Source organism: Nuphar pumila, chromosome 17 (genome assembly GCF_984573655.1).
Source record: "Nuphar pumila chromosome 17, dmNupPumi1.hap1.1, whole genome shotgun sequence".
Classification (NCBI taxonomy): domain Eukaryota; kingdom Viridiplantae; phylum Streptophyta; class Magnoliopsida; order Nymphaeales; family Nymphaeaceae; genus Nuphar; species Nuphar pumila.
This window is the reverse complement of record NC_143265.1, coordinates 72,243,427-72,315,515: the sequence shown is the minus strand read 5'-3', so window position 1 is coordinate 72,315,515 and position 72,089 is coordinate 72,243,427. Positions and strand designations below refer to the sequence as shown.

At 37.0% G+C, this 72,089-nt stretch overlaps 1 protein-coding gene across 1 annotated transcript; it reads left to right on the top strand.

Moving 5' to 3' along the window:
• The first annotated feature begins 19,471 nt into the window (after nt 1-19,471).
• LOC149812190 (isoprenylcysteine alpha-carbonyl methylesterase ICME-like) lies at nt 19,472-67,619 on the top strand. Its single transcript, XM_089992599.1, has 11 exons — nt 19,472-19,948; nt 21,567-21,643; nt 21,809-21,878; nt 22,007-22,087; nt 22,283-22,357; nt 22,458-22,559; nt 22,657-22,797; nt 60,609-60,674; nt 61,104-61,247; nt 63,434-63,524; nt 67,074-67,619. Exons 1-11 carry the CDS (start codon nt 19,491-19,493, stop codon nt 67,233-67,235), a joined length of 1,467 nt encoding a protein of 488 aa, XP_089848725.1. The 5' UTR covers nt 19,472-19,490; the 3' UTR covers nt 67,236-67,619.
• Nucleotides 67,620-72,089: the final 4,470 nt, after the last annotated feature.

The window sequence follows — 72,089 nt, the reverse complement described above, 5'->3', positions numbered from 1 at the left end:
TGATTTATCGGCATGATCATTCCTCAATGGGGATGTATCCACATTGTGGATAACCACCACGTTAATCGTGGTGGTTAATCCAACATTCTCCCACTTGATCCGACGATAAATCTTTTTAACCAGAAAACCTTATGGAAATAACTTGATGAATAGAATGGCCTTTATATTCTATTCTAAAGGTCCTTAGTTGAATCTCTAATCCTTATGAGATTAACAACAACCATAATGAGAATCAAATGATTGAAAGTGATCACTTTATTTATATGCATATGTCAAAAAAAGTTTAACAATCTCATCCTCATTAAATGTTCGGAATATAATCCCGGTGCTAGCCCTTTAGTAAGAGGATCAGCGATCATCTCTTTGGTACCAATATTGACAATATGCACTAAATGATTCTCTGACCTTTCTTTAACAACAAAATACTTCAATTCCATATGCTTGCATGACGTAGTACTTTTGTTGTTGTTCGAAAAGGACACTGCAGCCTCATTATCACAGTAGACCTTCAGTGGCTTCCCAATGGAATCGACCACCTTTAACTGTGATATGAAGTTCTTTAACCATATAGCCTGCGAAGTAGTCTCGTACAATGCAATGAATTCTGCCTCCATGGTGTGGGCAGCAGTGGTCGTCTGCTTTCCACTCCTCCAAGAGATCGCTCCCCCAGCAAGTAAGAAGACGTACCGAGTAGTAGACTTTCTACTATCAAGGCATCCTCCTAAATCCGTATCTGAGTAGCCAATGACCTCGAGGTGGTCAACTTTATGATACGTTAACATATAGTCTTTTGTCCCTTGCAAATACCGCAAGACTTTCTTGGCAGCCTTCCAATGGGGTAAACCTAGATTAGACTGAAATCTGCCAAGTACCCCTACTAAAAAAGAAATATCTGGTCGAGAACATGTCTGCGCGTACTGCAAGCTGCCAACAACTGATGCATATGGATAAGCACTCATCTGTGCTTTGTCAATATCGTTTTGTGGACAATCCTTTAGGCTCAGCTTGTCACCTTTAGATATGGGTGTTGAAGTAGGAGAACAATTCTCCATCCCATATCTCTTTAACACCTTTTCTATATAGGATCTTTGGGAGAGGCCTAGAAACCCTTTTGCTCGGTCTCGACGAATCTCAATGCCAAGAACATAAGCAGCCTCACCCATATCTTTCATATCAAAATGTCATGCAAGAAACTGTTTTGTCTCTGAAAGTAACTTCATATCGTTGGTTGCAAGTAAGATGTCATCCACATACAACATCAATATAATGAACTTACTCCCACTTTCCTTAAGGTATATACATTGATCAATAATGTTTTCTGTAAACCCGAAAGTCACAATGACTTGGGAAAAATTAATATACCATTGTCGGGAGGCCTGTTTAAGTCCATATATTGATTTGTTAAGCTTACAAACCAAACGATCATTTTCAGAGAAACCAAGAGGTTGTTCCATGTATACCTCTTCATTCAGATCCCCGTTGAGGAACGCTGTTTTCACATCCATCTGATGTAGCTTTAAGTCATAATGAGCTACGAGGGCCAGAATAATCCTCATTGACTCCTTAGTTGAGACAGAAGAGAATGTCTCATTATAGTCAATGCCCTCCATCTGGGTGAATCCTTTAGCAACCAATCTTGCTTTATGTCTCTTTATGTTACCTTTGGAGTCCTTCTTGGTCTTAAAGACCCATTTACACCCTACGGGCTTTACTCCTTTAGGTAACGTGACAAGATCCCACACTTGATTTTTAGCCATAGAGTCTAACTCTTCTTTCATGGCTTCAATCCAGTGCAAAGATTGTTTGCTTTCAACAGCTTCCATAAAATTCAACGGGTCATCATCCATATCTATGAAATCACCAGGCTCCTGAAGGTACACCACATAATCAGGATGTATGGCAGATCTCCTAATCCTTGTGGATCTCCAAACAGGTCGTTCCTCAGGCTCAAATGGAACCTGATCATCCTGTTCGTGCTCTTCCGCATTGTCCACAATAGGTTCACTTTGGATTTGTGCATTAACAATTGAATGATCAACCACACCATCATTAGGAATAACAATATGGTATCTTTCGATGTTTTCCTTAACAGGTGATGAAACTTGATCCTGTATTTCCTCAAAACCAATGCTTTGAAGTGCACTTAATCCTACGGAACCATCTTCTAGGAATTTAGCCTTATCCGTTTCAACAATCTGTGATGAGTGAGATGGGCAATAAAATCTGTACCCTTTTGATCTTTCTGGATAACCAATGAAATATCCACTGGTTGTTCTTGGATCAAAGACTTTAATGTGGGGGTTATACAGTTTAGCCTCTGCAGGACATCCCCATATGTGCATATAAGACAGTGATGGTTTTCTACCTGTCCACAGCTCGTAAGGAGTTTTAAGCACAGATTTTGTAGGAACCTTATTCAAAATATGCACAGCTGTCCTTAAGGCTTCACCCCACAACTTTATGGGAAGTGTTGAATAATTCAACATAGCCCTAACCATTTCTTTAAGCGTACGATTTCTCCTTTCAGTTACACCATTCTGATAGGCACTACCAGACATGGTATATTGAGGCACTATGGCTTCCTCTTTAAGAAATCGTGCTAATGGTCCTTCCCTTTGCCCCATCTCAGTAAACCTACCATAATATTCGCCACCTCTATCAGACCTGACTATTTTAATAACCTTATCGGTTTGTTTCTCTACTTCTTTCTTAAATTCCTTAAACATCTGAAAAACATCAGATTTTTCGAAAATCAAGTAGAGATACATATACCGAGAATAGTCATCAATAAAGGTGACAAAATATTTTTCGCCTGTGTAACAGGGGAAAAACGGTCCACATACATCCGTATGGACTGTTTCTAATATCTCACTACTGCGTTTGGCACCTTCTTTATATGTGTTTGTATGCTTAGCTTTTATGAAATCAACACATGGGTCATTGTTAGTAAAATCTAGAGATTGCAAGATCCCTTCATTTACCAGTCTCTTTATTCTCTTTTCAGAGATAAGACCCAACCTTCGATGCCAAACCATGTAAGATTTATCATTCATCATGCTACGTTTATTTCCAACTAATGCGTATTCAGAAGTCAAAGACTCCTGAGTTTGGATCTTCACATTCAATCTATATAAACCATCATAAACAGATGCAGAACCAATTTCAATTAAATTTCTGAATATGAACAATTTGGAATTTTCAAACTTAAAACAATATCCAAATTTATCCAACTTTGAAATTGAAATTAAGTTTCTACTATACGATGGAATATAAAAGACATCATGAAGATCTAAAACTACGCCCGTATCTAGAGTAATCCTGTAGGTTCCAACACCCTTCACATGTGAACGCATCTTGTTTCCCGAATAGATTCTTTTCTCATGCATTGTTGGTTCCCTTCTGCTCAGGAACAACTGTAGACAGTTGGAAATATGAACAGTAGCACCAGAATCAATCCACCAGCTATTTTCAGGAATTTGTAATAAATTACATTCATGAGAAACAAATGACAAATTAGCTCTCTTTTCCAACCACTTCTTGTACTTTATGCAATCTGCCTTTATGTGTCCCTTCTTCTTGCAAAAGAAGCACTTTATGGGAGCAGAGTTGGATTGCTTATCTTGGGATGACTTATCCCCAGTTGGCTTCTTCCTAGCATTTTTCTTAAATGCATTCTTCATTGGTCCTACTTTGGACGTATGAGAAGCCATATGTGCACTCTGCACCTTCTCACCTTTCATCCTCTCTTCTTCTTCAACACACTTGGACATGAGTTCATTAAATGTCCATTCATCATTATGTGTGTTGTACGAGATTTTGAAAGGTCTGTATTCCAAAGGTAAGGATGTAAGGATTAAATGCACTAGGAAAGAATCAGAGATGGTGAGCTTCATGTCATTCAGCTGAGACGCTATGTTTCTCATCTCCAAAATGTGCTGGCGAATGTTTCCCCCTCCAGTATATTTTATAGATATCAGTTTTGACATCAGGGTACTGGCTCTGGCCTTGTTTGAACTCACAAACTGTGCCTCAATGACATTCATGAATTTTCTCATTGTTCTGCATTGTGGGATAGCACTTCGAATGTTCTTTGCTACTTTAGTTTGCAAAAGCAACAAGCTAAGTCTATTCAAGCGCTCCCACTTCTTAAAAGCAATCTTTTGATCAGCAGTACTCTGATCAGTGAGGGCAGCGGGTTCATCTATCCTTAGGGCCAGATCTAGATCCATATACCCTAATGCAAATAAAACGGTTTCTTTCCAATCACTAAAATTGGATCCATCTAGAAAAGGTATAGAGCTAGAGCCATCTAAAATCACAGAACTAGAAACTGCATGACAAAAGACACGTATCAAGAAGCATTCATACGAGACTAAAACTTTAGTGGAAAAAGCAAAATGATAAAGGCCCTTGATATGCTTCTTTCCAGGCGAGTGAAGGGGGTCATCGGAGTCCTACTTTGGTAAGAGCTCCGGCACGCGAAACCACTTCGCCTACCGACCATATTCGGTAAAACTAAGGTTTTTGTGAAGATAGACTATCAACACAAGGTATCTTTGGATACACATGTGTGATGTATCTCGACACATTTACCTTATTCTACCCTACTTAAATTCCAAACATGATAAAACTACCTTTGGGTCGTCTATCGTTTCATGAATATAAGTACAATGTGCATATCGGCTTAGGAACTGTATGATAGTATAAAATTCATTTATGACTCACGTGTATTCAATCACTTTGGTGACATGAAAACACTGATTCATTTAACTATCCTTAATGCTAATATGCAAAATTATATCTTAAAATACTCCGTAAACTGAATGGACTAGACATATGACCCTCGAAATGGTTCTTAAACTGAATGAACCAGTCATATGTATCACAAATCGGTCTTAAAGCACTCTGAACCGGTCTGAAACAGCCCCGAACCGGTCATCCAAGGGTCCGAACCGGTTCTGAACCTTATGAACCGAGTCAAATATGAACAAAAGTTCATTAAAACCCTATAACCGTATGCCAAAACCCTTGTATTTTCTTATATTTAAGAAAACATGGTCTTAGCATCTCGGAACCGGTGAGAAACTGGAAGGAACCGGCCAAAAATGGCTCTGAACCGGTCCCGGAAGGGGATTGAGTCAGTCCTTGATCCGGTTCAGGCCAAATAGTGCCTGGACTCTTCTGGATCCGGGTCAGACCCGACTGCTAACTGGATCCGGGTCAGACCCGGGGTTATCCGGATCTGGGTCAGACCCGGTACTGACCGAATCCGGGTCAGACCCGGTACTATTGGATCTGGGTCGGACCCGGTACTAACCGGATCCGGGTCGGACCCAATATTTCTGGATCCGGGTCAGACCCGATAAAGACCGGATCCGGGTCGGGCTCGGTTGTAACCGAATCCGGGTCGAACCCGGTACAAAACGGATCCGGGTCTAACCCGACTTGGATTGGATCCGGGTCAAACCCGGTAATGACCGGATCCGGGTCGAACCCGGTAACCGCTGGATCCGGGTATGACCCGGGGTTTACCTTATCCGGGTCGGACCCGAGCAGGTCCCCACCCGAATCCCTGATCCAATCCGGGTCACCTTATGGATCGGTTTCGGGTGGGCGGGTCCGATTCAGAAAATGAACTCGACCCGAAAAAACAAAAGATAAGGGTCGAATTAGGGTTTACAGAAACCCATTTTGCCCTTTTTCAAAAATTGCAGGGTGATTGCCGCCGCCTGCCGGCAACCAACGCCGGCGCCTTTCGGCGACCAACGCCGCCATCCGCCGGCGACCAACACCGCCATTCGCCGGCGACCAACGCCGCCATTAGATGGTGCCCCAACTCAGGCGAAAGCATCCATCCGCCGGCCAAAACCGTTGCCGCAGAAGATTTCTGAAATTCGGTGACTCAATAGTCGCCGGCGACGGTCCCAGACGAGCTTTAACTGGCGGATGTGGAGTGAAGCGCCGACGGGGTCCTCGCCGACAGGAAAACCCCCTTAAAAACCAGAGGTAAATATATATATATATAATAAATAAATATATATATATATATTTATTATACTGTCGCCCAACGGCGACAGTCGCCGGTGCCGGCGACAGGCGCCAGTGACCAGCAACAGGGTCACCCCACGGTGACCTGCGTTTCTGGTCAAAACCGGAGCATACCCCGCGGCGGAAGCGGGGTGTGGGCCCATAACCCAATGTCGGGTCCGGCGGGGTTTTCCGGTGAGGCGGCATACCAGACGGCGTCACTGTATGGCAGTGGCCCTGAAAAACAAAACAGAAAAACAAGAAATATAGACAGCGTACCTGATGCTGCCATTTACGGAGGTCGGAGGTCGCCGGAGTTGGTCTTCGAAATTTCTGCTCAGTCGGACTGTAGCCCTTCACGAGCCCAGGCTTCCAGATGCAGTCGGTGAGTAGACCTTCGATCTCCTTTTTCACCGTATTTTCTTCACCTGGGTCGCTCATGATACCCAGCCTTTATATGCATAAGGTGGGAACAGTTACACACTGTTCCCCTTTATCTCATGCTGATTTATCGGCATGATCATTCCTCAATGTATATGTATCCACATTGTGGATAACCACCACATTAATCGTGGTGGTTAATCCAACACTTATTGCTGACTACGCGTATGACATGAGATGAAGACGTGCGTGGAGGCATATTATAGACGTGTACCTTTTTCTAAATTTTTTTTTTTAATTTATACACGTATACTATCTTCTTATCTCCCTTGCTTACGCATTGTATGCCTCAGTTGCAAGGTCAAGCATGATTATGAGGGTAAGTGGAGGGTTTATACTAGGTATAATTGCTGTACCATTGCAGTCTAGGGATGTGAATCACATGGATCTCTTCTCAACTTGTTCTTTTAAAGATGGTGTCAAAGCAAGTTCTGTAATATGATACAGTTCTATCATCTTGAAGGATGTAGATCATTCAGTTGGCATGTTGTCATCACAATCGCCTATAAGTGCCCTTCCCAACTGTCCAGTTGGCCTTAGCTGCAAGGCTGAAGCAGCAAGCTCCTTGGAGGGCAAGGAGGGAGGATCAGGTGCAATGTGCAATGTGATTATGCACATTTAATGTTCTGTATCACCCTCCATCTTCGGTGTTCTTCATTTTATTTTTAAATTCTGACCGTAAAGATGTGATCTATGTACTTGATTTTATAAGGATCAGCTCTTGGAGAGTTTGATTCTAACACATGGGTGGGTTTTTATAAAGTTCAAAAAATCCACCAAAATCTTTGTACATTTTGGAGGTTTCAAACATCATTTTTTTCATAAAAAAAAAACATCATCCGAGTGTGGATTCTTAGTAAATCAACCGTGCCCAATACATTTATGAGGCCGAAACCATATAAAATGTACCAGACAAGCTCTAAAAACCCATTTAACAAGTGGTTTAGCATGGACCCATTTTCATATATATATATATATATATATATATATATATATATATATATATATATATATATATATATGTCAGCCCTTGACTGCATGACATTTGTGATATATTTAAGATCCCCTTAAATTCAGGGTATATGCTCAATCATTACATCGGTGTATTGGACCAAAGCAGAATAGGTTAGGTTGGGCTCTGTGACCTCACTCGTTTGCCAGACCAATTTAGTTATCCATAGGACGAAGGTCTTCCTGACCTGGCTCAAGTTTGTACGTGTTTGAGTCCCACTTTTCCTGACAAAAGTGAGCTAGGTTCAAACTTCAAAGTCCAAGGAGGTAGCACATGCTTCTAGGGAGGCCAATACTTTGGCTTTCATTTTGGACGTTTCCTTTCACAGCGTACAACCTTGTTAGCTAGGGCTGCCGCTGCACTGCATAGCTTCCATTCCAAGACAACCCTCGCCAGGCCTTCATTTTTAATCCTTCCATCTCTTGATCCACGTTCAAGCATATTATATGACTGATTGGTTTCCCTGTTCGGGTAAGAGGGTGTAGGCAGACTTCATTTTTTATTTTCTTTTTATTTTTCAAAAATATCTTAATCTAACCTTACATATGTGATTTACTTGGTTTGTTAGTAGAAATTAGTAAATCATCCGATTACTATGTGACAGGAACATGCCATTTTGGTTGTGTCCCTGGTGACACGATCGGACACACCGACTCGAATCTGACATGTACAATATTATTTTAATAATTTTAAAATAATATTTTAGTGTATTTTAATTTTATTTCAATAAAAAACTAATTTTATTGTTAAAAAATTAAAAATTTCAGTGTCCAGGTGTCCCATTTTTTTTAATTTTTTTTTTGAAAAGTTCGAGTTGAATACAAATCATGCATCATTGAGTCCACGAGTCATTGTGACATAGTCCAATTATAATATGTAAATTTGTAATTTACCACCCTGAGAGTTGCTCGTGTGACTAGTGGGGTGGTTGTGAGGGTGCTAAGATGAAGGTATGGGATCAAACCTCCCTGGCACATGGGTATGTAGGTAGCTTTTTGAGTAGGCCACATAAGGCAGGGTGGTTGTAAGGCCCCACCTGGGGTCTTCCTCGATTGGGCGAGGTTTCTCATCATAAAAAAGAATATGTAAATATATAATTTAGATTATTTAATTAATATGTGTTTTTTAAGAGTTAAAAAAAAAACAATAGTCCACAATGTATCAGAATGTCACGGTAGGCACAAATCATGATCAACATATTCATAGGGTTAGTTTTTTTTATTTCGATTGGCGGGGTAAGTTTGATCACATCTCAATGACTTTTTTTCTTTAAATTTTCTATTTGCACATGTATTTATGGTGTCAACGAGTTCCATGGCCGCAACAAAGTTCATTTAGTACGAATTATATTTTGATCAAACAATTCGGATGTAAAAGCTTTCCGTTTTATAATTTCATTTGGGCATAATTTAGATTGCACATTTTGAATATTATCTAAACTATATCAAAAATATTTTAATTTGTTGATTCAATGCATGTTGTAAAGTAAATGAGCTATGCTAAAACAATCCATGTGATCAATTTACTTAAGGATGCATAAGCTGTCAAAATGTGCACTCATATATACATATATACATACATATATATATATATATATATATATATATATATATATATATATATATATATATATATATATATATATATAAAAAGAGAGTGTAGAGAGTAGGTGCTTGAACATTAAGTGGTTAAAAAATAGCCAATTCAGGCTTGCCGCGTATGGAATTTTTGCCGATCATAGTGACAAACGTTTTTATCCGCAATTTTTTGTTCTTCAAAAACTTGTGAGAAATTAAAAAAAACCCATAAATCTCGCATTTTTTGGCAAAATCTCGGCAATAAAAAATTTTAATTAAAAAATATATAAAATATTTTTGATAATAAAATATTAATAAAAATTATTTAAAAATAAAAATACATGATTTTTTCATGATAAATAGCTCTTTAAAACGTAAATATCATGTTTAAATCGCAGTATTTATGTTTTTTCATAAATCTCACCATATTTTGTAAATCTCGCAAGAAATTACCGTTTTAAACTTTCAGGCAATTTCTCACGATATTATCGCAAGATTTTCATAAATCTCACGATATTTGTTACACTACTGCCGGTACGATGCATATTGGCCAAGCCCATACACACCGATACTGACACCATTGGGTGGAACTCTTCTTCTGCAGAAGAGAGCTCCACGAAAAGGTTTATGAAAATCTTCTTTAGTGACACACAAACGCCCCCTTAGGCTTTGCTTAAAAGTGATTGTTAGAGGTCGCCAGAGTGGTCTTCCAAAACCAAAAAGCTAAAAAAGAAGAAGAGGAAAATATGAATTGACATGACATTTGGCAGTCCCAGATCCTCATTTTAACTCCAACTGGATGAGTGGTAACAACCAAATGCTACACGTGTCATTTGGGATGATTAGACAGTGACTTACTAGTAACCTTTTATGTTCATTTATAAGGGTAAAAACTGCATACCAAATAATATGGCCTTTGAAGTGGGTAATCCTAGAAGATTCTAAGGGCCCTAAAGCTTGTTCCCAAATGACTAAGGATTTGCCAAATTTATGACCAGTATGAGCTTTTTCATTTTTAAGAGAAATTCCAACCAGAGCCTTAATGGAGGTCATGAGCCATGTGACAAATATCGCGAGAAATTGCTTGAAAGTTTAAAATGGTAATTTCTTGTGAGATTTTCAAAATATCCCAAGATTTATGAAAAAACATAAACACTGTGATTTAAACATCATATTTACGTTTTAAACGGCTATTTATCACAAAAAAACATGTGTTTTTGTTTTAAATGATTTTTATTAATATTTTCTTATAAAACTTTTGTTTATTTATTTATTTTTTTATTGCCAAGATTTTGCCAAAAAATGTGAGATTTATGGATTTTTTTCAATTTCTCATGAGTTTTTAAAAAATGAGAAATTGCCTATAAAAACGTTTGTCACTATGGTCAAGAGTCATGACCCTACTAAAGTTTTTTTTAGTTAAAAACAAGTTTGGGTTAGGCAGACCAGATATCTCTTAAGCCCCATGTGGCAGAGGGATTGAAACCTGAGCCTTCAGCTTGGAACAGGACCCCGCTTACCACATGACCATACTAAAGTTCAATTTAGCATAATTCGCCCATTTTGAGGTGTAGGCAACTGCATATATATATATATATATATATATATATATATATATATATATATATATATATATATATATGTGGAAAATATTGGCTACCTCACAGGTCCAAGCCTCTTAATTAAAATTCACAGGAGGAAGTTGTTTTGACCAAATCAGAACCCATGAATGTGTACAACATGGTAAAAAAAATACCCTTGGATTGTATTTTGTCAACGTAAAAATATGATTTTTGAGAGTTGAAAAATTGGATAATTGCACGAATTGATTTTCCAACCTTTAAAAGATTCAACATGTAAATAGGAGAAACATGATTTAAGTGCCCATTTCTACTGAACCAATGTAAATCACATTTGAAGGGTCAGATGTACACAAAAAAAACTTTTCAGTAATCATTTAGAACCCACTAAAATGGTAAACATTATCTTATATATATATATATATAGAGAGAGAGAGAAAGAGAGAGAGAGAGAGAGAGAGAGTCGTTTGTGTTGAGTTTCCCTCCTTTGTGGGGTCCATTAGTTCGATGCACATTCAACATCGCTGCAGAATTTCAAGCACGACGCTTGATCTTCTCGAGGACGATTTGGAGTATTTGCTGGATAGCGATTTGTAGAAGTCTTCTCAGCTGAATGACGATTCAGTTGTTCAGAGTTTGAGGATCAACGATTTGTCAATGACGATTTGTGGTGAGTGCCTTCAGCTGTATAGCGAATTATAGTTAGCGTTATGTGCTTCAGCCAGATGACGATTTGTGGTTATCGCTGGTTAGCGATTTGTGGTTATCACTGGATAGCGATTTGTGGTATCGCTGGATAGCGATTTGTGATAAGGCGCTTCAGGTGCATCGTAAGTTATGCAAGACGTTTAGTCTTTCGCATTAAATGCGGGTCTAGTTCTCTATTTAAGAGATGGATGAGAGAGATCGTGTGTGAGTAGCGCAGCAGAGCAAAAAAGCAGTAGAGAGAAAAAAACTCTTAGGGCACCGAAAGGGTGTGGAGAGAACAAAGCAAGAAGTGTTGTTGCACTTCTTTCAGGTCAGCTTCGTGGAGTTGGTTCTTTAGATCATTCATTCTTTGTTCTTCAGTGAGGTATATCCTCTTGTTAATCTTGTTACACCTTGTGTGTTTGTAAGGCTTATGCATTTTGGCCACTTTGTAATCTTTGTTAGAAGATAGTGAAAGTTGCTCACCTATTGGTCGTCGTGGACGTACCTCAGTTGAGTAGGAACCACGTAAATCGTTGTGTGTTATTTTATTTTCGCTGTTGGTTTGATTTGATTTTATTTCTTCCACTGTCATTGCTTTATTGTTTTCATCAATTCACATTTGTGGGGGAGACCTGGTACATCCGTTTTATACCTCAACATCTGGTATCAAAGCCTTGGTTCATATATTTGTGTGTGAAGTCATGGAGACAATGTCGGGCGTATGATAAGTTTGAATAGCACAAACTGAATGACATGAAAAACTAAAATGGAAGACCTCTTGGTTTGTAAAGATTTGGATGAACCCATTGAGGGTGTCAGTGGCAAACCAGAAGAGATAAAAGACGACGAATAGAGAAAGCTAGATCAAAAGGTGGTCGGTTTTATTTGGCAGTGGATAGATGACAGTGTCTTTCGTCATGTATCCACAAAAACTTCGATGCATGATCTTTGGACCAAACTAGAAAGCTTTTACGACAGTAAAATGACAGTAAATAAGGCCTTTCTATTTCGAAAGCTTGTGAACCTCAAGTATAAATAGGGCGGCTCTATTGCAGAGTATTTGAATGAGATCAAAAGCATTGTGAATCAGTTGGCCACAATGAAAAACACTTTTGACGATGAGTTGCAAGCTTTGTTGCTCCTTAGTTCACTTCCTGAGAGTTGGGATACCTTGGTGGTCACAGTCAGTAACTTTGCACCTGATGGAACGGTAATAATGAACCAAGTTACCAGTAGTCTCCTAAATGAATAGACAAGAAGAAAGTCATCAGGTTCTTCTACCTCTGAGGCACTTCTGATTGGAAACAGGGGGAGAAGCAGGAGTAAGAGCAAGACTCTGCACTACCATGGCAAATCCAGATGCCACTCACACTCGAGCTCAAAGAATGATGTCGAGTGTTATTATTGCCACAAGAAGGGGCATATGAAGTGGGAGTGCAGGAAACTCAAGTTCAAGGAGTAGAGTAAAGAGAAGAGCTCAGAAGAAAAGCAGAATGCCACAGCCGCAGTCACAGATGGAGAGCTCATGGTTATCTGTAATGGCACTAGCATCAATCTGATCGGTTAAGAGACTGATTGGGTTATTGACTCTGGAGCTTTATTTCATGTTACCTCACAGGCTGATTTCTTCACTTCCTACTCGTAAGGTGATTTCGAGAATGTCTGAATGAGAAATGAAGATGTGTCGAAGATTGTTGGCATATGCGACATTTGCTTGGAAACAAACGTTGACTGCAAATTGTTGCTGAAAGATGTGAGACATGTACCAGACATTCGACTGAATCTGGTCTTTGCCGAAAAGTTGGATGATGAGGGCTACAATAACACCTTCAGTGATGGAAGGTGGAAGTTAACCAAGGGTTCCTTGGTGGTAGCAAGATGAACAAAGGCATGTTCCCTTTACACTTTGCAAGCGAAGATCTGCAAGAATGTTGTGAACGCTGTGGAGAATGACTCATCCACAAAGATATGGCATAGAAGGCTCGGGCATATGAGTGAGAAGAGACTGCAAGTCCTAGTTAAGAAAGAGCACTTGGCGGGTGCAACAGGTACATCTTTGTAACCTTGTGTTCATTATTTCCATGGTAAACAAAACAGAGTTTCTTTCCATAGAAACATTGCATATAGAAAATCTCATGTTCTAGATCTTGTACATTCTGATGTGTGTGAACCTTTGAAGGTCAACATACTTAGTGGTGCATTGTACTTTATGACTTTTATTGATGATCACTCTAGAAAAGTCTGGGCTTATACACTTAGAACTAAAAACCAAGTTCTAGATGTATTCAAGCATGTTCAAGTCATGACTGAAAAAGAAACTGACAGACAATTAAAGTGTGTGCACTCGGATAATGGTAGCGAATACATTAGGCCATTTGATCAGTATTGCACCAATCATGGCATCAAGCATGAAAGGACTGTGAGGATGACACCTCAACAGAATGGGGTTATTACAAGAATGAATCACATCATTCTTCAGAGAGTCAGATGTTTGTTATCACACTCTAAATTGCCAAGATCTTTCTAGAGTAAGGCAATGAGGACATCAGTTGATCTTATCAACTTGTTTCATTTTATTTCTTTGAAGAGAGATGTTCTAGAGAAAGTTTGGATAGAGAAAGAACCTTCCTATGAACACTTAAGAGTGTTTGACTGTAAAGATTTTGTTCACATTCTGAAAGAAGAGAGGTCCAAGCTTAATCCAAAAGCCAAGCAATGCATATTTCTTGGCTATTGACATGAAGAATTTGGCTACAGACTCTATGCCCCTATTGATAAGAAGATGGTCAGAAGTCGAGATGTTGTCTTCTTGGAAGATCAGAGCATTGAAAATATTGGTAAGTCTGAGCCATCAGAGTCTAGTAAATGTGATCTCGTTGACTTAGATCCCCTTGATGCGTCGGCTATTCAGGATTTCATGGAGGAGATGCCACATCCTCACAGTGATGCAGAGGAAGGATATGATGAGACATAAATTGAGGGGGAGCCAACACTACAAGAGTCACTTCTTTAGACTCCGATAAAGAGGTCTACCAGAGAGAAACAATCATACAGAAAATACTCATCGAATGAGTATATGATGATTACAGATCAAGGTGAGCTAGAAACTTTTGAAGAAGTTTTGAAGAATGAAAACCAATTGAGTGGCTTAAGACAATAAAAGAGAAAATGAATTCATTGCATGAGAATCACACATTTGATCTGGTAAAGACACCTAAAGGGAAGAAGGGGCTAAAAAACAAGTGGGTCTTCAGGTAGAAGACTGATGGGATCAACTCTCAACCTAGATACAAGGCACGACTTATAGTGAAAAGTTTTGCTCAGAAAAAAGGAGTTGATTTTGATGAAATCTTCTCACCAGTTGTAAAGATGTTCTTTATCCGAACTGTGATCGGTATAGCTGCAAGCATGAATTTGAAAGTCGAGCAGCTTGATGTAAAAACTGCATTTCTTCATGGTGACTTGGATAAAGAAATTTATATAGAACAACCTGAGGGCTTCATTGACAAGGGTAAATAACACTTAGTCCGAAGCTGAAGAAGAGTTTGTATGGATTGAAGCAAGCACCAAGGCAGTTGTATAAGAAATTTGATTCTTTTATGACTGAGCATGGATATTCAAGAACCTCCACAGACCATTGTGTGTTTGTGAAGAAAATTTCAGATGGTAATTTTACCATTCTCTTGCTTTATATGGATGATATGCTGATTGTGGGCCAAGACATCAGCAGGATAAACAAGTTAAAATTGGAGCTGAGTGAGACCTTTGCCATGAAGGTTTTAGGTCCAGCAAAGTAGATTCTTAGGCTGAGAATCGTTCGTGACAGATCACATGGGTTGATCTGGTTATCGCAAGAGAAGTATATCAGAAAGGTTTAACATAGACAAAGAAAGTCTGTTAATTATCCACTTGCAGGCCATTTCAAACTTAGCTCAAGCCAATGTTCTGCAAATGATGAAAAAAGAATTAAGATGCAGAAAATTCTCTATGCTTCGACAGTAGGTTCATGTTGTTAGTCAATTTCTGTCAAATCCAGGGAAGGAACACTAGGCAACAGTGAAATAGATTCTGAGATATCTTCAGGGTACTTCGAAGTTGAGCCTGTGTTTTGGAAAGGGTGAACCTATTCTTGATGGGTTCACAGATTCTGATATGGCTGGTGATGTTGACAGTAGAAAGTCTACTTTTGGGTATTTGATTACTTTTGCAGGGGGAGCAATTGCATGCAGTTGAAATTAAAGAAATGTGTAGCTCTCTTCATTACAGAAGTTGAGTTCATCGCCATTACAGAAGCCAATACAGAATTGATGTAGGTGAAGAAATTCTCGCAAGAGTTGGACTTGAAGCAAGAAAAGTACGTTCTTTACTGTGATAGCAAGAGTGCGATTCACTTGAGTAAGAATTCTTCATTTCATTAAAGATCAAAACATATCGATGTTCGATATCACTGGATTCAAGATGTCTTGAATGAAAAATTGCTGCAACTGAAGAAAGTGCATACTGATGACAATACATCAGATATGTTGACCAAGTCATTGCCCAAGGACAAGCATGAGAAGTGTCGATTCTTAGCAGGAATGGAAGAAGCTTCCACATAAGTCAGAAAGGGGGAGAATTGTTGGGTTTCCCTCCTTAGTGGGATCCATTGGTTCGATGCACATTCAGTATCGCTGCAGAATTCTAAGAACGACGCTTGATCTTCTCGAGGACGATTTGGAGTATTCGTTCTATAGCGATTTGTAGAAGTCCTCTCAACTGAATGACAATTCAGTTGTTTAGAGTTTGAGGATCAGCGATTTGTCAATGACGATTTATGATGAGTGCCTTCAGCTGCATAGCGATTTGTGGTTATCGTTATGTGCTTTAGCCGGATGATGATTTGTGGTTATCGCTTGTTAGCGATTTGTTGTATCGCTAGTTAGTGATTTGTGGTTATCGCTGGATAGCGATTTATGGTATCGCTGGATAACGATTTGTAAAAAGGTGCTTCAGGTGCATCGTAAGTTGTGCAAAATATTTAGTCTTCTGCATTAAATGCGGGTCTCATCCTCTATTTAAGAGATGAATGAGAGAGATCGTGTGTGAGTAGCGCAATAGAGCAAAAAAGCAGAAGAGAGAGAAAAACTCTTTTAAGGCACCGAAAGGGTGTGAAGAGAACAAAGCAAGAAGTGTTGCTGCACTTCTTTCAGGATAGCTTCGTGGAGCTGGTTCTTCAGATCATTCGTTCTTTGTTCTTTGTTCTTCAGTGAGGTATATCTCCTTGTTCATCTCGTTACACCTTGTGTGTTTGTAACGCTTATGCCTTTTGACCACTTTGTAATCTTTGTTAGAGGATAGTAGAAGTTGTTGACCTATTGGTCGCCGTGAACGTAGCTCAATTGAGAGGGAACCACGTAAATCGTTGTGTGCTATTTTGTTTCCGCTGTTGATTTGGTTTGTTTTTATTTCTTCCATTGTCATTGCTTTATTGTTTCCATCGATTCACACTTGTGGGGGAAACCCGGTACGTCCGTTTTATACCCCAACAGTTTGAACCTACAATCTAATTGAAATCTCAGTGCAAGTTGTTTTAACTCAATACATCCTGGCAGATGCATTCAAGAAGGTTGATTTAATGGGGTTCAACGAAAAAACATGTTTCGCTTTCTGAATCATCGGTAAAACATATATACAAGTTGGACCCTGGTGATCCAAAAGCTTGATTCCACTAAAAAGAATATGTAGATTACATCTATGTTAAATCTGAACAAAAAAATAAAATAAAAATAAAAAAGGTTTGCCAAGCCCATCGTATTTACAATCAATTGCAGCAAACTGTATATATACATAAATCCAGCTCATTGCCAGTGGAGGTTGACCTGAACCAGGTGTTTCAGGGACAGTTGGTTTGATTATCAAGCACGTCTCGGCTGCCAATTAAAGGTTGATGTTAGTGGCTTTTACGTCAAAAAGAAAAAGAAAGTAAATAAAGCACGCTTCCCTGTCCATCTTTGGACCTGGCCAAATCCACCCAAGCTGAACCTAATTATGTGCCGGACCAACCGATTCTACCGAGGGACCCAAAACACAGACCCATTTAGTTTGGATCCTACCAGACCCGACTCTCTTGACAGCTGTAAAACCTGACAAACACAAAGGCTGACAATCAGAACATCCTCTCGAAAAATGAGAGGTCCTCATTTCCAGGATAGTTCCAGTCTCACAATCGTTAAGAGAGAGGACCATTTGAGAGTCTGTATTTATACATACAAAGTATGGGTCTCTCTCATTATATATATATATATATATATATATATATATATATATATATATATATATATATATATATATATATATATAATGGAAAGAGGCAGTCCAACCAAAAGGTCAAAATCTAGAATTAATGACGCTTGGACAGCTCCCTTCTCCAAGCAAATGCTTGAGCATTTCATCAATCAAACCCTATATATTTAATATTTATAATTTATTTAATAAAAAGTATGCTTTACACGAAGACTTTATAAACCTACCGGCCTGCTTTTCAAAAAGTAAAAAATTGATGACACAATGCATTTAAAACTTTAAAAACTTATGACACAATGCATTTAAAACTTTACAATACAAAGTATTGTGAGTCTTTCATTTTTATAATAGCCTATATATAAAATATGTCACTAATGATAAAAAATCAATATGTAAAGTTCAGTTGATGAAAAACTTGATTGTTAGAAAAGAAAGGCCAACGATTATCATCTATTTTAAATTTTGAACTTTCTTTTAGTTGTATATATATACATATATGATAATGTGTTAGAAATTATACTATTATATACACACCTCTAGATCTTTTATACACAAGTCCAATCAGACCACGTGGATGGGTTCAGCATATTCAAACTGGTGGAAACCAGATTTTCAATCGAATTATTTTTCACGAATGAACACAATTTTGCGACTAGAGAAAGATTAACATATTGTAGGCTGTTGATTTTTGAATTCTTATAAAAACCTGCCTAAATATTGTAATCGTACGGTTCAAGAGCTGATTCCTACCAAGTGAGAAATATGTAGATACATTTGTAAGGTTAGTTTTACTAAAAAAAAGAGACATTTGTAAGTAACGGTGACAATAGCATATAAAAGCCAATATAAAAATATTTTTTTTATATATAAACAAAAATGGCATGAAGTACAAGATTTTATATATTTTTTGAAACTAACCCAACAGATGCGATCTACATTTTTTTACTGTGAATCAGAGTTTGAATTGTCTGATAACAACACAGACATGTTTTTATAAGGCTTAAAAATCAACGACCTACAATGTGAGATACATTCTCGGATCACAAAATCATGTTTTAAATAAAAAAATATGATTTAAAAACCAGTTCTTATATATTATTTGGAACATGTTGAGTACATCGTTCCACTGGACTAAAACAACTTGCATCTATGACTTAGTGGCAACCCGACACGGTGGCACCATTACTAAATGATATATATATATATATATATATATATATATATATATATATATATATATATATATATATATATATATATATATATATAGGAAAATGAAAACCTATCCAATCGAAAACTCTCAAACCTATCAAATAAGAAATTTTGATCAAATTTTTTGGTGTTTTTTCAAAATTCTGACCTTAAAAATATGTTCAACATGATTAATTTACTAGAAATCAACACTTAATCGTGCATTTTGGATGAAAAGATAGTATTTGGAGCCTTGAAAATTAATGAAATTGTAGGTAGTTGATTTTTTGAAACCTTATAAAAATATATTCATATGCATGGGAATCAAATGCTTCATGAACTAATTCCTATAAAAACAAACACATCTGATCAGAATTTTTAAAAAACCCTTAAAAATCTTATAAATATTTTTTATTAGGTAGGTTTTCATTTTCCTGTAAATAAATATAGAGAGAAAGAGAAAGAAGAGGAGACCTAATTTATGACGATGGCTCCAAACCATAATCCATAAAGATAGAGTGATTGAGAGGCCCTGATTCAGGAGGGCGCCTGATTCGGATATATATATATATATATATATATATATATATATATATATATATATATATATATATATATATATATATATATATATATCAGCCAAAAGAAGGAAAAGTTGGTCTTGGAAGCATCTGCGGTAACGTAGAGGTGATGATGCAGGCGCTGCACAAGTTGGTGAGGGGCATCCGCCCTCCGAGCCTCGGCAGGCTCGTCCTGGACCACGACGTCCCGCTTCTGCAGTCCCCTTCTACACTCTCTTCCTCCTCCTCCCCAACACCCTCCCCTCCTCCTCCTTCTTCCTCCCCACCTTCGTCGTCGTCGTCCTCCCTCACATTCTTGAAGGAAGAGCCCGTCGGTCGGGGAATGGCCGGCGGCGGCAACGACGTCTCCGACGACCGCTCCGCCTTCGCCGTCCAGAGCGGCACCGCCGCCACCAACCAGCAGCAGAGGAGGCGGAGGGTGGGCAGCGGCGGCAACGTCAGCTTCGGGCCCCACCTCCCCGGCGTGGGCCCCACGCAGCAGCCGTCGTTCAGGGAGGACATGGGCCACGCTGCCGCCGAGACGTACCTGATCACCCGCCTCAGCTTCACGTTGCTGCGCTACTTGGGGTAACTAAATGCACCACACCCATCTCTCTCTCTCTCTCTCATTTAGATGTGCATGGTTGAGTGGAGAGAATTGGGTGTACTATTTCATTGGTGGGTTTCCAATTCCCAGATGGATTTCTTCCCAAAAAAAAGAAAAAATCCCAGATGGGTGATCTGTGAGGGTGAATCTGTATTGTATTATACTAGAATGACTCGAGCGATGGGAAAAAGAGAATGTTTCTTTGTGTTTCTATAAAGCGAACAATCTACTGTGGCACGGTTAGATTATTAAATATATGTTTGCCTTATGCTTCTGCATTTGGAGTCATCCCACTTATTGGTTATTTGGGATCGCTTTTGCAATGTGTTTCGTTCCAATTTTGGCTTTGTTTTTGCCCAGTTTGGACCAGTGATGGATATAAGCGCAATCGAAATTCCTGAAAATGAGAACCACCATTCTAGATTTGATTTTTTTAAACCTATTTAATCTCTTTTAAGTATATTCGATGTTTGAAGGATACAGTGGATTTTGTCGATTTGTTTGATTTAGAAAAAATCTTGAAGAATGGTTTTGGCTCATCTATACAGAAAAAAGTGAATATCTCGGTGTTAAATATGGGTTGTTCCTTTGTGGTCCTCAATATGTCTCTTGGAATTGTTTATATCAAACTTATCTGGGTATGCAATATATTCTACATATGGTGGTGGTTAAAAAGCCGGTGATATTTCATGTTCATTGAAGTAGATATCTCTGCCACCATGTTTGTTCTCTGAACTAGGTGTACCAAGATGTGTTTGGTTCCCTTCCATGTAGTTTAAATAGTTACACTGTAAAAGGAATTACAAAACACAGAAAAAATTAACAACAATTTGCTTTACCATCCTAGACTAAGATAGTGATACTCAACGGTGATGCACTTATCAGAAGTTATAAAAGTTACCAAGTAGCTGTCATTGTCTTAGGCTTTCGTGGAACAACACAAACTAGGGGAAATCTTATCCATGAGCATTTCTTGGCCAGCCTGAAGCAGCTATTCCAGTAATAAACGCTATACCATGACAGTTTGTTGGAAGAGATCATAACATGCATCCATTCTGTTCTCTTCGAATAAGCTTCTTGAATTAAATGATGCCTTTTAAAGGGCATATTTGAGTACCAGGTGCTGAATCTCCTGCAAAACTGACCAGTCCCATGATTGTGCTACAGTAACTACATGCAATACTTAAAACAGTGGCTAGCTGCTAATCATCCTTTTGACTGGAAAAATTTGCATGTGGTGTAATTTTTAGTTGAACCTGTTTTGCATATTTCTGCCTACAGTAACTACATGCAATACTTAAAACAGTGGCTGGCTGCTAATCATCCTTTTGACTGAAAAAATTTGGGTGTGGTGTAATTTTTAGTTGAACCTATTTTGAATATTTCTGCCCTGCTTGATAATTAAACGTTCTCCAGAAGTGTCTATTACTTGAGATTATTTTATATAATTGCTAAGCCATCTTAAGTTATTAACATTGATTCAATGAACCTTTTGTTTTACTGTCATTTTTTAAAAATTTCTTTGCATCATTTCTTGATGCACAAATGATGTTAAAAGTCTTGATTATCGCTCTTTCTAATCAATTTAAATTTGTGCAGGGTAGGTTACAGGTGGATAACCAAGTTTCTTGCTCTTGGTTGTTATGCTTTGCTACTTATGCCAGGCTTTTTGCAGGGTATACGTGTGAAATTTTAAGCTTATGTGATGCTTTTATTTTGTCAATACTGTTTAGTTAGTGTCTTTCACATAGGCATTAGTCATTTCATCTAATATCATTTATTTTGGTGCAATAAAAAACTGAATTTTGTATACTACTATAACCAATATCATCTTGTTGCAGTTGGGTATTTCTATTATTTCTCAAGGCAAATTTGTCGAAGCATAGTTTATGGAGACAAACCAAGAAACCGGTATGAAAATTGATATTCTTATTCTACACACATAGTAACAACCTTGCTTTTACATCTCAATGCATTTTAATATATATGTTCAATCTTTGGGATTTGATTTTTGACATATTGTGAATGTTACTTTACAGATTAGATTTATACTTACCTTTAAATGTTGATGAGCCAAAGCCCGTTGTAGCATTTATAACTGGTGGTGCCTGGATCATTGGGTAAGTTCTTGTTAATTGATTTTCTTTGTGCATGCCTGTCAAGTGATATCATGTGCATATTTAAATAGAAGTTTTATGGTGCTAAATCATTTGACTTGGATACCTGATATTCGATGCTTTTTGAACTGAGATTTTTTTCCTAATTGTAAATTGATTGTAAGATTAAACGTACTTCTAGGATTTTGTATTTTGTAGGTACAAGGCTTGGGGTTCTCTTTTGGGGCAACAATTAGCAGAAAGAGATGTTATGGTAGCATGCATTGACTACAGGTTGTGTGCTCTTCAGCGTCTGTTTCTGTTCTAGCCATGTTTTTTTGTGTTTTCTCTGCATGCTTTTTGATCTACATATATATGTGATATTCTGTCACAGGAATTTTCCTCAAGGGACCATTAGTGACATGATTAAAGATGCTTCTCAAGGAATCTCATTTGTGTGCAATAATATTGCTGCATATGGTGGTGATCCCAACAGGTAATTTTTTTCAGTCTAATATGAATACTGGAAGAATAAACAAGTAGAATCATCTACAATTTTATGTAGATTTTGCTTCTTATGCCTTGTTGTCCAGAATATATGTGATAGGACAATCAGCTGGTTCACATATTGCTACTTGTGCTCTGGTTGAGCAAGCAATGAAAGAATGTGGAGAAGCAGAGCGTCCTGCATGGAGTATCTCACAAATCAAGGCATATTTTGGCATCTCTGGAGGGTAAAGCTTTTTCTTTTTCCTTTTTTTGTGCATGCAAACTCACAGAACACTTCTTTACGGTTGTGTTTGCTCTGCTACTGAACTTGTATCTGTGTATGCATTCTCCTCTGATTTTCAGCTAGTGGATGAGTCAGATTTTATCATGGAGGCAAATATGCATGATAATTTTGTGGTTTCTGCATTTCAGTTGTTAATTAGGTCAGAAGCCCCTTATATTTTTGTTTTGTGGAACATGTTGAATAGGTTATCATATGAGTGGGATGTGATTAAGAACATAATATATGGTGCATCTTAGGAATTTGGCTCGCTAGGGCTATTTTTCTTTGTAAAGTGGTTGTGAGAGGCTCCATGATTCTTTTAGGCAGTCTGCAACCCTAATTCAACCACGATATTGTGGAACTGCTTGATCCAAAATTTAACTTTTTAGAAAAAGCTTATTACTGCTAAATTTAAGTGATTTACAATGGAATAGCTTTCTTTGTTGATACGAGCTATGCAAAGCAAATAGTAGCTTGTCCGGAGGTTAGGCCTCAGTACTGGATCACTGGTTCAGGTGCAGAGTCTAATTGAGCACCACAACCATGTCTAAATAGTTGTGGTTCATGGGCTGCAATGCCCAGAGAACCTGGTTTAGTTGGTAATATCATTATATCATCATGAGAATTGTAGAGGCAGATATCCTGTGGCATCATTTGACCCATTTATTTAAATATGTCTGGCAAAGGCTAGCTAACCAGGGTCACCAGGCATATAGGCATGGTCAGAGTGAGACCTTGGTGACCACATTTGAAAGTCTACTATTTTTTAGTGTTTGCCAAGTGAAATAACTAGTGAACGAATGCATAATGGCATCATGGAATTCAAAATAAATTACTAAAACAAATAGTAAAAATGTGTTTTATAAAGTGACCATCAAATAGTGGAAACCAACATATTGAACAGCTTGCAAGTAAACTAGTGGTAAAATTCTAAAGCTCAGGTAATAATTGACAAATTTGATTGTTAAAGCTTCTATATCTGGAAGATGCAATGTCGCAACCATATTATCTCAGAGAGCTCCTCTGGTTGCCAAGAGAAAGAAGTCATAATTGAAAATTTTGTTAGAAAACTTGTGGGCTTGCTCTTTTATCCATTCCCATCAAACCCAATAATTTATCTTGGAGAAAACTTTTGTTTTAAACAGCTTTCTTCATGAAATTTGTCAAATCTGACCGAATCTGACAATTTCTATAGGAAAATTATGAGGAGAAAAATGTTAGTGCGCTTTCTCCTTGGAGAAAGTTGTCAAATCCAAAGAAGAAGAAAGAATGCTTCCATGATGTGATTTTCAAGATGTTAAAAAAGCATTTCTTCCCTTTGAGTACTGTGAGTGAAAAATAAGCAATAGAATTTAATTAGTGATCAAATGCATGATAACTAGGGTGCACACTGTTAAAATACATATATGTAATTTAGTTTGCCAACCAGGGTCATTTTGGTCATTTCATACAAGGATATTTTGGTCATTTAGTTTACCCACAGGGGGCATTTTGGTCATTTAATATAGGGGTATTTTGGTCATTTGGTTTGCCCACTAGGGGCATTTTTGTAATGAAACAAGGTACAATAGAACAATAGGGAAACAAACACAATGCCAACAAAGGGCTTTAATAAACTCACTTAAAGTTGGTCACTAATGGACCAAATACAATCTCAAAAGAGATAAAAATACCAAACAGCACAAGAGGCATACAAGCCTATAAGATGGGAAAAAACTCTAGAGAAAACCCTCAAATGCTTCTAAAAGCATTGAGGAATAACAAGTGAGTGAGGCTCTATTTATAGAGCCTCACTCCAACACATGGGAGGCAGTCCAGCTCTTTGGACTGCCTTCCAACAATCATTATTATGACTGTTGTGCACAACAGTCATAAATATGACTGTTGTGCCTAAGCTGTATGACAATTTATTTATTTATTATAATGTTAAATTACATTTAAGTCCCTAGTGGATTGTACTATATGATAAAAGACAAAAATACCCTTATTGGGTATTTGGATACAATTTTATTTTTAACACTCCTCAAACTTATAGGGAAATCACCGAAAGTTTGCTAAGAAGATACAAAAATTGAGGTAGTGGAAGAGCTTTGGTGAAGAAGTCTGCAATCTGAAATTCGGACTGGACATATGGCAATGTAATGGTCCCCTTCAAATATTCTTCGCGAACATAGTGACAATCCATCTCAATGTGTTTTGTTCGCTCATGAAATGTGTGATTGCTGGCTATATAGATGGCACTTTTATTATCAGAGCATAGCTTTGAAGGTTCTGAGACATCAACACCCATATCGGAAAGTAGTGCTCTCATCCACACAACTTCAGTGGTTGTGGTAGCCATTGCCCTGTACTCAGCTTCCGTAGAGGATAAAGACACTTTCTGTTGTTTTTTGCATCGCCAAGAAATGAGAGAATCACCTAAAAATACACAAAAGCCAGTAGTTAAGTGACGGTTATTGGGATCTCCTCCCCAGTCAGAATCAGTGTAAGAAATAAGACTTAAAGATGAGGAAGATGATAAGAATAGTCCTTTAGATATAGTTTTCTTGATATATCGAACTATTCTTAATACTGCACTCATGTGGACGGTTGTGGGCGCATGTTGAAATTGACTTGCAGAATGTACGACATGCGCAATATCTGGCCTTGTAATGGACAGGTACATCAACGATCCAATAAGTTGTCGATAAGGGGTTGGATCATCTAATAATACTCCATTTTCAGCTCGCATTTTCGCATTTATTACTTCAGGAGTATCAGCATATTTTGTGTCCGTGATTCCTGAACGCTCAACAATATCAGCTGCAAACTTGATTTGAGATAAAATATATCCTCTTGGTGAGTAGGCTACTTCAATTCCTAAAAAGTATCTCAAAAAACCAAGATCAGTCATATCAAAAGATTTTTTAAGCAAAATTTTAATATCTTCAATTTTCTTTTGATCATTCCCTGTGATGATCATATCATCAACATACAAAAGAAGAATGATCAATGAGGTACCTGTAGATCTCACAAAAAGAGCAGTGTCAGTGTAACAAGATTTAAATCCAAGTTTTAATATCGTACCACTGAACCGATCATACCATGCTTTAGGGGCTTGTTTAAGCCCGTATAGGGCTTTTTGAAGACGAAGGACCATGCCTTTTTTCAATAGACAGACCAGGGGTTGGATCCATATATACTTCTTCATTTAAGTTTCCGTTCAAAAATGCATTTTTAACATCTAACTGATATATCGACCATTTTCGAATGGATGCTATAGCAACTAGAGTTCTAACTGTAGTCATACGAGCTACTGGGGCAAAGGTTTCTTCATAATCTATACCATATTCTTGAGAATATCCTTTTGCAACAAGTCTTGCTTTATATCTCTCAAGAGACCCGTCACTTTTTGTTTTAATTTTAAACACCCATCTACACCCTATTGTCTTCTTTCCGATAGGAAGAGGTTGAATTGCCCAAGTGTGAGCTTTGTGTAATGCATCTAATTCAATTTTCATGGCTTCAACCCATTCGTTTATATTTTTGGCCTCGTTATAGTTGGATGGTTCATGATAGGAATGAATGGCTAGAAGACATGCCCTGTAGTTTGGTAAGAAGGATCCATATGAGACAAACCTACTTGGAGGCCCATGTGTTCGTTCTGACCTTCTAACACTAGTTTCTTCAGTATTTGTTAATTGATTATATCTGTCAAGGGCACATGGATGCTCCCCAGTATTTCGTCTAGAGTATTGAAGAAGATCTTGAGTTGGTTCACTACTTGAGTCATTAATAGACTCGAAGGTTTCAATATCATTACTAATACCTTTATTGGGTAACAAATCAAATAAGAAAGCATACTCGGATTCTTTCTTAGGAACTTCAAAATCAAATCCACTGTCATTTTCTAGAAAGGTAACATTTCTAGAAACATAGAGTTTATCATTTGTTTTATCATAACATCGATATCCTTTTTGATTATCAGCATAACCAAGAAAGACACATTTTATGGCTTTAGGAGAGAGTTTGCTATATTTTTCAAGAAGCACGAAGCATTTACAACCAAATACCCTTAGCCTTTTTAAATCAGGAGAAATTTTAAAGAGTTTTTCAATAGGAGACTTGTTTTCCAAAGTTTGAGAAGGCATTCTATTTATCAGATAGACTGCGGTTAGGGCAACTTCAGCCCAAAATTGCTTTGGAATTTCTTTTGAAATAAGTAGGGTTCTAGTAGTTTCAATGATATGACGATGTTTTCTTTCAGCAATCCCATTTTGTTGAGGTGTCCTAGGGCATGATTTTTGATGCACAATTCCATGATTTTTTAGATATAATTGAAATTCATTTGAAAGAAACTCTCCCCCAGAGTCAGAGCGGAAGACTTTAATATTTGTTTTAAATTGATTTTTAACTAGATTATGAAAGTTTTTAAAACATGAAAAACTTCGGATTTGAGTTTTAGAAAGTAAATCCAAATATGTCTACTAAAATCATCTATAAATGTAACATAGTACGAATAACCACCTTTTGACATAACAGGGGCGGCACCCCACACATTCGAATGCACTAATTCAAAAATTTTATGTGTCACAGAGGTTCTAGACCCAAAAGGTATCATTTGCATTTTTCCAAGTATACAATCTTCACATACAAAATTTTTATCTTTACAAAATTTTTCCAAAAATGGAAAAAGAGATAATTTGGATATACTTGGGTGTCCTAATCTTTTATGCCAAAGATCTATATTAATGTCTTTGACATGATTACAAAACGAGTATTTTGGTAAACACAGGAAATCCATGTAGTAAAGGTCTCCTCGTCTATGGCCTTGCCCAATCAGCTTCCCTGACTGGAGATCCTGCACCCAACACGCCTTAGATGAGAAGAATACTTTACAACCACAGTCAACAATTTGAGAGACTGAAAAAAGATTCAAATCCAGTTTGGGAATGACTCTCACTTTTGGAACAAAGAATTATTTTGAAATATCATCAAGGTTTCTTAAGCTTTTGACTTTTAAAGAGGTACCATCGGCAGTTGACACACATGAAAAATATGATTTAGTGCAATCAGATAATAGAGACTCATTATGAGTCATGTGGAAAGAAACACCTGAGTCTAGAATCCAAGAGGTCTTACCTAGAGGAGACGAGGAAGAGATGGCAGCTCCGGATGTAGAAGGTGCAGCCTTAAGAAGTTGTGAGACGGCTTCTTGTATTTGAGCAAGATTTAATTCATTGAAGCTGCCCCATTTTCTTGATTCTTGAGGTTCTTCACTTAAGGCGGCCACCTTTTTAAATTTGGGACATTCCGGTCTTATATGTCCGGGTTCCTTACAATGATGACAAATAATTTTTCCTTTGTATCCTCCCTTGTATCCTCCTCCATTGTGTCCTTCTCCATTGAACTTCTTCTAAAAGTGAGGTGGTTTATATGTTTTCACAAAATTTTCGGGCCTTGCCATGGCAAGGACCTCATCATTAGACTTGTGCATTCCATGTCTTGTCTCTTCTTGACAAATTTGAGCAAGGGCCTCACTTATAGAAGGAGAAGTGGTCCTATGAAGTAAGGAAGATCTTACTTGCTCAAATTTCGGTCGAAGGCCATAAAGAAAGGAGAAAAGATTTTCTCTTTCGATTTGGGTCCTTCTCATATCAATAGCCGAACCTTCCCATTTTGGTTCCAACATGGCTAATTCATCCCAAATAGGAGATAAAATACCGTAAAAATCTCTTACACTTTTATCTCCTTGTTTTGAATTACGTACCTTATCTTGGAGATAATAAAGTCTAGCCATATCCTTTTGGATAAAAGTACTTCTTAGAAAGCTCCATGCGTCACATGCCTTCTTGAATTTGATGATATTGGTGGCGATCTTGAACTCGATGGTATTCATAAACCATGAGAGTATTTGTGCATTGCTTGCCTCCCAATCTTCCAATTTATTTTGGAATTCTTCCAAGGCTTTTTTCTTTTTCTTCTTCGGACAAGGCTTTGACTTGATCTCATTCTCTTCTAGTCAATTTGAGTTGTGGTTCACTAGTAGAACCACTAACAAAACCCCACAATTTTTTTCCTTTGATATGATTCTCCATAGCCGTCGCCCACATCAAGTAGTTGTTTTCATTGAGTTTGTAGGTGATGACGGTGGCGAACTCTCTTTCTCCCATAATGAATACTTGAGTTTAGACTAGAGAAGATATGGAATGATCAATGATCGAAGAACACTTCCTTCACGAGATTCTCCTTCTTTCAAGAACCTTGCTCTGATGCCATGTAATGAAACAAGGTACAATAGAACAATAGGGAAACAAACACAATGCCAACAAAGGGCTTTAATAAACTCACTTAAAGTTGGTCACTAATGGACCAAATACAATCTCAAAAGAGATAAAAATACCAAACAACACAAGAGGCATACAAGCCTATAAGATGGGAAAAAACTCTAGAGAAAACCCTCAAATGCTTCTAAAAGCATTGAGGAATAACAAGGGAGTGAGTCTCTATTTATAGAGCCTCACTCCAACACATGGGAGGCAGTCCAACTCTTTGGACTACCTTCCAACAATCATTATTATGACTGTTTTTGACTGTTGTGCACAACAGTCATAAATATGACTGTTGTGCCTAAGCTGTATGACAGTTTATTTATTTATTATAATGTTAAATTACATTTCAGTCCCTAGTGGACTGTACTATATGATAAAAGACAAAAATACCCTTATTGGGTATTTGGATACAATTTTATTTTTAACAATTTTGGTAATTTAGAATCTATACTTTTAGGATTTAATTTCTTCTTTTTTCTTTTATACTCTTGTATTTTTCCTTCTTTTAATGTGTAGTGTTGTAATTGCACCCATTATAGATGTTGGGCCTCTAATGGGGGCTCCCTTAGGTCTCGCTTGTATATAAATAAAGCCTTTTGTAAAGTAAGCTTTTTTAAAAGCTATTCATCAATAAATATTTTTTTATGTGTTTTTGCGTCTTTTGAGACTATTTAGCACTTTTGTGCTTGTGTTGGGCCATTGTGTATCATATTCTTGCTTAGCTATGTCACACAGACTCGGCTAAGGAGGTGCCGCACCCGAGTCGACACGCCCCGACACGGATGCGGACTCGGGTGCGACTTCGGACTCGGGCCGGACTCGGTCAACGCCGAGTCGGACTCGGTCAACGCCGAGTCGGACTCGGTCAACGAGTCTAGGCCGAGTCCGTCCACATTTTGGACTCGGTCAACTTTGACCGAGTCCAAAAATGTCCCTAAAAAACCAAATTTTTATATTTTTTATTTAAAAATATATATATAAAAAGAGGCACAATGCTGTGACAGTGCTGTAGTCACAGAATGTGCACAGTCACAGTGCTGTGGACTGTGCACAGTCACACAGACTGTGTTGTGGCATTTTAAAAATAAAATAAAAAAATATATATATATATATATATATATATATATATATATATATATATATATATATATATATTTGCCGAGTCCCCGTGTCCAAAAATTTTAAAATTGTGCCGCACCCGTGTCGCACCCGCACCCGCACCCATGTGACATAGTTGCTTAGTGATCATGTGTTCGTGATTGAATCATTCTTATTGGAAGGTTCCCACTCAGTTCATTTCATGGTTTCAAAGCCATAGTGCTTTTTGATCCTTTGGAGGTGGCCATCATTTTATCGTGGAAGAAGGATTCTCAAAGTGTTCGTAGCTCTTGCGAATACTCTAGTAGTATATTTCCTTCTCTTTGAATCTTTTTGTTTCTTAAGATGGAACACAAATCCAAGATAGATCTTTCCTTTAAGCTTAATGAAACAAATTACAAGATATGGGTCTCTGTGATGAAAAATAATCTTAAAGGAAAGAAGTTGCGGGGATATGTGATGGGGACCATTTCAGAACCACAACTAAAGCTCACAAAGCTTGAGGAAGGTATGGAAAAAGCCCTAGAAGGAGATGCTGGTGCAAAAGTTATTCGTGAGCATCAAAATAAAGTAGAAGTTGGAAGAGTAGCCATGCAAAAATTCTTGCATGGTTCATGAACAATGTTGATATTAAAATATGTGCCAACATTGCAAAATTTAGAAAAACAAATGAAGCTTAGTCTTTTTTGAAAGACATGTACATTAAAAAAGATCTTGCTAGGCAATATTTAAAAAAAAAAAAATTAGAACTACCAAGCAAGGATATATGAATGTACGAGATTATTTTAGTGCCTTATCTCCTCTATGAAATGAGTTTGCGCTTCTTGAACCTAAATGAGTTGTTATTGAAAACGTGGAACTTAATAGACAACAAATGAAAAATGAACATTTTTTCCAATTCCTTCATGGTCTTCGTCCCAAATATGAGCAAATTCAGTCATCTCTCCTCCATAGATCAACTTTTCTTTCTCTAGAAGATTCATTGTCGAAGTATGCCAAGAAAAAACTCGTCTTGGGATGATAAGATGAGGAGACAAAGTATTAGCCGTTTCTAGGCCCGGTAACAATGTTAGGGCTATAAACCTCTACACTTTGGAAAACAAAACATCAATGGTAGAGGTAGAAAAGTTATTTGTCATTATTGTAATGAACCTGGTCACATTGAACCGGTTTGTCCAAAGCTAAAGAAAAAAGTTGCTTCGGTTGGCGAAACCACTCCAAAAACGGCGACAACAAAAAATCGAGATCTTAGAGACACTGTATCTTAATTAACGAAGGCACTCCATTAAATTCTCAAGACTTCAACTATATCATGGGCCACCATTGCTTCTTCTTCTCCTCTAGGTGTGTTCTTGGATTCTTGATTCTGGCACATCCTTTCATATGAATCCTCATGAGAAATCCATTTGCACTAATTCAATCTTAAACTATGTTTCTACCTTGATGAAAATTCTTTAAAAATTAAAAGCACCTCAATTTTTTTTTGTTCAAAAAATTAGAGTTGTTCCTAAACTTAACTTAAATCTTTTCTCTGTTTTTAAAATCTCCGATCATGGTTGTTAAATATCTTTCTCATCAAAAGGTTGTACCTGTTAAGATTGTGTATCTAATATATGTATATATATATATTAATATATATTGTTGAGACTAAGAGGCTTTTAGTAAATAAGTTTTTCTAATCTAGAGGTTATTTGAATCTTAATATTTAATGAGGGACCTGGGTGTAATTTTGTTCCTTGGACTATCTCTATTTAATATAGTGATTAGCCCTAATCCATTGCAACGAGTTTTCTTTTCTCTAAGCAGCCGTCTCTCTCTCTCTCTCTCTCTCTCTCTTTCTCTCTCTCTCTCTCCCTCCCTCTACCCCGATTTCTGTGTTTATTTTCAGAACATCAACATGGTATCAGAGCAGTTGATCTTGGGAGCGTGATCAATCTTCTTCCAACAACAAAATGAAAGTTTTGGATGTCGTGATCTATATGGGAGCAGCGGTCGTGATCTCTATGCATCTGTGTGGGCATGTTATCGTGGGTCGTGAATCTAGGTGCCGAGTTCTCCTTAAAATCCATTTGGGTGTTTGATTTCAGACGTGATTCCCTGCTATATCGTGAAATATTTTTTTTTTTGTAACATGCTGTCGTTGCTAGTGAATCTGAGTGCCGAGTTCCTCTCAGATCTTATTTGGTTGTTCATTTCTCAGAACATAAATATCAGCAGTCGTGATTCCTGCTGTGTCGTGGAATCTTTTTGTTTTCTGTTCGTGGAAACAACAGGCTGTGTTCGTGGAACCGAGTTGTTTGATTTCAGACGTGATCAGAACAGAATGTTAATATCAGTTCTCTGTTCGTGGACTGTGTTATGGATAATTTTTTCAGTTGGTATCATGAGTGTTGTGAAAACAAAATGTTAACAGCAATTTCTGTTCGTGGAAGCAGCAGGCGTGAGCAACAGGCTGTGTCGTGAAATATTTCTTTTTAGTTGTAGCAGGAGTGCTGTGAAAAACAAATTGTTAACAACAGTTTTTTTAAAGCCGCAGGCTTGATTCCTGCTGTGTGGAAACATATGTTGCTGTGTTGTGAAATTTTGTTGGTACTGCTGCTAGTCGTAGTATTGGCTTATGGAAAGTTTTGTTTCAATTAGTACTGCTGCTGTGGGGAAACATTCATTTCAATTAGTACTGCTGTCAAGACTTCATTTCTGGTGTGACAGCTTGTGTAGTCGTGGACTTGCTTGACGTGGGGTTATAACACGCTATATCGTGTTGGATGTGTGATCTTGATTTGCAACCTATAACCATCCGTGGTTGAGGTGGAAGGTTTTGGTCAAGTTTCTTTAAAACTAGTTTTGAAGTTTGGATCTGAATAGTCGAAGGTCGTGTTTCTCAGATTTCATTGGTGAAGTCAAAACTTGATATAGTCAGGTTCGTAGTTGATTGTGGGTGTGCGCGTGTGGTTGCTCTTGCATTTTGTGAATCAAGCCAATTAGTTTATATTATGGCTCAAGTGGTTAAAACAGATGCAGATTCCTCCAATGATTATGTAACTCTTAGCAGGGCTGAATATGACGAGCTCCTTGCTTTACGATCATCCACTTCGAAGTCTTTTGATGCGGAGGTTGTGTGCTCGGCAGGTGATGGCCTATCTGGTCAAGGTGGTAGGTGGATCATTGATTCTGGAGCCTCTGGTCACTTGTGGGAAAATTCGAGTAATTTTTTGAGTTTAAAACCTGTGACTGGTCAAAAAGGGGTACGTCTTGCTGATGGTAGCTCTTCCCCAATTGTAGGGCAAGGAAACATGTCTATTACCCCTACTCTTCAATTGTCGCATGTTTTTCATGCTCCTTCGTTTCCACAGAATTTATTATCCGTCAGTCGAATGACAAAATATTTGAATTGTAGAGTGATTTTTGATCCTATGGGGTGCACCTTTTAGGACTCGCTGACGGGGAGAAGGATTGGTGGTGGCTATGAGGAAGGTGGTCTGTATTACCTACACCAACCAGAAGTTTCGGCCTATTTTGCTGTTACATCATCCTCAAGTCCTCTATTGTGGCATCATCATTTGGGTCACCTTCCAGTGACAAAACTTCGTCGTGTCATTCCTCATATACCTCCCTCAGTTTCTTTTCAGTGTGAAACATGTCAATTGGGAAAACATTGTCAAAGCTCTTTCCCCTCTAGTCAGAGTCCGTCAAGTCAAGGGTTGTTTGATCTTCTTCATGTCGATGTGTGGGGTCCGAGTAGGATTCCGAATAGGTCTTAGTGTCGTTATTATCTAGTTATTGTTGATGACTTCTCAAGGTTATCGTGGGTGTTCCTGTTAAAAGATCGGTCTCAAGGTCCTGTCATTCTTAAATCTTTAATTGCAGAGATAAAAACTCAATTTGATGTGTGTTAAAATTGTTCGCATTGATAATGCTCTTGAGTTCAAATCCAAAGACTTACTTCAATTCTATTATGTTAATGGGATTCAACCTCAATTTACATGCCTCCATACCTCCCAGCAAAATGGGGTGGCTGAGAGGAAACATAGACAAATCCTTAATGTTGCTTGGTGCCTTATGATTCAATATAATATGCTTGCTTCATACTGGGGCGATGCGGTTTTGACAACCGGTTTTCTTATAAATCGCATGCCGTCAAGCTCTGTAGAAGACCAGATCCCTATTCAAATTCTCCGTCCAGAGGCTCCTCTCTTCCCTATCCCCCCTAAAGTTTTTGGATGTGTGTGTTTTGTGCATAAGCTGGGTCCGGATCGAGATAAACTGGCTGTGCAGTCTATTAAATGTGTTTTCCTTGGGTATCCTAAGAACCAAAAAGGATATCGTTGCTACGACCCTATATCTCATAAAGAGTATGTTAGTGCGGACATTACCTTCTTTGAGTCTATTCCTTATTTTTCAAGTACTACTCCAAGACTACAGGAGAGCCTTGGTGATATCCTTCCTCTGTCGATTCCTCCCTTTCCCTTAGAGTCGCTTCCTCCTTAGTCCTTGGTTCCAGCGTCGGGTGTGCCTCGCTTCCGAAACCCTCCCATAGTATACACTCACAGGGTACCTCCTACCTCCATGCCGCCATCACCTCCTTCTCCTCAAGTAAGTATTTCTGAGCAAACTGTTGTCCCTACATCTGATGCTGATCTTCCCATTGCTCTGCTCAAGGCAAAGAGACAATGCACTCTTTATCCCATCTCGCAATTTGTATCAGAAGTTAATCTTGGGGCATTTATGAAGAATTTTATTTCTGCTCTGTCTGCCTCCTCTGTTCTGCTTCATCACAGTCAAGCTCTAGTCGACTCCAACTGGATGCAGGCTATGCGTGATGAGATGGATGCCCTATGGTCTCGAGGCACTTGGGACTTGGTCGATCCTCCCACAGATGCAGATATTGTAGGCTGCAAATGGGTATATAACATTAAATATAACTTGGATGGGTCGATTGAACGATACAAAGCCCGGTTGGTTGCAAAAGGCTACACTCAGACTTATGGTGTTGACTTTTTTCAAACTTTCTCCCCAGTTGCTCGTCTTGGCACTATTCGTCTCGTTCTTTCTGTTGCTGTGCACCATGGATGGCTCCTGTTTCAGTTGGATGTCAAGAATGCCTTTTTGTATGGGGATTTGCGTGAAACTGTCTACATGCAACAACCCCCAAGCTTCGAGGTTCAGGGGGAGTGTCAGAAGGTGTGCAAGTTGAAGAAGGCTATTTATGGCCTGAAGTAGAGTCCGCGGGCATGGTTTCATAAATTATTTGAGGTAATGTCGAGTTTTGGATTTGTCAGGTCAGCTTCAGATCACTCCTTGTTTATCAAGAAAACCAGTGTTGGAATTGTTGTTATGGTGGTATATGTCGATGACATCATATTAACAAGGAGCAGTGCCCAAGATATTTCTGCAACAAAAGATCATCTTCAGAAGCACTTTGTTACTAAAGATCTTTGTCACCTTCGATATTTTCTGGGTATCGAGGTTGCAAGAAACAGAGAGGGCTTAGTGTTGTATCAAAGAAAGTATGTGTTGGACTTATTAAAAGAGACTGGAATGCTAGGAGCTAAGCCAACTAATATTCCAATGGATCCCAAAACTCACATGTTCGATGAGAAGTCCGACTATGTGGACAGTGCCAGCTTTAGATCCTTGGTGGGTAAGTTGCTATATGTGACTGTTACTAGACCTGTCATTTCATTAGCTGTGAGTAAAATCATTCCGTTCATGGACAAACCTACAAAAGTTCATTGGGATGCAACTATGATGGTTCTTCGATACTTAAAGGCATCTCCTGGTAAAGGTCTGTTGTTTAAACGAAATCCATCTTTGGACGTTGTTGCTTACACTGACGCAGATTATGCAGGATCTGTTGAAGATAGGAAGTCAACATCTGGATTTTGTGTGTTTATGGGAGGAAATCTTGTTACCTGGAGGAGTAAGAAACAAACTGTTGTAGCCAGGTCGAGTGCTGAATCTGAATACTGAGCAATGGCCCATACTGCAGCTGAGATTATGTGGGTAAAATCAGTCTTGACTGAGCTTCAGGAGAAAGTATCCCTACCTATGTTGATGATGTGTGACAATAGGGCTGCTACATATATTGCCAACAACCCAGTGTTTCATGAAAGGACTAAACATATTGAAGTTGACTGTCACTATGTTCGCGACTTGGTTCAGGCTGGGTATATCTGCACCGATCATGTATCTTCCGAAGATCAAGTAGCTGATGTTTTTACCAAAGCCCTGACGAGATCAAATTTCTCCAAAATGTTGTGACAAGCTGAGCATGATTGATATCTATGCTCCAGCTTGAGGGGGAGTGTTGAGACTAAGAGGCTTTTAGTAAATAAGTTTTTCTAATCTAGAGGTTATTTGAATCTTAATATTTAATGAGGGACCTGAGTGTAATTTTGTTCCTTGGACTATCTCTATTTAATATAGAGATTAGCCCTAATCCATTGCAACGAGTTTTCTTTTCTCTAAGCAGTCGTCTCTCTCTCTTTCTCTCCCTCTCTCTACCTCGATTTCTGTGTTTATTTTCAGAACATCAACATATATGTATGTTCATATGATGTAAACTGAAATACCCCTGATGGGTATTTCAGTCATTTTATTTTGTAATAGTGGTCAACCCATTAGGGGCTGACTGTGTCCTTTTATTTTTTGTTTTTATCTTTTTATATTTTGTTGTACATGAAAGGGACATCTCCCAATGGTCACAAATGTGGTTGTTGGGACCTAGCCCAAAAGCTAGTTGGGCTGCCCCTTTCTCTTGTTATAAATAGGGGTTCTCCCCTTGTATTTCTCTATGATTTCTCAAACATTTATAATACAAAGAGCATTTATTTTAGTCTTCTTGACCCTTGTGTGGGTGATGTGCATTGACACATTATTGGTTCATTGTGATTTGGTTGTGTTCTTGTAAGCTTATAAGAGACACTCATTTGTTCTTGTTCTTGTTTCATTACATGGTATCAGAGCAAGGTTGGTGCTCTTGGATTGCGATTCCAAAAACATCAAGCTTTCTTTGTACCCAATATTAGAATAGTACCAAAAATAAATTTAAACCTCTTATATGTTTCCTAAATTGCGGATCATGGATGCAAAATCTTGTTTTCAACTGATCTCCAGTTTGAGAAGTTGATTGGGCGAGACCATAAAGGAAATCTCTATGTTATAGACAATTTTGAATTTGTCACAGAATGGTGCGAGTTTCAATGCACTCTATGATAGTCTCTAAGACTCAAAACATTATACATTTGAACAACAAACTTGAGAATTAAAGCTACACATCAAAATGTAAATAAATAATTGTATTCATAATGGACATGAAAAGAAATACAAAATTAAATTACATTCAAGCCTCACTACAAGACTTCAAAAAATAATAATAAACAACCCTAATACTACTCATCCTCTTTCGACCTTACACATACACATCCTTTATTTATAGAGGAGAAAGAGAGGAAGAAGTAAAGGAGAGGAAGTCCTCTCAATCGCCAAAACAGGAGAAACCTCCCAACAGCTAGAATTCTAGCTGTTGGGATTGACTTAGTCCCCAATATATGTATTGGATATATATATTGTGTGTATATAAAAATATATATACATATACATGTGAACATATATGTATATACTATATTATATATATAAGTAATATACATATATACGTATGTATATACGTATATATACATTTAATCTTAACACCTCCCCCCCTCAAACTTATAGTATCTCACTGTAAGTTTGCAATTACAAATAAGCAACCCATTACATAAAATATCATGTCTTATCTTTGTTTCATTCACCTCTTCCTTCAAGAGGTGCTCTATCATATGCTCCATTACACGAGATATTTAATCATCATCAATCCTTGAAAACCTGCAAATAGAGCTAACAAAACACCCAACTATACAAAAAATATATCTTAAGAAGATTTCAAAGGATAATTATATTAGCTATATATTATGAAGAGAGGATGGCCAAGCACATAATATAAAAACTATTTAATTTAACATCATTTAAAGAGAACAAAACATTAATTTCAAATAAGATAAACTTTTATCGTTTAAAAAAACATGCATTATTTAAAGTGAATAATATATATTTGTCACATAAAAGACATGATTATTAAAGAAAGAACTCACAAAAGAGTTAAAATCGCAAGACAGTACATAAAAGACAAGAGTGTTAAATAAACATTAAATTTTCAAAAGATAATACCAAGTGTCAAATACACACAATAGACACTATGGGCATACACATAAGAGATTTCACTAATGAAATGCTTAGAAAAGCATGTAACAAAATATGTGAAATTACAAAAAACAAAGTGCAAAAGCATATACATGTCCAAGCATGGACAACACAAAGATACAAAGGCACAATACAAGCACAAAAGTGCATAAGTATAAGTCGGCTATAAGACAATACAAGGTGCAACACAAGAAAAAAAGAATATATATTTGTTTACTGAATATATGCTTGGAAAAACATAACCTTTTGCAAATTATGCAAGACAATTAATCATGGGATAACTCATCCAACTAAAGCATATACAATGCAAAATGCATAAAAATGTTTCAACAACCATTTCTCGTAAAAGATAAAATAAGTTTAGAAAAATTACGAATAGATTTTAAAAATCTCATACATCATAATAAATGAATTTTGCAAATTAAAACACTAGTTTAACCACTACAAGCAATCACCTCTTAAGCTTGCAAACCTCAAACATCAAGTGTATCAATGACTAGAACAAGAGCATAATCATCATGTCACTAAAGGGCCAAAGACACACACAAAAGTGTGTATAAAGATCTCTTGTCTACGTATAATGACACGTAAAAACAAGTGTATCATCGACTAAAACAAGAGCATAATGCCAATGAAGGGCTAAAATCACACACAAATGTGCGAATAAACATCTCTTGTCTACATATAATGGCAATAAAAAATCAAGTGTATGAACGACTGAATCAAGAGTATAATACCAACAATGAGCTAAAATCACACATGAAGGTGTGAATAAATATTTCTTGTCTACATATAATGACACTCAAAATTAAGTATATTAGCGACTAGATTAAGAGTATAATCTCAATGTCAACAAAGGACTAAAAACACACACGAAGGTTGAAAGTCTTTGGTTGTAAATGTTTTGTCCTTACCAACAAAAATGACAAACTTTTCGCAAAAGCTATTTCTTGTGTTTTCCTAGGTTATGCTGAAAATAAAAAAAAAGACATAAATATGAAATTAAAAGAAATAAACTGTCTTAAGAAATGTCACGTTTCTTGAAAACAAAAATGGATTTGGAAAAGCAAAATCCAAAAGCATTTTGACTATTCATTTCTTTTTGACTTTGCCAATGAGCATGTAAGTTGTGATGGCATTCATGATGTGCACGAGAGTGACAACAAGGACACTCACTATGCATGAGAATGAGGGTCTTGATAATATAGACAAACCTCATAGTCAAATTCAAATCTATACTCGATGTATCGAAGACCATCTTCCATGTACTTTAGAAAGATATTCTCAAAATTAAGATTTAGATTCCTATAGTATTAGAAGATCCATAGAAGATCCATGAGAATTTCAAAGGCTTCTAGTAGATTTGTATCCTATGATTCCTTTGCACTCAAATATAGAGCATGTCTAATGGTTATGTACTCGTATCTAGAACCATCGTCTTATCATGATACAAAAAATCATTTGGAATGAATTAGATTAATGAATGATGAATTAGAAGCTTTAAAAAAGGCAAAAACTTAAGAAATTCAATCATTACCCAAAGAAAAAAAAACTATAGGATGAAGATAGGTCGATAAGATTAAAACTAAAAGTGATGAGACATTAGAAAGATATAAAGCTAGACTAGTAGCCATAAGATATAATCAAGAATGTGGAATAGATTATGATGAGACATTTGCCCCAGTTGCTTGCATGACTACCTATAAAAACTCTTATTTCTATTGCATTAATTAAAAATGGCTTATTTTTTAAATGGATATAAAAAATATTTTTTTGAATCGTAATCTCAATGAGGAAGTTTACATGGATCTCTTACAAGGATTAAGTTTAACACATGAAAAAACTCTTCTTTGTATGGCCTAAAACAAGCTCTCAAGGCTTGGTATGGTCGATTCAATAGTGTGATAACACAACTTAGTTTTAAATCTTGTTATATTGGCACTACATTGTTTGTTAAGTCTTCTAATGCAAGAATGATAATATTACTTCTCTACATTGATGATAAGATTATCACAAGAGGTGATAAGCAAGGAGTTAACCATATCAAGGATGTGCTCAAAGACAACGTTTAGATGGTAGACCTTGGTTTTTTACGGTACTTTCTTGGAATAAAAGTGGCTTACTCACCTCATGGTTAATTATTTTCGTAGACTGAGTATGCAACAGAGATCATCGAACGATCAAGACTCAAATAAAAAATGAGTTGATACTTCAAAGGTCATCAATGCAAAGATGAAGAAGATGATGGAGAACCTCTAAAAGATCCAACTACATATAGACAAATGATTGGAGCTTTATTTTAACTCACTATTACTCGTCCTGATATTTCTCATGCTATTCATTTTGTAAGTTAATTTCAGCATGCTTCCACTACAACACATATGAGTGCTATAATAAGGATTATTAGATATATTAGAAATTCTATTAATTATCTATTTTTTTTATTATCTTTCTCATTAGAAATTATTGCATATTTTGATTATGATTGGGGATATGTGATTGATAGACGCTCAACCATTCAGTCTTGTATTTTTGTAGGTAATTCTCTAATTTCATTGAGATGCAAGAAGCAACAGAAGGTGTCCCTCTTTTCCACTAAAGCAGAGTACCATGATATGGTGACAACTAGATCGGAATTAGTATGGTTGAGACGATTGTTAAAAGACTTAGGAGTTCACATTGCAGAACCCTCGAGAATGTTATGACAACAAGATCACAATTTACATTGCAAGAAATTATACATTTCATGAAAAATGGATTGCCACTACGTTCATGAAGAATTTCTAAAGAAGACCATCACGTTGCCATATGTACCATTTGAGTATCAACTACCAGACTTCTTCACTAAAGCCTTCCCGTCACCTAGATTTCACTTCTTGGCAAACTTTCAGTTGTTACACTGTGAGTTTGAGGTATATATATGAACTGAAATAACCATCTGGGGTATTTCGGTCATTTTACTTTGTAATAGTGGTTAGCCTATTAGGGGATGGTTGTGTCCTTTTATTTTTTGTTTTTTTATCTTTTTATATTTTTTGTTGTACATGATAAGGATAACTCCAACTAGTTGCTGATGGGCTGCCTGAAAGATTTTGTCCATCGGCGTTCGGTTGATGCCAAGGAGAGAGAGGATACCTGTGAGAAGGAGAGAGGCGGCAACAACAAATGGTACGATCCTCAATACAAGGATCGTGCCCTATATGTTATATTTATATTAAAATCAGATTGGGTCTGGATATTATATTATGTTATGTCAGATCCAGACCCAATACAAACAATACAATGACTTTTGGATGAATACATGAATTTCGGGTCCAGACTCAAACTCGTAATGGGCACAATGGTCCAATCAATCTTAATATCCTCCCCCAAGTTGTGCATGGTCATGTACCATGGATAACTTGCTCTTCAAGAACCAAAATTGTATGCTGGTGAGACCTTTAGTGAACAAATCCGCCACCTGATCAGCCGTCCAAATGTAAGCAGGTTCAATTTCCTTATCTTCTACCTTTTGCCGAATAAAATGTTAATCAATCTCTATATGCTTTGTACGGTTGTGATGAATGGAGTTTAAGGAAATCTGGATGGCACTCTGATTATCACATAAAAGAGTAGTGGGTAGAATGGTTTCTCCTAATTCTACTAAAAGATGTCTCAGCCTTGTAACCTCTGTTGTAGCTGCTGCCATAGACCGATACTCTGCCTCAGTACTGGATCGTGCAACTACACGTTGTTTCTTGCTACTCCATGCTATTAAGTTTCCATCAATAAGGACACAATAGCCAGACACTGACGTTTTGTCTTCCGGATCTCCAGCCCAATCAGCATCTGCAGATACAATTAGTCTATGTTGCTCTCCTTTAGTCTTAGATTGATGATAAACTAAGCCATCCCCAAGTATTCCCTTTAAGTATCGAAGAATTCTCTTGACAACATTCATATGTTCTGTGCGTGGATCATGCATGAATTGCGAGACTTGATTCACTGCATACACAATATCTGATCTAGTGAAAATATCTGGTCTGGTGAAAGCGAGATATTGAAGCATACCCACAAGGCTGCGATACTGTCTGGGATCTCCATATGCCTCCCTATCTAGAGCACTGGGCTTATGATTCAATACACTAGGAGTGGACAAATGTTTACAATCCTTCATACCTGCCTTTTCCAATAAATCCAAGGTATATTTGTGTTGAGTTAATGAAAGATATCTATCCCGTTGGTCTACTTCAACCCAGAGTTGCCAGTCGAGGAAGCGAGAGCGGGAAGCGAGGCACTTCTAAAATTTTAGGAAGCGGGAAGCGTCTCAGAAGCGACTCGAAAGCGACCTAGGGAGCGAATCAGAAGCGACCTAAGAAGCGAAGAAGGAAGCGACATAGGATTCGATTGAGAAGCGAAAGAGAAGCAAATAAGAATCGAAAGGGAAGCGAAAATGTAATTATATATTTTTATTTTATCAAAAAATAAGATTTATGTCATCATTGACAAAATAAAACATGTATATAGACAATAAATAATATAAGTTGTAATTATCTAACAAATGCATCATATTGCAACTGTCAAGCATTTAAAAAATCATACATCAAGAGAAGATCATAATTCACATTCTTGTTGCAACTATTTAACAAATGCATGCAAGCACTAAATAATGCATTGAGAAAATAAATAAATTTGATTAAAAAGCGTACCTTTTTTAACGAAAGAATCAAATGACTTATTATTTGATGTTGTGATTGTTGTAAATCTTGTCATCTCTGCAACATAGAAAATGAGAAATCAATAAACTCAAAAATTACATAGAGATATGGTTAAATTTTTAAGGTATAAATTTCTAAATTGTAAATTATAAGCTACAAAGTTCTAAACTCTTAACTTAAAATTAACATAATCCAGTACTTCACTTCATCATGCAAGATTCAAAATAAAAGTATACCAAAAAAATATTACATGACCATGACAAAAAAGTAACATAAAAGTTTTTAAGTTGGACTACTCCAACTACATCATCAAAAAAATAATTAATATTTCAAGAGTTCATTAATCTGTCATCTTTCTCTTTCCTTTCAAGTCAGCAATAGATCGTGAACTTTCTGCATCATCACGTGCTTCTTGTCCTCCACGACCATGTCTTCTGCTCTTTCCTTCATTTCCTATAATGAATACATACGTTAAAAAATTAAAATGTTCAAAAACAATAATTTAAAATATAAAAAACACAATATCAACATACCTTGCCTAGGTCTCCTGCTAAAGAAACGATCAATCCGACCTTGAGGAACTAATGGTCGCTCCTGTATATCTGCAGTTTTACTAGCTCTATTGGATTGATTTGTATCCTCTTCAACTTTATTTGTACATATGATTATTGGAAGTAATGGAGCTCTTGGTTGTGCATCTTTATGTTTGAATTTAGAAATAGTGCTTGATTGTTGTGCACTATCATCCAAATTTCTTCAACGCATGTCCTCTAATCTCAACGTATTTTCTTCTACAATAGAAAGTTCTGGATTGATATCCCATTTTCGACTAGGTCTTTTGTGGCGATTGTTGCACATTTTTATAACAAGAATATAAAATATGAATGATAGAAAAAGAGAAAAAAATACCAAAACAAAAGTACAACATGATTTAATCATACCTGTCAATCAATCGAAGATTGAAATGAATATACACCAAGGTATTAGCACGATCTTCATTGAGCCTATTTCTTTTAACATTGTGAATGTAAATCTAGATGCTCCACACTCTTTCTGCGGAAGATGTGCTAATAGGTTGAGATAAAACCTTAATGACTAATGCTCTCAACTCAGGTGCATCATCACCATAAAAACGCCACCAATTAAGCACCAACATTGTAGGATTCAATGCATCTATTCTTGCTGCATTTCGGCTAAATCTTCCACTTCTTGATGCAAAAGCCACAAGTTGTGACCTATAAAGTGTAAAGAGCTCTTCATTTTCAGCAGATATCACTTCAAGCGCGAGCATTGCACCATCTAAGATATCATTATCTTTTTTTGCAAAAAAAAATGTTTAGTAACTATAACAATAAAGCGCAAATGAAATAAAAAAATTAAATCATTAAACTTTAAACTTTATTAAATAGATAGAATAAAATGTTTACCAGGAGAAACTCGTTTGACTCTTTCTGCTGCTGGGATCTTGAGATACTCTGACTGGTAATATTTTGGAGTAAGCATGTGGGCTAGACTGTGGAGAGGCACATTCATTCTATCCTATCTATTTGAGACAATCTTATGAATCTTTTCATACAAATCTTGTTGTCCTTTTAGATTGTCTTTGATTTCTCCCAACATATGTTGTCCATGCCTTCATACACTTCACCAATTATAGGGCCTTCCTGATCACAAAATTTAATCATCTTATAGATGGGTTTGGTAATCAATAATGCTAAGCGAACAGAATCCCAATATTCTTCATCAAGAACAGTTGTTTCTGTTGTAACATTCCTTTTTTTCATAGTTTCATCCGTGCATGATTGCTTCTATTTGCTCCATCTATCTGAAATTACTGTGAGCCTCAAGCTCTCCCTCACATCAAGCAAACACTTCAAAGTAGTATAATGCGAAGCAAACCTTGTTTTTGCAATCTTTATTAACTCTAATTTTTCATTGCTTCTAAAGATTGCTGGTGCTTTTGAATGATTTGTAATATACTTCACAATTTCTTTACTCTGCAAATATGTTTCTCCTAACCAATGAAACTCATGTGCCAAATCCTTGAAGATCAAATTAAGTGTATGCACAACAAAAGGTGACAAAAAAATATACTTATACGTTTGTTTTAATTCTTCACATGCTAACTTGTAATTTGTTGCATTGTCTGTAATCACTTGCACTACATTAGAAGGCCCCACAAGTTTAAATCCCGTCTTCAAAAACTCGGCAATGTTTGCAGCTGACTGTTGCACATTAGAAAAATCGCTTGCATATAAGAACATCGAGCCGAAACAGTTTGAGGCAAGTATATTTATCAAGTGTTTGTTCTTGATATTTGTCCAACCGTCTGAGACAATGGAAACTCCAAACTCCTCAAACTTTTCTCGAAATTCATTTAACTCTATGTGAACACACTCTTTCTCACTATCAAGCAACGTTGTTCGCGCTTTTTCATATGATGGGGGTTTATATCCAAGCACTTTACTAACTGCATATATCATCTCTTCCCAATATGGTGATCGAAGCACATTGACAGTGTTTGCAGCTGACTGTTGCACATTAGAAAAATCGCTTGCATATAAGAACATCGAGTCGAAACAGTTTGAGGCAAGTATATTTATCAAGTGTTTGTTCTTGATATTTGTCCAACCGTCTGAGACAATGGAAACTCCAAACTCCTCAAACTTTTCTCGAAATTCATTTAACTCTATGTGAACACACTCTTTCTCACTGTCAAGCAACGTTGTTCGCGTTTTTTCATATGATGGGGGTTTATATCCAAGCACTTTACTAACTGTAGATATCATCTCTTCCCAATATGGTGATCGAAGCACATTGAAAGGTATGCCATTTGCACACAAAATCTGATAATTTTGTGATCTACATCATCTCTTTCTACCTTTTTAAAGGTATCACGAATATCAACTGTTTTTCGGCTTTCACTAGATGACGTAGTCATACTAATAGGCTTCTTTGGATTATCAATTCTTGATCTCCTCAACTCAAATGCACCTGATGAAACCTCCACTCGGCGAACTTGCCTCTTAATTTTTTTTGCCAATTCTGCATTTTTTGCAACTACAGGACAAAAGGCAATCCCAACACTTTGTCCCTTTGGAGATCCCATGAGATGTGCAAAACCTCGAGTATATGACCCATGATAAATATTTTTGCAAGTGCCTGCACATAAAAACCTGGGTTCCACCTTGCTTTCCTTGCCGATTCTTCTTTTGTTTCAATACATGGCACCATAATACTGTTGTTTTATGCATGATAGGTGGTTCATCATCTTCAGAATAATAGTCATCCAAGTCATATTTTTCTTCATCTTCCTCATCAAAACAATTTTCGTTTCTGTCCTCAAACTGATATGGACAAGCAGAAGACCTCTTGCCCTTCCCAACACCACTAGATGATTCATGCTCAAAATTGTACAAAGAATCATCATCGTCATCATAATTATCGTGATCATAGCTTGGGATGGTCATTAATGAATCAAAGAACATGCAAATATACCTGCATCATAAAAGTATAAGAATCAACCTAAAACACTTTAAAAAAGCTATTATTAAGAGAGTGAAGAACACAAATAATTACTCATAATTTACCAATTACTAAAATAAATAAATAAACATCATTTAAGGAGGTGAAAGATCTATGATTCTATAATATACTATGATAAAGCAGACAAAATTTAAAAAAAAAAGGAAGTTCTTTCAAAAGTTTGCATTTATGAAAAAATGTTAAAGAAATATAACATAGCAACGAAGAAAAACAAAATTCATATTGGCCGACTGTTTCTAGCAATAATGATATTTATTTAAAATTTTAAACAACTAGCTGCAACATACTAGTTGCCCCACTCTTCTGATAGAGTAAATGAGCTGAGCCTGGGTGTGTCCACGCTCGGTATATCAAAGAATTCATACTTAATAGGGATGATAAGCTCAATCATGCTTGGTATACATTTTGTATAATATGTTTTTATATTATAACTTATATATTTTTATAATATGAATTCAAGAATTTTCCTATAATATATTTTTTATATATTAATTTATACTTATAAGTATCTCTTTTGTTTCTTTTATCATGCTTAAGTTCAGAATTCACATAAAGCAAAGTCACTTCAAGAGATCAAGGAGAGAATGGAAGTATGTAAGATCAAACACCATAATCAAACCATAAGACAACTTGTGGAGGCAGAACATGTTTTTCATTGACTTTGAAATTGAAAACAATAAATCAATAATCCATATATATCCAACAGTAAAAGAATAATAAAAGTGATCCAGTCAATCTGATCTGGATTCAAGCACTCGTCAAAATGACTTAAAACCTACAAGAATGATAAAAAAATACTGCATTAACCCTTATTCCTAATACATAATTACACCAATACTCTACATGAATATGTAAATTTGAGAAAAATTAAGAAGCAAAAGGTTGATTAAAGATGGCTATTCCACATATGACATGAAATATGCAAACCCTGACTCAGGATATTACCATGAACAAACTTTACCATGATAACACCATTTAATTTAGCCATACTATTCATTTACCGATGCACAACTTTTCACTCTTCAAGAATTAATACAGACAATTTCAATGTGCTTGTTCTTTCCATGCTATATTAGAATGATAGAGATGTAACATAGCACGATTTTCATAATACAACAAAAACTCAGGTGCTAATGGCGTGCTACCCATCTGCAGTACCTGTTGCTACAACTGTTAAAATGTACCTATTATATATATATATATATATATATATATATATATATATATATATTCTGTTTATTACATCAATACCCGATAGGGGTATTTTTGTAATTTCACAGTTGTTTTAGAAAACAACTATTTTTTCTTTTTTGAACAAATGTAATTTTTATTTTTTATTTTTTCATTTCTTTTTTTATTATTTTTGAGGACCAAAAGGGGCTCCAACATAGAAGTCGTTGGAGCCCCCAACGGTCACAAATGTGACCGTTGGGGGCTCCCAACGACTCTATGGGAGCCCCCTTTTGGCTCTCCTTTTGAGGCCCTTTGGCCCTCTTTTTTCCTCCTCCTTCTCTTGTATAAATAGGGGTGATCCCCTTGTGTATTTTCATCTTGGAGAGCTCCTCTCTCTTTTCAATAAGAGGCTTTGTATATTGTTGCCTTCTTAAAGGCTTGTGTTTGTATTGTCCCTTCGTGGACTTGTGATATTTTCTCTTTTATTCATTGTTGTATGTGCTTGTATGCACTCTTTATATTTCCGCAATATCTCATTACATGGTATCAGAGCCACTCGATTCTTGAAGGAAAGGTGTGGTTCGTGTATCTCTTATTTTGGTGGACATCTTCTCACTTCTTGGCAACATCATGGAGACAAAGATTGATCTTTCTTTCAAACTCAATGGAAAGAACTATATGATGTGGGCATCGGCAATGGAGAATAATCTCAAAGGGAAGAAGCTTTGGGGTTATGTCATGGGGACCGTTCCGGAACCTAAGCTTATGCTCACAAAAATGGAAGAAGATCAAGAAAAAGCTCTTGAGGGGGATGCTCGTCTCAAGGCCATTGAAAATCATCAAAAGGAAGTAGAAGATTGGGAAAGCAATCACGCAAAAATCCTTGCGTGGTTTATGAACAATGTGGAGCTTAAGGTATGTGCTAATATAGCTAAATTTCGTCGAGCCAATGAGGCTTGGTCCTTTATGAGGGGTATGTATACCCAAAAGGATCTTGCAAGAGCATACTTCTTGCAAGAAAAAGTTAGAACCACCAAGCAAGGTGATTCTAGCATTCAAGACTACTATAGTGCCCTTAACCCACTATGGGATGAATTGGCTCTTTTAGAGCCAAAGTGAGTTTCTATGGAAGATGTTGATTTAAGACAAAAACAAATGGAACAAGAGCGATTGTTTCAATTTCTTTTTGGGCTACGCCCCGAATTTGAGCAAGTGAGATCCTCACTTCTCCATAGATCTATTTTTCCTCCTATTGAGGATGCTATTGCCGAAATCACTCAAGAGGAGACAAGGCTTGGCATGAGTAAGCATGTTGATGAAGTCCTTGCCGTATCCAAACCGGGTAACAATGTTAGAACCTATAAGCCTCCTCATTTTGGGAAACAAGGGAACTACAATGGAGGAAGAAAAATGATTGTTTGTCATTATTGCAATGAGCCGGGTCACATTAGACCTGTTTGTCCAAAGCTTATGGGAGCCTTCAAGCCTAAAGTAGCCTCTCTTGAAGAAACCACCTCCAAAGAAGATGAAGGCAAAAACAATGACATTAAAGAAACTCTTGGACAAATATCTATGGCTCTCCAACAAATGCTTAAAGTTTCTTCCTCCACATCGGGTGCGACCATTGCTTCGACATCATCACCCGGTACGTATTCTTGGATCCTTGATTCCGGAGCTTCTTTTCATATGACCCCTCATGAGAATGCACTTAGTGATGTTTGCATCAATTCAAAGGACTCTTGTGTCTCAACGGCCGATGGAACCTTTTTGAAAATTTCAAGTATTGGCTCTTTTAAAGATTCTCAAAATTTTTGTGTTCCAAAAGTAAGAGTTGTTCCCAAATTAAATTTAAACCTTTTTTCGGTTTCTCAAATGGCCGACCATGGATGTGAAATATCTTTCTCATCTAATGGTTGCTTTGTGCAGGATCTCCGGTCCGGGAAGCGGATTGGGCAAGGCCATAGAAAGGGAGACCTCTATTATATGGACCATCTTGATCTCCCTACAAACTTTTTTTGTTCTTATGTCCAAGAAAAAAATATGGAAACTTGGCATAAAAGACTTGGTCATCCAAGTTATTCCAAAATGTATCTCTTTCCTTTTGGAAACAAATTTTGTAAGGAAAAAGAAATTAATTGCAAAGATTGCATTTTTGGAAAAATGAAGTCTATTCCTTTTCCAACTAGATCTTTTTTCTCATCAAGGCCTTTTTAATTGGTGCATTCGGATGTTTGGGGTCCTTCTCTGGTTATGTCTAAAGGGGGTTATTTATATTATGTTACGTTTATTGATGACTTTACTCGGTATGTTTGGATTTATTTCCTTAGTCATAAGTCGGAAGTATTTACTTTCTTTAAAGATTTTCATAAAAAGGTTCAAAATCAATTTCAAAGTAACATATCTATTTTAAGATCCGATTCCGGTGGTGAATACTTATCTCACGAATTCCAAAACTATTTAAACCAAAATGGCATTTGTCATCAAAAGTCATGTTCTAGGACTCCTCAACAAAATGGCCTAGCGGAAAGGAAACATAGGCACATTATAGAAACCGCTAGAACATTGTTTGTGTCTAGAAATATTCCAAAAAAATTTTGGGCGGAAGCCGTTCTTACCTCAACCTATCTAATCAATAGAATGCCCTCTTCTAAGTTAAAAAATGCTTCTCCCTATGAGAAACTCTTTAAGTTTTCACCCGATTTTAATCGACTTCGTATTTTTGGTTGCAAATGTTTTGTCCTACTACTTAAAAGGGATAAGTTATCTCCCAAAGCAATTGAATGTGTATTTTTTGGATATGGTGAAAATAAAAAAGGGTATAGATGTTATGATTTTAAGAATGATAAACTATGTGTTTCAAAAGATGTAACATTTCTCGAAGAAGAAAACGGTTTTGATAAAATAGAAGAGACAAATGAAATCGATTATGTATTCTTATATGATCTTATTGATGACATACAAGAAGATTCTCTTGAAAACATAGATGACACTCACGAGGTATCCCCTCTTGACATAACACTCTCAAATGATAATAATTCAAATACAAATGTTCATGATAGCAATGGCAATATAAATGTTTACTCAAGAAGAAATCAAGAAAAACCTATTAGTGCCCTCGAAAAATACTCTCAAATTTCCGAATCCATTGAGGAACCACAAGTTAGGCATTCTTCTAGAATATCAATACCCCCAAATAGGTTTGTCTCCTATGACTCTTTAACTCCCAACTATCGGGCATGTTTGATAACTCTACACTCTTATTTTGAACCAACCCACTATAATCAAGCTAAATCTATACCTCATTGGGTTGAAGCAATGCAAGTTGAACTAAATGCTTTAAAAAAGGCCAATACTTGGGAAGTAGTTGATCTACCCTCATACAAAAAACCTATTGGTTGTCGTTGGGTCTTCAAAGTTAAAACTAAAAGCGATGGCTCTTTGGAACGATATAAAGCAAGATTGGTTGCTAAGGGATACTCCCAAGAATATGATATTGATTACGAAGAAACATTCGCCCCCGTAGCTTGTATGACAAGTGTCAGAACCTTAATAGCTGTCGCATCAACCAAAAAATGACCTATTTATCAACTTGACGTAAAAAATGCTTTTTTAAATGGAAGTTTAAGTGTTCTTGTTTATATGGATCCACCACCCGGAATAAATATTAAGCAAGGTCAAACACTTCGGCTTTTAAAGGCATTATATGGTCTTAAACAAGCTCCTAAGGCTTGGTATGATCGTTTTAGTGATATCATGATAAAATTAGGATTTCATTCTTGTTATACTGACACTGCTCTTTTTGTTAAAAATACAGGTTCTAGTATCGTAATTTTGTTGCTTTATGTTGATGATATGATTATCACTGGAAATGATCAAAGTAGTATTATTAATGTTAAAAATATGTTAAAAGATAATTTTGATATGTCTGATTTAGGTTTTCTCAGATATTTTCTTGGAATTGAGGTTGCATATTCTCCTAGAGGATATATTTTGTCACAGATGAAGCTTGCTGCAGATATATGTTCTAAGTCTGGGATTTCTGATGATAAGAAGGTAGAGACTCCCGAGGTTATTAATGCTAAGTTACGGTTAGAGGATGGGGTTCTTCTGGAAGATCCTACACCGTACAGACAACTCATTGGGTCTCTTACATATTTAACCATCACCAGACCAGATATCACTCATGCGGTTCACTCAGTCAGTCAATTTCAGCATGCTCCTACAACCGTGCATATGAGTGCGGTTCTCCGAATCATTCGCTATATTCGGAATACCATCAATAAAGGGCTATTTCTATCCTCCTCTTCCCCTTTGAATCTTCTTGCTTATACTGATGCAGATTGGGGAGGTAATCCCAATGATCGAGTCTCAACTACTGATTTTTGTATCTTTTTAGGGGACTCATTGATTGCCTGGCGATGCAAGAAGCAACAGAAAGTTTCACTATCATCCACTGAAGCTGAGTACCGGGCAATGGCAACCACAACAATGGAACTTGTATGGCTTCGCAGTTTGCTTAAAGATATGAGAGTTGATATTACTGAAGCCTCCAAGCTGTGTTGCGACAATAAGAGTGCCATCTATATTGCAAGCAATCATACTTTTCATGAACGTACGAAACATATCGAAATGGATTGCCACTATGTTCGTGACGAATTTTTACGAGGAACTATTGCTCTGCCATATGTCACTTCAGAATATCAGTTGGCAGACTTCTTCACTAAAGCTCTTCCGGCTCCTCGGTTCATGTTTCTTCTCGGCAAACTTTCCGTCCTTCCCCCGTAAAGTTTGAGGGGGGGTGTTAAAATGTACCTATTATATATATATATATATATATATATATATATATATATATATATATATTCTGTTTATTACATGAATACCCGATAGGGGTATTTTTGTAATTTCACAGTTGTTTTAGAAAACAACTATTTTTTCTTTTTTGAACAAATGTAATTTTTATTTTTTATTTTTTCATTTCTTTTTTTATTATTTTTGAGGACCAAAAGGGGCTCCCAACGACTCTATGGGAGCCCCCTTTTGGCTCTCCTTTTGAGGCCCTTTGGCCCTCCTTTTTCCTCCTCCTTCTCTTGTATAAATAGGGGTGATCCCCTTGTGTATTTTCATCTTGGAGAGCTCCTCTCTCTTTTCAATAAGAGGCTTTGTATATTGTTGCCTTCTTAAAGGCTTGTGCTTGTATTGTCCCTTCGTGGACTTGTGATATTTTCTCTTTTATTCATTGTTGTATGTGCTTGTATGCACTCTTTATATTTCCGCAATATCTCATTACAACAACATGTCACAGGGATACTCCAACTTAATCCCATATCATGTCCCCTTGTAATAGAAAATTTCATAAAAATGGTACCCTGGCAGCATAAAAACTCTAAGGGCTTACCACCGAGGTGGTATCCCATGTGGTAAACTGGTCTTTTGCCAAGCTAAAAGCTGGAATCCCTTTGCCTCGTGGGGCTTAAGAGATGGTTAGGGTCTGTGACTCTGCCTAACCTTAGCTTGCCTTAAAAAAAAACAAAAGAAAAAAAAACTCTGAAGAGTCTGAACGAGAGTCGCCATGCTTGGCTTGTGAAGGGGTTGCAGTCGTGCGGTGAGCGTGAGAGAAGAGATGGAGAGAGTGAGAGGAGAGCGTACCTGAACATAAGGGGGGAGGGAAAAAAAAATCAGAGTCGTGGGAGATGGAGAGAAGAGATAGAGAAGAGATGGAGGGAAAATGGATACGCATACCTAAATATCCCCATCGTCGGTCAGTGGAGGTCCCCGAGCGTCACAAAAGGTCGCCGAAAGTTCTGAGGGTCGCCGGTCGGTGGCCAAAATTCTGAGAGAGAGAGGGAGGAAGAGAGAGACTCGGAAGAGGCGTGAAAAAAAACCCTAAAGCCTCTTTTATGTTTTTTTCGTGAGTTTTTTAAAATTCCTATTTTGCCCTTAATAAAAAAACTTTTTTTAAAAATAGGGCAAAATAGTAATAAAGGTCACTCTACCCCTTTAAAGGGGTACGCACTTCCTAATAATTAAGTGCGCTTCCCCGTGCCTTTCAGAAGCATCACGTTTCGCGCTTCCGAAGCGCGTATCGAGAAAGCGCGCTTCCCCTCAAGCATAGGCGATTCCGGTAACTCTGCTTCAACCCCCAAGAAATAACGTAGAACCCCTAAATCTTTCATCTTAAACTTTCAACTCAAGAGAGCTTTTGTAGCTTCTATATGTTCATCAGAATTCCCAGTGATAATAATATCATCTACATATATGAGAAGTAAAATATTGACCTGACGATCTCGAAAGATGAATAAGGAATGATCGAGGTGAGATTGAACGAATCCATGTCGTTGAACTTCGACAGAGAAGCTATCAAACCAAGAACGAGAGGCTTGCTTTAGTCCATAGATGGCTCTTTGTAATTTACAAACATGAGTGTTGGGACTATGTTCATAACCAGGGGCTGCTCCATATACACTTCTTCTTTTAGATTGCCATGCAAAAATGCATTTTTGACATCAAGCTGACTGAGAGTCCAACCATATCGAACTGACAAAGATAAAATTAATTGAATTGTTCCCATCTTGACTACAGGGCTAAATGTCTCATCATAGTCTTGCCCGTATTCCTGAGTAAAGCCTTTGGCTACAAGTCTCGCCTTGTAGCGTTAAATGGATCCATCAGGTTTATACTTGATCTTATAGACCCATTTAGAACCTACAACATTTTTGTCTGAGGGTTTAGGAACAATCTCCCAAGTTTCACATTCATGCAAGGCTTCCATCTCCTCGTTCATGGCCTCAATTCACTTGATTGACATGTATGCATTCGAGAAACTGACGGGTTCATCTTGTTTTTCAATCTGAGAAACAAATAATTGCAGATTTGTAGAGAAGTTGTTGTAACTGACCCATCTCATTAGGATGGCGAATTCTTCCAGTTCGTCTGGCCTGCACATCAATTTGCTGATCATTATTCTTGTTTCGTCGTACATAGAGGATTCCTTGAAATTTTGCAGCATCTGAAGTAGGCATGATAGGAACTTGCACATTTCTCAATTCCTTCATCTGAGGTTCAACGTCAGTCTCACTCGGTTCAACAGGTGATGTGTGACACGAGGGGACATCATGTGTCTCTATCTGGTTAAGCAACTCAGTGGCAAGCCATGGCTGATACCATTCAACGGCCCTGTTGTGTCCATCTACACTTCTTGAGTCCTCAAGAATGGTTTCATCAAACACAACATTTTTCGGACTCTGATGCGATGAGTGATGGGGTCATAGCATCGATACCCTTTGTATTGGTCGACATATCCCACAAACTTGCACATACTTGCTTTGTCTTGAAATTTATTATGTTGAGAGCTATCAATATGGACGTAACATATACAACCAAACACTCACAACTCATTATAATCAGGTTGAATCCCTAAAAGAGCAAAATAAGGAGATTGGTTCTCCAACAATGTCATGGGTAGACGATTTATAATATACACAGCTGAGTGAAAGGCTTCCGTCCACAAACTCACGGGAACATGAGTGTCATGCAACATACTCAAGGCACTTTCTACAATCTGCCGATGTTTTCTTTTCGCCACACCATTTTGTTATGGTGTATGTGGGCAAGATATACGACGACTTATTCTATTTTCTTGAAGAAATTCAGTAAATTCCTTTGATAAATACTCTCCTCCTCCATCACATTGGAAATGCTGAATTTTATCGGAGAATTGATTACAGACTGAAGCGAAAAATGAACGAAAGAGTTTGAACACTTCAAATTTATGTTTCATAAAATAAATCCAAGTATATCTGGAATAACTATCAATAAAGGTTACGTAATAGCGACTACCAGATAAAGAAGATTGTCGGGCAGGACCCCAAACATCAGAATAAACAATTTCAAAAGGCATTGAAGCTCTTTGATTTATTGAATTAAAGGGAAGAACATGACTCTTGCATAGTTGACAACTGGAACAAAGTGAAGTATCAGACTCAATATTCAGACTAGACTCTGGAACAAGTCTACTCGACACAAGTTTCTTAATGAAGGAACCATTACAATGACCCAAAGGACGATGCCAAATATTTGGCTTATTACACTGAGATAAACTAAAACAATCTTTGGACGACACTTGCTGGACTGACTGAATGACCGACGAATTTGATGAAGCACCACGAATAGAAGAAGAAAATTCTTTGAGGACATACATGTTTCCTTGTCGTTCTCCTTCAACGAGCGTCTTCTTTGTGAGAAGATCCTTGACACATACAGAAAGAGTGAATTCAACGGAAGAATTAGTATCATCAACAAGTTTGGAGACAAAAACAATATTCTTGACAATACTTGGAGAATGATAGACATTGGATAAATTTAGAGAAGAATTAGGGAGTGAAAGATTAACATTTCCAGTATGAGATATAGAGTGAAGAGTACCATCTCTAGTTTTAATATAAAATTTTCCACGATAAGGAATAAGTTTTAAAATTTTACCGACATCACCTGTCATGTGTGCTGCAACCCCATAATCAATGTATCAGGTTCCTTGCTCATTCTGCTTGAAGCTTAGACTGGAAAGAGTGGATATCAGAAGATTCTTCACATTATCATTTTCATCATCCTTCGAGTCTTCTCCTATTCTTCCTCTGTGAGAAGGCCCTGCAACATTAAATTTTCCCTTGTTCTGTGGGTTGTACCAATAATTAGCTTTGATGTGCCCCCTTTTGTTGCATTGAAAACATGTCGGTATGTTTCTGGAGCTCTGATTCTCTGGGAAAGAGTTAGGTGACATGTTGGGCGTGGGCAACAATCCTCGTCTTCCTTGAGTATTCCTTCCCTGTCCACGTCCACCTCGAAAGCCTCCACGTCCTCGTTCTGACATCATCCCTGTAACCAATACATCATGGTGGCTGGAGTTCATCTCTTCTCCTCGAATGGTAACTTCATACTGCAATAGTTTCGCATGAAGATCTTCAAAACTTGGTAAAGAAGGAAGATATAGGAGGGATGTGACCAGCATATCAGTTTTGACCTCAACTTATTTAATAAATATAATGCCATCTTCCTCGTTAAAAAATGTTTCACCTTATGAATTATTTTTTTTAAATGACACCCGATATCAAAAGTTTGTGTATCTTTGGTTGCAAATGCTTTGTGTTAACTCACAAAAGTGATAAATTTTTATCAAAATCCATTGAATGTGTTTTCATGGGATACGATAAAAATCAAAAGGGTTATCGCTGTTTTGATCTTAAAAATAATAAACTTTATGTTTCTAAGGATGTGACCTTCGAAAATAAAAATGGTTTTCATAAAGGAAATCCTAAAAAAGATGTTGACTATACCTTTTTGTGTGATCTCTTGCCAAGGAAAGTAGATATATCTTGTGAATTTGATGATGGTGAGCTAAACAATGATGAAGTTAGTGAGTATGTTTTAAATAATGATGCTATTAATAAAATCAATGACAATGAAACTCTGGAGTTACATGCTAATAATGATGAGAGTTCTCAAAACATGCAAGTCTGTACTCGGCGTGATCAAAGAAATCAACCTAATGCTTATGAAAAATATTCCCAAGATATTCTATTAGGTGAATGCTCCAATGAAAACTCAACTATAGAAAGTGCCAATCTTAAAAGGTTCGATAGAGTTTTAGATATATCAAATAGGTTTGTGTCGTATGAATCATTTTCTCCAAATTATAAATTTTGTCTTCTGATTCCTATCATGAACTTTCACATTATAATGAAGTCGAAAATTGTCCACATTAGGCAGAAGCTGTGAATGTAGAATTATAAGCTTTTTGTAAAGCTAATACTTGGAAAATAATAGACTTACCACTAGAAAAGAAACCTATAGGATGTAGGTGGGTGTATAAGGTTAAAATTAAATGTGATAGATCCTTAAAAAGATATAAAGCTAGGCTAGATGCTAAAGGTCAGAACCCTAATAGCTATAGCTTCAATTAAAAAATAACCAATTTATCAATTAGATGTGAAAAAAGCCTTTCTTAATGGTGATCTTTGTGAAGAAGTTTATATAGATTCCCTAGCTAGGGTTTGAAATTGAAAAAAGTAAACTTTTAAAATTAATAAAAGCTTTATATAGACTTAAACAAACACCTAAAGTTTGGCATGATAGGTTTAGTACTCTTATTATTAATCTAGGATTTCGATCTTGTTATTTAAAAGAAAAATTTCGATATGTTTGAACTAGGTTTCTTGAGATACCTTTTAGGGATCAGGGTAGCCTATTCTCCCAGATGATATGTCCTCTCTCAAATAAAACTTACTGCTAATATTTGTGCTAAGTCAAGAATTATTGATGAGAAGAAAATAAAAACTCCTGAAGTTATCAATGCTAAGATGATGTTTGAAGATAAAATTTTGCTTGACGATCCTACTCTATATCGATAGCTAGTTGGATTTTTTACTTGTCTACCACCAAACCATATATAGCTCATGCAGTTCACGTAGCTAGTCAATTTCAACACGCTTCAACTACTGTACACATGAGTGCAGTACTAAGGATCATCAAATACATCAAGAACTCAATAACCAAAGGGCTTTCCTTATCCTCAACCTCTTCTTTAGATTTATTTGCATACACTGATGGTGATTGAGGGAAAAACCCTAATGATAGGATTTCAACCACTGGTTTCTATGTTTTTTTATGTTATTCTTTAATCTCTTAGAGATACAAAAAAAAACAAAAGGTGTCTTTATTATCTACAAAAGTTGAGTATCATGCAATGACTACAACAATGGAGCTTGTGTGGCTGAGGAATTTTCTTAAAGATATGAGAATTGTTATTACTACACCTTCGAGGTTGTATTGCGACAATAAGAGTGCAATTTACATTTAAAAACAATCACTTTTCATGAACATACAAAACACATCGAGATTGACTGTCATTATGTACATGATGAATATCTCAGAGGAACCATTGAACTACCGTACATCACATCTGAATACCAGTTGACTGATTTCTTCACTAAATCTCTTTCTACACCTAGATTTGCTTTTTTCTTTAACAAACTTTCGGTGATTACACCGTAAGTTTGAGGGAGAGTGTTAAAATACATATATGTAATATAGTTTTCGAATCAAGAGCATTTTGGTCATTTTATACAAAGGGTATTTTGCTCATTTAGTTTTTCCACTAAGGGCATTTTGGTCATTTCATATAAGGAATTTTTGGTCATTTAGTTTGTCCACCAAGGGCATTTTGGTTATTTAGAATCTATATTTTTTAGGATTTAATTTTTTCTTTTTTCTTTTATTCTCTTGTATTTTTCCCCAACGTCTGTAATGTGAGCTCCCTTAGGTCTCTCTTGTATATCAATAAGGCCTTTGTGCCTTTTTGTAAAGCAAGCTTTTCTAAAAACTATTCATCAATAAACTTTTTTTTTGCATGTTTTTGTCTCTTTTGAGACTATTTAGCATTTTTGTGCTTGTGTTGGCCATTGTTGCTTGGTGTTCCTGTGTTCGTGATTGAATCATTCTCATTGGAGGCTCCCACACACTTCATTTCACACACGAGCCGGGCTTGAGCCGTGCTTAGGCTCAAAAAGCTCGGCTTGTTAAAAAAAATGTGTGTTTAAGCTCGGCTTGAGCTCGTGTCGAGCTTGAACACCTAATGTACAAACTCGGCTCGGCTAAAGTTCGAGCCTGGCTCGTCTCAGCTTGAGCCGAGTTAACTTGTTTTAAAAAAATTTTCAAACAGGTATGTTAAGGGCGGGATTCAAACCATGCTCCTCACGCACGAATGCATAATGCCCTAAACACTTGGGTGAAACCACCACTTGTGCTTTTTAAGAAACAAAAATTATACATATGCTATAATTCGTTATTATATGACTGCATTAACCGAGCTTAATCAAGTTTCAAAGCTTGATCAAGCTTGGCTTGTTTATGTTTAACGAGCCTGAGCTTTTATTCAAGCTCGGCTTGTTTACTTACTTCCTTCCATAAGGTGAAAGTTAAGACACGCTTGACTTTATCTACTTTCACTTTTTGCATTTGTTAATCAGTAAATTTTCTATTGTTGGAATTTGAGAACAATGGTTCAAAATTCAAACAGCTCTTTGCCTCTATCTGCTTTTATGCATAATTGTTGCTTTTAAATTGCATTAGCACAACTGGTTCTTAGAGAGATCAACTGAATTTTCATCAGTTTTGATATGATATTGATGTCGGTATTTAACAAGTTAAAAATTGGAATGTAGAGTGCAAGTTCTTAACATGTTGAAGTACAATTTACAATCAAATAACTAATAGGTAGCAGTTGAATTGCTCATATCTGAGATACAAGGGATTTGATATTTGGAATGGTACCCATCATCATGTCTGAGATTTTCAAAAACTGTATCTCTAACCATACTTTCCGGGGGTTTGATATTCAGTTTTAAGCCTAAATTCATAAATCCCTGGCTCAAACGTGGTGGTTGGGCCAGAGATCTGTGAATTCGAGATCTGCATATCCAAAAATTAATCCGTTGGATTTGAACACAAGAATGCAGTCATAGTAACCCAACTGGTTTCCCATTGCCATTTTTTCTACATCTCTCTATTTGTTTAATGAATGAGCAAGTTACAGCAACTGATCTCTGTTTCATGCAGGCCCAAGAACAACTTTTGTTTTCAGTATATTATGATGAGAGCTGTGCAATTATCCTCTTCTTTTTCCTGTTTCTCATAAATTTATTTTTCCTCAATAGGTACAACATGTTGAACTTAGTTGATCACTTCCATAGGCGAGGTCTGTATCGGTCAATATTTCTTAGGTATATTTTATGCCATCTTTCTGGCTTTGAATATTTATGATTGTCACAACATTAGTCCAATATTTGGAAAAATCTGGATATAATTAAAAAATGATTAACTATATTTAACTATTATTGCAATATTATAATATCTCAATATTATCATAATTTTTTCCATTTTTAACTTCTTTATTGCTTTCTGTATTTCAACATGAATTTTCTTCTTTCTTTCTTCTCTTTCGTTTTTTAAAACACTTCTTCTCTTTGCATTTTTCACAAAAAGTAATTACTAAAAACTGAGATTTTCCTGAGATTTATCAAAAACCTATATCATTCAAGATTTTGCATTACTGAGATATAGTTGAAACTGATAAATATGACTGCTATTTATATATTTTCCTGTTGCGATGTCGTTTTTCTGGTTATGTGATATTCTGTGATAAATTGCAGTATAATGGAAGGAGAATATTCCTTGCAGTGTTTCTCTCCTGAAATGATTGTTCAAGATCCAAGCAACCGATCTGCAGTCTCTCTTCTTCCTCCTTTCATTCTTTTCCATGGAACCAAAGATTACTCGATACCATCAGATGCCAGGTACTTAACTTTTAAAAATCAATATGTGCATTGATTCTAGTATTTGAGATTGATGTTTTCCCTGAAAGCGTTATGATTTACAGATTTGGTTATTGTTTCTTTTGTAGGGAAGGAAAATGAAATTATTAAATATCAAACACTCAGCAGTACATGACAAATTGACTGGGTAAATAGTAGATAGAGAAAGATGAAGGAAATAAAAAATAAATAGGTGTTAACCTGGCCACCATATATGCAGTGCTTCAGCAAAATCCATGCAATGAATTAATGCAGAATCAAATACAATTACTAGTTTTAATTCACCAAGTTAGCCAGTCCATGGTTTAGAATACCATATCAAGAAAGATCAGTCTATAAATCAGATTTGGCTATTGTGGAGTAGGATTTCGTTTTCTTTCTTTTTTGACTGGGTAAATAGTAGATAGAGAAAGATGAAGGAAATAAAAAATAAATAGGTGTTAACCTGGCCACCATATATGCAGTGCTTCAGCAAAATCCATGCAATGAATCAATGCAGAATCAAATACAATTACTAGTTTTAATTCACCAAGTTAGCCAGTCCATGGTTTAGAATACCATATCAAGAAAGATCAGTCTATAAATCAGATTTGGCTATTGTGGAGTAGGATTTCGTTTTCTTTCTTTTTTGATGATCGATTTTCAGGAAAGTTCCTATTCATGTTGGTTTGAATTTTGCATGCTCTAGTAGCTTTGTGATGCACTGCACAAAGAAAATCCATATATATGGATCTAATTCACATTGTTTAAGTAAAGGGTGAAACAAGAATTTGAGACTTCTCTTTCAGAAGCTTTTAAAAGGAAATGTATGGCTGCAATTGAGTATGCTGAGTGCATCTCCACGATGTGTTTCATGAGACCATCTGTATTAGTTGAATGACAAATGCACCTAATATTTTGTTTGTGATCATCGATTCATAGATGCTATTGCTTTCCAGTTGTCTTTCTTGTCTTATACGTTGATCCTTTTGAGGTTATCCATAAGTTTACAAATCCATCTTGTAACTGCACCACTACTGTGCTATTACCTATTATATTTATGTTTGAAACTGTCAGTTGCAGAGATATCTTATCAGTAACATAAAATGATGTATTTCTTTTCTATAATTTCTGAACCAAAAAAATGCAAAGCTGATTGAAAAAGTTAGGGCTTAAAAATATTTCTACAAATAGAGTGACGAAATGCTAATCTTGCTATGTTGCAGTTAAGATTCAAGCTTTTGGAAAATACCAAGGTAAAAATATGAGATCTATTTATGCTAAAATGTGCAAGTCAACTTAGGCAGAATGGATAGATATCTCGGAGCGGTTCCTGTGTTGCAGTCAGGCTGGACTCTTGTGGCCTATTTAAATCTAGTTGATGGTCATACAAGTTGGGCCCTGATCTGAATCTAATTTGGTGAAGTATAGCCTGGGTTTTGTTGTCTTGCACTGGTCAGGTTAGTTCTGTGGTGGGGTTCTGTAATCGTGTTTTTGCCTTTTCGGTTAGGTTTGGCCTAGAATTTCTAGATTTAGCCTGACCAGCTTCTTCGCCCAAGAATTAAAAGGAGAAAAAGGGTGTCCAATAAACAAGTGGCATTGGATATCTGAGAAAAATAAAGAGGTGTCTTGCAATAAGTCATACGTGATTGAGGATATGTGATATTCTGAAGAGAGGATGCTTGACATCATAAACTATCCAAATACATTCTGTAACAGATACTGCATCATACCAAGTTTTATTCTCAGTTGGCTGTTTACTCCCATCCAGCATAATTGACAAATGTATATATTTCATGTTGTATAGTAGGGATGCTTTTTTGTCTTTTTAAGTGTGGATTTGAACCTTTAATTTTTTGTTTCTATGTGTGTATGTGCCTTTGTTTGAAGGCGGATGTAAGTGTTGTCCCCATCTTTTTATATTTGAATTGGACATACTTTATGACACCTGGCTCTTAATTCATTTCTGAACTTGTATGTGTAACATGGCTGCAATCTTTTGGTCATCATCAGCTAGAGAATTTAAAAGTTGATTTAATCATGTTTAACTAAGGATTATGCTTGTTACTTATAAGGATGTAGAAAGTTATTTATGTATTGAAGTCTTCTCATTATTTTGTGTTGTATTGCACTTCTAATTTAGTTTGAAGCATTTCTTATGTTGTGATTTTGAATATTTGGTTATGTAGCAAGTCATTTGTCACTGCTCTTGAGAGGGCTGGAGCTCAAGTTGAACTAATTCTATATGAAGGAAAGACACACACAGACTTATTTCTTCAGGTAAACTCTCTTGAATTATTGTGCCAAGTCAGAGTGTAATATCCTGTAAGTTTACATCCACCCCGGATCACCCAAGTGGCAGCAGGCCTGGGGAGAAGGTGCTGACCCCTTTGTCCCAGGTTCGACTCCCACCGGGTGTGCGGGTGCCTTTAATTGGTGGGCTCCATAAGGACTTGGTTGTCAGTTACCCAATCCGGCGGGGTTTACCTCATAGGGGGATGGGCCCATTAAGTGTCCCGGTTTGCGGTGAGGGTTCCTCGTCATCAAAAAAAGAAAAAGGAAAGAAAATCATGTAAGTTTATCTCTCCAATTTATATTATGATACGTGTAGGGGAAATATTGTTGACACCAATAAAATGGACTTACAGTTGATTTTTTGAATAGTTTTGCAAAGGACAAATGATTCTATGAGCCAGTTTTAGTTGGAAAAAAATAAGTCCTCACTGCTCTCTACTGTCATCTGTAACCAAAGTTCTCTCTCCAAAAAAATCATTAAAACTTTTTGTTGAATCCAGAAATGCACCTGAATTTGTGCAACTGGCAGAATGGCATGGTGGAAATTGACTTTAATACTGATAGCTCCTATAATTTTTTTGAAGTTTTCTCTTTTGAACTTTTCTGTTGAATCCAAAAGTGCACATGTTCTGTATAACTGCCAGAATGACATGAGGGAACATGTTTTTTGAGATGTCCACCACGATTTTCAATGTCAAATTAATGAGCAGCTCTATAACTATGTTAAACATAGAGATGGAAAGGACAAGAAGAGAATTGAGAGAAGATTGAACTGGATAAATAAGAATCATAAGAGAGGAAATCCAGAGCATTCAAACTGATATCTACCCATGCAGACATTAAAATGCAGCTGCAAATACACATACCCTTGAGTAGACAAAGGAACATAACAGTTATCTTTGGATCGCCAGGGAATGGTAATTGACAAGTAACGACTTTAATTGTATTGCTGATTTTCATATTAATGACCAAAATGCTCATTAAGTGGGTCCCACCTTCAGATCAACAAGAGGTCTGGCATGAACAGCTAGGTGACTCCTAGGATTAAGGTCCAACCATTAATCTTAGCTGGGACCCTGTAGGATGAATTGACAGATTCACTGTTTCCATAACAAATCCAGTGATGAGGCCAAATCTACTTATGGGTTGAAAACTCATCTATGTGAACACGCTAGTCAATACTTTTCAACTCAAGTGTCATGATCTATTCCATAGGCATGGTTAAATACTAAAGTTAAGTAGGAAGTACATTTTGAAGAACCTTTGGCATGTGGATTCAGTATTGGGAATTCAGAGAAACAGAAAACATTTTAAGATTCTAAACCTGGTCAATGGTCTCCTCTAAATTCTAGCTAATGGAGTGCAGTATGTGATATGATTGCTTTCTAGATCTTTTTACCCTCTTACTTTTTTGCTTTTAACCAGTGACTTATTGTTGCTGAGGTGTATGGATATCAGATAAAAGTGGCATGTAGGATGGAGATAAGGTTACTCGAAGCACCATAGGACCTGGGGAAGTGTGCTTTTCCGAAGCACGTTTCGGAAGCGCGAAACGTGGTGCTTCTGAAACGTGCTGGGAAGCACTCTTCCCCATTAATGGGAAGCTCGCTTCTCCCTCACTTTTCCATCTTTTTTCTTTTTTTTTTCTCCTTTTTTGCTTTCCCTTGATTCCCCTTCGCTTCCACATCACTTCCTAGGTCGCTTCCAGTTCACTTTTCTTCTTGCTTTCGAGATGATTCCTAGTTCGTTTCTAAGTCTTCTCATACTTTCCGCTTCCTAAAATTTTGTAAGGTCTGAATCGCTTACCGATCCCGCTTGCCCGACAGACAACTCTGGTTTTCACTTTGTGATATTTGCTCCATATCTGCATTCTAATAGAAATTTTGGAACAGTGCTGTGTTTAGTGGCAGGTGAAGAACATCTCTTGGATAAGTTGCTTTAGAGTGGGGACCAACAATTCCACTACTCATAGTGAAAGCTACATTTTCTCTTGTTCAACTGCCTCTTAAAAATGTTCTAATTTTATTAATTGATAATGTGTGATTTCCGACTTTCAAAGAAGCATACAAGAATGACAATGCAAAAGAAAAGCTGAGTAATAATTAAGAACCAACCATGCAAGACATGAAATAGGGCCGGGGTCTTCCTCTTCAGAAAACCAATATTGTTCAAATCACCTTCTATGCACATTTTCTTTCTGAAGTATCACATTTAATTGAGACTTAGCACTGACAATTAACAAAAGTATCACTGCAAGCATGACTTACCTGTCTGCTCAGCTTAGGGGCGCATGAATGTCTGCTCATCTTTGGAAGCATTTCTCTCAGAAGTTGTACATCCTACTATGATACTTCATGAATATAGCTCCATGCAAGCCATCTTATGACATTTTAGTTTTCAGCCACCTCTATACATGTAAGTTTTTTCCTGCTGTCATCACTCAGCAGGGTATGGAATAAAGGTTGGTCACTGCTTTTGAAAATTCTTTAGGGTGGAGGGAAAATCTATGAAAGCTGAAATTACTTTACAAGTATGTTTAGTAAACTGAAATTCTACATTATGAATATATTATGTTTTTTTCTTTTTCAAATACAGTGCACACTATTCATAATCAGGATGGCAACTTAGACCCTTCACGACTAAGTTTGTATAAATAGTGTGAGAGGACGGAAGTCACGTTTTCTTAATTTGCAGGCAAATTAAAGCATGACTTTATACACACATTCATTGTTTAGTCGCCCATTTCCATTCACAGGTGTGTCATGTTTCCTGGTAAGTTTGCTTTCCTATTTTTAACTAGGAAAACACAGCAAATATAGTTTTCACGCACGTGCTTAGGCTGGTAGGAGCCATTCTCATCAGAACTGGCAAGCCCTATATTAATGGTTAGGTTCTATATGGAGTTTGCAAATGTGAAACCCAAACTAATCCAAGAAATTGGAGTTCAATTAGCTCATTACACAGGTAAATTTGGATCCAATAAGGATAAGGTGCTCATCTGCTGTTAATATGTTTCCAGAATGTATCCGAGTCAAGAGTCTGAATCTGGTTGTTCTAGATCATAGTCGCAGGTATAGGTGATATATTGAAAATATAGCAATAATATAGCTGTAAATTCAACAAACAATATTAAAGACAAATCTTGCAATATTTTTGAAAATATCAGAAATTTACATTATCGTGACAAAATCTATGTTTTTCCTTTTATATTTTTTACTTCTCTTTTATTATATGTCTACTTTTATCTTCTAAACATGTTATTTTCTTATTTATGCTAATTTTATATTTTCTTAAATTTTTTAAGCATTGACCTTTTTTTGAGACTTTCACATATCAACTAAACCTATATAATCGTGAGAAATTGCTTTGCTGAGATATAGCCGATACCGATATTTGTGACTATGGTCTAGGACCAGAGAGAACATATTTGCTTATAATTTGGTCCAAACCCATTCCATCCTCATTCCCATCTGATGTTAAAGAATTATCATGACTATCAAAGGGCTTTTCTTTATGTGGGAGTGAATGATGCAGGATCCTTTGAGAGGAGGAACGGATGAGCTTCTTCAAGACATTCTTGCTGTGATTCATGCAGATGACCCAACAGCACAAGCTGAGGATGCAGCAGCACCACCCAGGCGTCGACTTGTCCCAGAAATCATGTTGAAGTTGGCTAGCAAAATTAGCCCATTCTGAGTGCAACACAATCATATTCATCTCCAGACCAGTGGTTTCACGGATCGTTGATTGGCCATAGAGGATTCCATCAGGTGTTCTCCAAGTTAGTTGTCATCCTTGTATCTCAATTTACGCAGCTGTGTCAACATGGGATCTTATTACAGTTGCTTGATGGCACACCTCATCCTTGCTAGTTTTGGACCCGGTGGCTAAAGCCCTTGGGCAATTTTCACCTCTAAAAATAAGGTGCGTGGACAGAGATTAACAATATGCTATGATTTTTCTAGGTCATTTTTTTGACTGATTTAGCTGAACATTTTGTCTAGTGATCAAGGCTTCACTCATAACCGTATATCTTGGACACTCCAAACATATCTATTCCTTTGGTTCTTGAGATGGCCATCATGTTGGTTTAAAATGTGAACTTTGTTAATATTATTTTACTGTAACATAAGAAACATACGGGCTGAATCAGGAAGCTCAAAAGTAACACAAACTAGATCACCCTTTAATTATTTCATAAGGCTGAACTAGGTCAGCTACATATGCAAGAGCTACATGGATAAAACACTTATGGTTACCAACCTTGAGCTATGAAGGCCTGTCCATTTTCAATTCTTGGACCCTGGTTTGCCACCCTTTGCCTGTGCAGAAAGGAAAAAAACAACAAAAGGTGAAAATTAGTAGGAAGCTCAAGTAAGCCTCGTTTCTGGTTATTATACAAAATATCCTATATATATATATATATATATATATATATATATATATATATATATATATATATAGGAAAGGGGGTCAAAAAGCTGCAACGAATGATGATTGAACGACATTCCTTCTCTAATTATTGAATTTTTCATCGATTGGACACTTATCATTTATTAAGTAGTTTGTTTTAGATTTTAAATTTTTGACATCTAGGTATGTCTTTTTAAAGCACCAAAAGTCTATGGCTCGCAATACTTCGTGTTGTAAAATTTTCAATGCATTGTGAGCCATCGATTTTTCATGTTCTGTAAAACATGTTTAGATATAAAATCATCATGTAAAATATATTTCTTACTAAATAAATTATAAAGAACAAATATATAAGGTTCTATCATTGAAATGCTCAAACATTAGAAAAGGAGTTGTCTGATCATTATTAGTTGTAGGTTATGGACCTTCATTCAGTTGGAGAGAGAGAAAGAGGGCAATGACTAGCTCCAAAACAGTCTTATTTCCTAAACCATCCTAAAAAACTTCAAAGAAAGTCTTATTTCCTAAACCATCCTAAAAAACTTCAAAGAAAGTCTTTTTTCCTAAACCATCCTAAAAACTTCAAAGCAACAAAGTTTTGGGTCTTTGTTTAATCCTAACTCATAGACGTATGCTCTATATTTTACTTGGTATAAAACATTTATTAGATTAAGCATGCATATTTAAAACAATTGAAAAAAATGACTTATATTGCACCAAAACTTGGTGAAATAAAAGTCAGAGTGTCTTGTCCAATCTATTCTATCCAAAGCATGGTTTTTAGTAAATAAGCAATAATGAATATATTTATAGGATAGGGTTAAAAAAATAACACGTGCCACTATGTTTTTATAAAGTGTTTAAGATGTTTTAAATGAATATCTCCTACACAGTTTGTGTCCTAAACCATCCTAAATGCTTTAAAAAACATAGTTGCATGCGTTTTTTTCTTAGTAAAAAAACATGTATTAGGTTAGACATTTTTTGTGTTTAGATGCATTTTTAGAGCAAAGAAATCAAGTTTTTTTATCGAATCAATTTAATTTGATCCATAATATGGTTTTTAGTGAATAAGCAATGATAAATGCATCTACATGTTAGGATTAAGAAAAAAGTACGTGCAGCTATGTTTTTTAGAAGTGTTTAAAATAGTATATATATATACACACACACACACAGACAGAGAGAGAGAGAGAGAGAGAGACCTTCTTCTTGGGTTCTCGAGGTTTCTGCTCTGATTTCTTTGGAGCTGGTTTTGAGGACTGTGATGCGCCTTCATTGGCTTTGGCTGGCTCCTTCTTGGGCTGTCCAAAGAGTGTCTGTGGGGTTGGTTTCTCAGCTTTCATGGATGCCATGTTGCCTTCCTTCCTCTTACTGAACAAGCCAAATAGTGCTCTTGGTTTTGTCACACTGATGGCCGTCCTAGTTGGAAGCATTTATAAGCAGGGCTGCTCTTCCCCCTCCTATTTTCACGCATAAAGCATGGAACATAGCTAGTAGAATCAGAACTTGATTCAAATGCTGGAAGGATAAGATGTGAATATTTCCATTCCTTCTATTTCCCAACTGGCAGTCAAGGAATAGAATATATGATACCACATAAAAGGGACAAATCATGGTTGTAATCCCTGCATGATATATCGCATTGGATGCTATCAACTACTTTCCCATCCCAAATCTCAAATCAAATATATTGTAAAAGTGCTGGATGATGCAAAGGTAGTCTTAGGGTTATTTTTATTCCTCACTCTTACCACATTAGCATAATGAATGACATTGTTCTTAATGGGAATATAATTGACTGAGGGTGAGGGAATGGGATGCTTTCAGGCTGCTCTCTGTCTGTGATGGTTTCTTCTCTCGAGGAATTTGGGCCACACTGCATGTCAGATCACCATCCTTATCTTTCCCAACAAGGGCGCCATAGGAAAGCTTGTCAAGTGACTTGACGAGTATTGTTGATGAAGATTGAGGGACCAATGGCGAGCACTTAGGGCCTGTTTGTTTTAAGGGACATGGCTTTCCTATGAAAACAAACCCTTTGGAATAGTCAGGCCAGCATGGATGTTTCTATGAAAATACCTTTCCCCAAGGGAAGGTGCGAATGAAATTTCACATAAAACATGCATGGGTGTGGGAAAAGCTGGGGCATACACCTGCCAATTGGACTTCTCCCTCCATTTTGCTTGGGTGTTTGTTTCGTCCATGATGGGAAAAGGACCCCTTTTCATATGAAAAAGGGTCTCCTTATGAAAAGGGGCCACCTTCTCAAGAAACAAGCGGGTCCTTAGTCTCATATGATGGCAAGTTGTGTGCTTACTGCACTTTGTCTCATACCATGACAAGATTCACAGACAATGAGCATTTGGATAAAGTATGATTAAGCTCATGGTGGTTGTGGAATTTGAGGCCAAGTAGGCGAAGAGCCTCAATTAGTGTAATGCAACCGTGATCCATGCAGCTACGATATTCAACTTGCAGAGATGGATGATACGAAGCATCGAACCATGGACCAGTCATTCAAAGGCACTACCTCTCATGGTGCCTTTACCACTAAGCCAAGGTCAAGTTTTTTTCTTTTCTTTTCTTTTCTTTTTTGTGCTACGACATTGAACTTGAACGCGTAGGGCCCGGCCCACAGCTACATAGTGCCTGCCCCACATGAAATGTTGTGATGTGATTGGCTGTGTCAAATAGCTATGGCACTTGGCCGCTCTCTAGAGCCCCTCTCGAACTTGAACTGCCTTTACAAATCTCATGTTTTTCATTCTTCCTCATTGAGATTATGTTATCTACATTCATTCTCTCTCTCTCTCTCTCTCTCTCTCTCTCTCTCTCTGCTTGTGTTCTTTTGAAGCAGATCCAGTGTTTGGGCCAAAATACTTTAAAGTGTTCTGCCCAACCAGGGGGAGCCACGTATTGGTTGCCCCTGTAAAGAAAGGGGAACCCTCCTATTCAAGAGGGGGGCCAGTGTACTGCTCCCCTCTCTTAAAAGGGCCAAACACACGACCGCGCCTCGTGTTCTTTTGTTCAACGTAAACATGTAAATGTGCTTATCATTGTTTGTGATAAAATAATTGCACTGCCCTTGAAATAATGGATATCCAAAAATGTCAAGATTGGCAAAAGAATAATGTATGTTTATAGAAAACACATTTTAAGTATTAATAAAGATGTGAAGTAAATTATTCAAGAATGACCGTACTACCCCCAATAACAATGCTATTTCACAAAATATTCACAAGATGTTGCAATATTCCTTGCATACCCACTCGTTTGATTTTCACTGAATTTAAGGGTTGGCAGAAGGGTGAGGTCTGCAGGGTGGGACGTAGATGGTGCAACCGGAGGCGGGAGTCCAGCTCATCACGAGAGGGAAAGGGAGAAGGAGGGCAGCAGTTTAGGGCTAGAAAATAGGAATGGCTCCACCCCCGCCCCGTCTCAAAATCCGGACCTTCATCCCCACCTCCATCCTTGCACATGTTTGGTTTTTAACCTCCATCCCCGTCTCCATCCTCGTTTCATGTCCTCCATCCCCAGCCCAAATGGGCCCGGGGCCCGGTTTTCCCTCGATCTATTGCCATCCCTAAAGAAGGATTGGAAAGGGATGGGGCAAGAGAAAGCGTAAGTCTATCCCTGCCTCCATCCCGCACGGGTTTTGATTTTAACCTTCACCCCTGCCTCCATCCCCAGTTCAAACGGGGCGGGGCCCCATTTCCCCCGGTCCACTGCCATCCCTACCAGAAAAGGGAGAAAAGGGGATGCATTTAAGAGGTAAACCTGAGTCGTCTGATCAAAACATGATTGGACAACTCTGGTTCATGTAGCATATTGTGTAGGGAATCCATTTAGCATGTTCCCTTTCTTCCATATATATATATATATAAAGTAATTTAAGCAATTATATGAGCAAATTTAAAAGAAAAAAGGCCTTTACCTTTAATAGTTGAAAACTGAAGCAGCTAAACATAAATTTGTAGTTAGGTGCCTTTATATAAATTACCCTATTTTCTTTTGGTCTTCTTGTGATAATAAAGTTATAGGTGCATTCATGACCAAGTTGGGGTTGGAGAGTCTCGACTTCTGCTAGACTGGTGGATGGCTCGTCATGAAGAAATTAAAATAGGAAAATCATTT

Coding starts and splice junctions, on each gene's coding strand:
- LOC149812190 (XM_089992599.1), top strand. CDS start 19,491: ATGATGCAGGCGCTGCACAAGTTGGTGAGGGGCATCCGCCCTCCGAGC. Junction 21,644..21,808: donor TATGCCAGGCTTTTTGCAGG/GTATACGTGTGA, acceptor ATCTTGTTGCAG/TTGGGTATTTCTATTATTTC. Junction 61,248..63,433: donor TCGATACCATCAGATGCCAG/GTACTTAACTTT, acceptor TTGGTTATGTAG/CAAGTCATTTGTCACTGCTC.